This window comes from Primulina tabacum, chromosome 6 (assembly GCF_025594145.1).
Source record: "Primulina tabacum isolate GXHZ01 chromosome 6, ASM2559414v2, whole genome shotgun sequence".
In the NCBI taxonomy this organism is placed as follows: Eukaryota; Viridiplantae; Streptophyta; class Magnoliopsida; order Lamiales; family Gesneriaceae; genus Primulina; species Primulina tabacum.
In genome coordinates this window covers 12,205,902-12,277,990 of record NC_134555.1, presented here as the reverse complement: position 1 = coordinate 12,277,990, position 72,089 = coordinate 12,205,902, and positions in this window count along the sequence as shown.

Genomic DNA, 72,089 nt, shown 5'->3' with positions numbered 1-72,089 from the left:
TTGTGCAATTCTAATGGATCTGTGAACCAAGCTTGGAAAGGACACCTTGGTCACGTCCTAGACATGTTAAGGTAGGGTTCTAACCATGGCTACAGCCTCTAGGGCAGCCAGGATTCGAACACCCACTCTAAACATCACATGACAGAATATTGAACCACATTATGTAGCTTATGTAATTTAGTTGCTGTCATGCCCTTATTCGACTTGTATGGACTCAAACCAATGAACCAAAACCACCCTAACACAATCTAAATGATGTCTAGATGCAGCTTTGTAAGCCTGGACTCGAGCAACCCCCTGTCAACAACATAAAACACTGAAGCGTGAAGCACACATCATAAACCGAAAAGCTGTACAGATTTTTGGAGAGTGTTGCTGTCAAAAATTCGGTTTGTCCCTTGATTTATGAACATATACAGATTTAAAATAGCTAATATAACTTGATTGTAGAGCAAAGGAATAATATATACATGCCTGAAATTTGTTTTGAAGAAAAACAAATCAAAACGACAATACGACGCGACGGGATCGGAGTTGGCTTCCTTCTTATTCAGCTGCTGTTATTCTCGATTATTTGCTGATGTTTTCTTCGGTAATTTTGAAGGTGGGGTTGTGGGGGATGTAGGCAAGGAAGGTGAATGATTTAATAGGTGTTAAAGGTGACATAATATACATTAAGTTGGGGGTTACAAGTCAAGAAGTGGAATGAGTTTGAATTTGCTTCTTCTTCTCTTGCTGTTATCACGATTCTTAGCTGTAGTTCACTGATATATTTCAAATGTAATGGTGGGGAAAGGCTAGGTAATGAAGATGAATGATATTAGAGGTGTTAAATGAGTCATAACATGCATTTAGTTGAGAGTTACAAGTGAGAATTTGAATGGGAATTGAATTGTTTCTTGCTCTAGCTGGCCGAGCCCCTTGCTCTTATGTTTTTGCTGCCCGTTCAACAATTTTTTTTTAGACTAATAAGTTGAGAGGAAATGAGGTGGATCATGATATTTGAATTATTAATAAGTAGTGAATTAAAATGAGAGAATGAATACCCCATGAAGTCTATTTAGATGTGGCTTGAATGGGGAGTTACCAACTCTTTGGAATATTTTAAATGTTGGGTCAAAATTATTATTAATTTGCATGATATATTTTTATTTAAACCTTGCATTTTAATTGTTTAAGATTTTAAACCTCCATTATATATTTTAGTAATTTAACAATTTAGAATAGAACCTTGCGTGACAGTGCATGGTTTAACTTTTAAGTATTTAAATGCTATATTTAATTTCTTGAGTATATTTGATTTATATTAATTCATCCCCATTTGTTTACATATTTTTATTTAAGCTTTACTTAAATATTAACCTAAAGAACTTATTTAATAACTTAGCTCAAATAAATTTAATAAATCTTAAAACACTCTTTTTCTTTAAATTAAATTATTCATCGACTTAATTTAAATTTAGGAATATTTTTCTTATTATTAATATTATTTCTAACCTCCAAACTCCGGTCCGGCCTCGCGTATTTACCCTTGAAAAGATAAAACTAACATCTACCTTTAAAGTAAATAGCCACTTCATATTTTCATATAAATTCATTTAGAAATTATGCATGTCTTATACGTAATCTGACTTTCGGGTTCTACAACTCTACCCCCCTTAAAAGAAATTTCGTCCCCGAAATTAAAACTTACCGAATAACTCAGGATAACGACTCCTCATCTCCGGCTCAGATTCCCACGTAGCTTCCTCCTCTGAATGATTGAGCAACTTGACTTTCACTAGCTTGACCATTTTGTTCCGAAGCCTTTTCTCTTGTCTATCTAGGATTTGCACTGGTCTTTCCTCATAAGACAAGTTCGGAGTGAGCTGCAACGGTTCAAAGTTCAGGACATGCGATGGATTCGCCATATACTTCCTCAACATAGAGACATAAAACACGTTGTGTACTCCGGCCAGATTCGGCGGAAGAGCAACACGATAAGCTAATGTCCCAAATCTGTCGAGAATCTCAAATGGTCCAATGAATCTCGGACTGATCTTTCCTTTCTTTCCGAATTGCATGACACCTTTCATCGGTGCAATCTTCACGATAACATGATCACAAACAACAAACTCCAAATCTTTCCTCCTCTGATCCGCATAACTCTTCTGCCTACTCTGAGTAGTCCTCATCCTATCACGAATCTTGACTACTACATCAGCAGCCTGTTGCACAATCTCCGGACCCAACTCTGATCTCTCCCCCACTTCATCCCAATGAATAGGTGATCTACACTTGCGACCGTACAGTGCTTCGTATGGAGCCATACCGATAAACGACTGAAAACTGTTGTTATAGGTAAACTCCACCAACGGTAGCTTTGATTCCCAACTCCCAGAGAAATCAAGAACACATGCACGAAGAAGATCCTCCAAAATCTGGAAAACTCTCTCGGATTGACCATCTGTCTATGGATGAAAAGCTGTGCTAAACAACAACTTCGTACCCATAGCTGAGTGTAGTCTCTTCCAAAATGATGAAGTGAATCTAGGATCTCGGTCAGACACTATAGAAACGGGAATGCCATGAAGTCTAACGATCTCCCGGATATATAACTCTGCATACTGGATCATGGAGAAAGTAGTCTTAATAGGCAAGAAATGAGCTGATTTCGTAAGACGATCAACAATCACCCATATAGCATTCGACCCTCTGACTGACTTCGGCAGACCGACAACGAAGTCCATGGTGATATTCTCCCACTTCCACTCGGGAATAGGAAGAGGCTTGAGCATACCCGCTGGTCTCTGATGTTCCGCTTTCACTAGCTGACACGTCAGACACTCGGAAACAAATCGTCTGATATCCCTCTTCATCCCTGGCCACCAATATAATAACTGCAGGTCTTTGTACATCTTCGTACTCCCAGGATGAATAGAGTACGACGACATATGGGCCTCAGATAAGACATCCTCTCGAATAGAATCGCTGTTCGGAACCCACATTCTGTCCCGATATCTGACAATACCGTCTCTAACTATGTACAAGATACTGCCCTTGGCTTCATCTCTCTGTCTCCACTTAGCCAATTGCTCATTTGCTAACTGCTTCCTGCGAATACGGTCTAAGAGAGAAGACCGGATCGTCAAAGTAGATAGATGAGGAACTCTACCTCGAGGATATGTCTCTAAATCAAACCTCTGCATCTCAAACTGAAGAGGTCTCGAAACCACCAAATGAGCCATCCCTAGCAACTTTCCTGCTCAACGCGTCTGCAACTACATTAGCTTTGCCAGGATGATAGCTAATGTCACAGTCGTAGTCCTTTACTAGCTCCAACCAACGCCTCTGCCGCATATTCAACTCTTTCTGTGTAAAGAAGTATTTGAGACTTTTGTGGTCGGTGAAGATCTGACACTTCTCTCCGTACAAATAATGCCTTTAAATCTTCAATGCAAATACTACGGCTGCCAACACTAGATCATGGGTAGGATAATTCTTCTCATGAGTCTTCAATTGACGAGAAGCATATGCTTTCACCTTCCCATGCTGCATCAATACTGCGCCTAACCCGAGTTTCGAAGCATCGATATACAGAACAAAATCTCCGGGTCCTGAAGGCATGGCCAATACTTGCGCTGAAATAAGAGCTTGCTTCAATATATCGAAGCTCTTCTGACATTCCTCGCTCCACACATACTTAACATTCTTCTTCGTCAATGATGTGAGTGGAACTGCGATGGAGGAGAATCCTCGAATAAACTTCCGATAGTATCCTGCTAGTCCAAGGAAACTACGGATCTCGGATGCATTTTGAGGCACAACCCAATCTCTGACTGCTGCAACTTTCGCCGGGTCTACCTCGATCCCACTGCTAGAAATGACGTGGCCTAAGAACGCCGCTTTCTCTAACCAGAACTTGCATTTGCTGAACTTCGCGAATAGTTTTTGCTTTTGTAAGGTCTGTAGTACTGTGGTCAGATGTCTGCTGTGATCCTCTTGATTCTTTGAGTAGATGAGAATATCATCTATGAATACTATCACGAACTGATCAAGATATGGCTGGAATACGCGATTCAAGAGATCCATGAAGATCGCTGGCGCATTCGTCAAACCGAACGGCATCACAAGAAACTCGAAGTGGCCATAACGAGTCCTGAAAGCAGTCTTGATAACGTCGGCGTCTTTCACTCTCAGCTAATGATAACCAGAACGCAGATCAATCTTGGAGAATACCGAAGCTCCCTCCAATTGATCAAATAAATCCTCTATCCTCGGGAGTGGGTATTTGTTCTTCACTGTAACGTTGTTCAACTCCCGGTAATCAATGCAGAGCCTCATAGAACCATCCTTTTTCTTCGCAAACAATACCGGTGCGCCCCATGGCAAAAAGCTCGGGCGAATGAACTCCTTGTCAAGAAGTTCCTGAATCTGTTTCTTGAGTTCTGCCATCTCCGTCGGTGCTAATCTGTACGGCGCCTTTGAGATCGATGCCGTACCGGGCATAAGCTCAATAGAAAATTCCACCTCTCGTACAGGTAGGTAATCCAGAGACGTCATCAGGAAAAACGTCTAGAAAATCCCGGACAACTGGAACATCGGATGCTGACTGTTTGGGCGTCTCGGGAACGGATGCAAGAGTAGCTAAAAATGCTCGGCATCCTCTACGAATGAGCTTCCTAGCCTGGACACAAGATATCATACGCGGTAAATTAAAATACCTGTCTGGCTCAAATAAGAATTGTTCCATCCCCGGCAGTCGGACGAGAACAGATCTCTGCTGGAAGTCAATCAAAACTCTGTTCCTCAATAGCCAGTCCATCCCTAGAATGATATCAAATTCTGGCATCGGCAGAACGATAAGATCCGCATACACAAGATTACCATGAAGTTCAAGGTCTATATCTCGGATCACATTAGTGGCTGTCATCTCCTCTCTAGAAGGCAATGTTACGGAATACGCTATGTCTAGTCCAATTGATTTGATCTTGAGAGAATTTGCAAAGGTTTCTGAAATGAACGAATGAGTAGCCCCTGAATCTATCAGGGCTTTCGTAGCTGAACCGGCTATAAAGATTCTCCCTGAAAGATTGGAATATTATGCTAAACCCAATAGTTTTACAAGAACTATGCTTATAGTTTTACAAGAACTATGCTTACAGACTGGATACTCCACTGTCCTCGGTACTGCTCGTCCCTGCGGTTGCTGCTGCGGCCCTCTGTTCTTGGGTGGACCGTGGAAAGGTCTCTTATTCTGATGCTGTGACTGAGGAGGACGGTGTGGTGCCTGAAATGGTCGTTTTCCAAGGCGATCGCGCTCAATATCATTCTGGTCTTGCTCTGCCACTAGAGCTCTGGAAACAGCAACATCATAGGTAGTAGGGCCAGCCACCCTGACATCATGGCGTATGATCGGCCGTAGTCCATTCAAAAATGCCTCAATTTAGCTCCAGCATCATTAGCAATTAGGGGTACAAAGTGACATCCCCTCTCGAACTTACGGATGAACTCCGTAACAGTCAAGTCTCCCTGCCTCAGGGTCATGAACTCCGTGGTCAACCTCAAACGCACCTCCTCAGTAAAATATTTATAATATAATACCTCTGTGAAGTGCTCCCAGCTCAAAGTAGTCAAATCCAAAGCCACTGATGCTCCTTCCCACCATAGGCGAGCGTCTCCTCCGAACAGGTAGGTCGCACATCGAACCCTATCTCCATCTTCAAGCCCCATAAACTCGAAAATAACCTCAAGGGACTTAATCCAACCCTCGGCTGCCATAGGATCGGATGTCCCTTAGAATTCCTTTGGTCGCATCTTCATGAACCGCTCATAGATAGCCTCCGGTCCCGGCTGTCTGGCTCCTACTGCATTGTTCCCCGCAAACTGTGCGAAGAACTGAGACATCCCAGCTAGCATCTGGGCATTCATGTCTGATGGAGGGGGTGGTGGTAGATCTCTCTCCTCGTTCTCCCTGTCTCTGATCCTCACCGCCCTCATGACGGCGCTCATCATCACCTCTCGGGCGTTCAACACGACGTCTAGGAGGCATGCTGTTCCATAATTATAACCCATACGTAAACAACATGCATAATTCCACTATTTCTTTACATTTAAATAAATAATGCATAATCGTAATCTTGACGTAAAATATTTCATGCAATCATGACGTAAAAAAATATTTCATGCTTTAAAATAAATGCGTAATCGTAAGACTTACATACCGAAGACGTGACTTCATGAACTTCTCGAGAGCAGTAGTAGTACAACCTTTTACAAGATCATAGGCTCTGATACCAACTGTAAAGGCCCGTATTTCGTAATCATAATTTTGCGGAGTTATTAAAATTTTTCTAAATAAATAATTATCGTATCTCGTTTAATTAAAATAAACATGTAACTAATTTTTAACTTTAAATTAACAGCGGAAGCAAATAACGTTTTCAACCAACAATTTAAAATAATCCAACGTAAACATCAACTTAAAAATAGTCCAACGTATTAAAACTGAGTTTGGATAATAGAAGGTGCATAAATTAAATCATGAGGTCCTCGGGTTTACTACTGCTGTCCCAAGATCACTCACTGGTCTCCGCCCGCGGTCTCGACCTCGTCAATACCTACAACAAACAAGTCTAGTGAGTCTAAAACTCAACATGTATATATCGTGAATAACAAGAAAATATATCATAACATCGCATGCAACGTAAAAATAACGTATCGTAACGCGCATGTTAAAAATCGTATCGTGAATAATTATAACTACGTGCATATCTAAAAATCATACGTAAAAACTTTGCTCAATAGAGCTCTGTCATAACATATCATAATTTTCTGGTAGAGATAATATTTCTAAGCAAGTGGCCCATAACATAGCGTAAGCGCCTTATCAGACTAAATCACAGTATACTGGGCGGTAGAGACCAATCACAGCCCTTGGACTGGATGTCCGTACCCATACATAATCATAAACCGGTCGTAAGTCACCGGGCGGAGAGGTCATCGGTTGTTCCTACCGACTTCCAAACCCATAAGCATAAGGTGGCCACAAGACATATCGCATATATCTCAAAAATAAACATTTTATATTTTTATGCACGTAATATAATTATAACCTTATTTTTACCGGATGAGTTGGATCGTTCCCAGGCTTGCTGCGACTTAATACTAATATGTGACACATGAAATAAATCTTAACTTGACAAAATCTTAACAATAGAACAAAAAACGAGACGATTCGGACCAACAACTTGATTTTAACCATGGCTTCGTACCAACCCGAACCAACATTAAACCGACGTTTAACCATGATTAAAAATACCCCAAACATACTGAAAAATATGCATAATAACTGTAAAACACGAAAATGGGTGAAAGGAATCCAAAAACATAAAACACTCTTTCGAGAGTCATTTTGGCACCTTTCACCGTAAATTCTCGTACGACCTCTAAACTCGACCGAATCACAAACGGCCAAAAAACATGGCTTTCCTAATACATTGAGGTACTGTCCAGTCCAAGGCCATGGGCCAAAGCCAAACAAGAACTCAAACCACCACCAAAACCGTGACCCAAAGCTGCTGTCAAAAAGCAGAAAATACAGCAGCGGCAGCTTGCTTGTTTGTGGAGCAAACTATGAAAATAATGGCCAAGGGCTTGAACCACCGCCCAAGGCCTCTTACCAACATCCTAAGGCATGGCTTGGACCATGGCTAAGGGCTAAAATCCGACCACAACCCAAGCAAACACCTAGGACAATCACAGCTCAAAACCGAGAGAGCCACTTTCTGTATAGTGTGATGTATTGCATTGTTTTGTTGTCTTGTATCATTTCAATGGCCATTTGAGCGACCATGGATTGATCTAGACATGATGGAGTATTGTATAAACAATGGCTACGGGCTAGGAGCCAACCACAATTCATCCAACATCTCCAAAACCGAAAGTGCATACACACAGAATTTGAAGGAAACGAAATGAACTTGTGTTGTTGTTGTGCAATTCTAATGGATCTGTGAACCAAGTTTGGAAAGGACACCTTGGTCACGTCCTAGACATGTTAAGGTAGGGTTCTAACCATGGCTACAGCCACTAGGGCAGCCAGGATTCGAACACCCACTCTAAACATCACATGACAGAATATTGAACCACATTATGTAGCTTATGTAATTTAGTTGCTGTCATGCCCTTATTCGAATTGTATGGACTCAAACCAATGAACCAAAACCACCCTAACACAATCTAAATGATGTCTAGATGCAGCTTTTAAGCCTGGACTCGAGCAACCCCCTGTCAACAACATAAAACACTGAAGCGTGAAGCACACATCATAAACCAAAAAGCTGTACAGATTTTTGGAGAGTGTTGTTATCAAAAATTCGGTTTGTCCCTTGATTTATGAACATATACAGATTTAAAATAGCTAGTGTAACTTGATTGTAGAGCAAAGGAATAATATATACATGCCTGGAATTTGTTTTGAAGAAAAACAAATCAAAACGACAATACGACGCGACGGGATCGGAGTTGGCTTCCTTCTTATTCAGCTGCTGTTATTCTCGATTATTTGCTGATGTTTTCTTCTGTAATTTCTAAGGTGGGGTTGTGGGGGATGTAGGCAAGGAAGGTGAATGATTTAATAGGTGTTAAAGGTGACATAATATACATTAAGTTGGGGGTTACAAGTCAAGAAGTGGAATGAGTTTGAATTTGCTTCTTCTTCTCTTGCTGTTATCACGATTCTTAGCTGTAGTTCACTGATATATTTCGAATGTAATGGTGGGGAAAGGCTAGGTAATGAAGATGAATGATATTAGAGGTGTTAAATGAGTCATAACATGCATTTAGTTGAGAGTTACAAGTGAGAATTTGAATGGGAATTGAATTGTTTCTTGCTCTAGCTGGACGAGGCACTTGCTCTTATGTTTTTGCTGCCCGTTCAACAATCTTTTTTTTAGACTAATAAGTTGAGTGGAAATGAGGTGGATCAAGATATTTGAATTATTGATTAGTAGTGAATTAAAATGAGAGAATGAATACCCCATGAAGTCTATTTAGATGTGGCTTGAATGGGGAGTTACCAACTCTTTGGAATATTTTAAATGTTGGGTCAAAATTATTATTAATTTGCATGGTATATTTTTATTTAAACCTTGCATTTTAATTGTTTAAGATTTTAAACCTCCATTATATATTTTAGTAATTTAACAATTTAGAATAGAACCTTGCATGGCAGTGCATGGTTTAACTTTTAAGTATTTAAATGCTATATTTAATTTCTTGAGTATATTTGATTTATATTAATTCATCCCCATTTGTTTACATATTTTTATTTAAGCTTTACTTAAATATTAACCTAAAGAACTTATTTAATAACTTAGCTCAAATAAATTTAATAAATCTTAAAACACTCTTTTTCTTTAAATTAAATTATTCCTTGACTTATTTTAAATTTAGGAATATATTTCTTATTATTAATATTATTTCTAACCTCCAAACTCCGGTCCGACCTCGCGTATTTACCCTGAAAAGATAAAACTAACATCTACCTTTAAAGTAAATAGTCACTTCATATTTTCATAAAAATTCAGTTAGAAATTATGTATGTCTTATACGTAATCTGACTTTCGGGTTCTACACTATCGTCTAGCACCCGCCGAGATGAAAGAGCTAAAGGAACAAATTCAAGAATTGCTGGACAAGGGTTTTATTCGCCCTAGTTGTTCTCCGTGGGGGTCACTGGTATTATTTGTGAAGAAAGGATGGTAGTATGCGACTCTGTAATGATTATCGAGAGCTGAATAGAGTCACCATCATGAATAAGTATCTCTTGCCTAGAGTAGAAGACCTATTTGATCAATTGCGAGGAGCATCGATTTTCTCGAATATATATGTTCGTTCGGGATACCATCAATTGAAAGTGAAAGAGTCCGATGTTCATAAGACGGATTTTAGGACTCGATATGAGCACTATGAGTTTATGGTCATGCCATTTGGCTTGACCAATGCGCCGACAATCTTCTTGGATCTCATGAATTGCGTATTTAAGTCGTATCTAGATCAATTCATCATAGTCTTCATTGATAACATTCTGATTTACTCAAAGAGCCGAGAGGAGCATAGTCATCACTTGAGAACGACTCTATAGTTGTTGCAAGATAGAAAGTTATTCGTTAAGTTCAGCAAGTGCGAGTTTTGGCTCGAGAGAGTTGACTTCTTAGGCAACATTATTTCTAGAGATGGAGTCGAATGTGATCCAAGCAAAGTCGAGGCAGTTAAATAATGGCCAGTGCCGAAGAGCATAATCGAGATCCATAGTTTCTTGGGTCTAGCTGGCTACTACCAAAAGTTCATTCAAGGATTCTCATCTATTGTGGTACCGTTGACCGCTTTGACAAAGCAGGATGCAAAAATTTATTTGGAGATCCAGATGCCAAGAGAGTTTTGAGAAGCTGAAGCAAGCCTTGACTTCAGCGCCAGTTTTGTCGCTGCCATCGGGGCAAGGAGAGTATGTTCTCTACACAGACGCTTCAAAGCTTGGTTTGGGTGCAGTCTGGATGCAAAACGACCGAGTTATAGCTTATGCGTATAGACAACTGAAAGTTCTTGAGAAGAATTACCCGACACACGACCTAGAGCTTGCAGCAGTAGTGTTTGCATTGAAAATTTGGCGACAATTACTTATATGGGGAGAAGTGCAAGATTTTCACCGACCATAAGAGTTTGAAATACTTCTTAACCCAAAAAGAGTTGAACATGAGGCAACGAAGATGACTAGAGTTAATAAATAATTACGATTACGATATTAGCTACCATCCTGGCAAAGCTAATATAGTAGCTGACACATTGAGTAGAAATACAACAGTTATTGCTCAATTATCACTTCAAAGACCACTGCAATAAGAGATCCAGCGATTCGAGCTTACAGTATATGCTAGGGCGAGAGCCCCAATCTTGCTACTATGATAGTTCAGTCGACTATGATGGATAGAATTCGAGAAGTTCAGTCTGCTGATGAGCAATTACAAAAATGGAGACTGAAGGATGAAGCTAAGGGTCAGAAGCTATATTCCGAGGATTGACTATGGGTTCCTAGTGACGATTCACTGCTAGAGGTTATTATGAAGGAAGCTCACAATATGTCGTATTCCATTCATCCTGAAAGTACGAAGATGTACAAGGATCTACAGTTGTCGTATTGGTGGCCGGGCATGAAGCGAGACATCCTATGTTTTGTGTCCGAGTGTTAGACATGCCAGCGAGTTAAGGCTGAGCATCAGAGGCCAGCTGGAAAGCTTAAGCCACTTCCTATTCCCAAGTGGAAATGGAGAATATTACTATGGATTTTGTTGTGTGACCGGAATCTCAAGGGATACAATGTCATATGGGTGATAGTTGATCGTCTTACGAGATCAGAGCATTTTCTACCTATTAAGACGACATTAACCATGACGTAATATGCAGAGATGTATATTCGAGAGAGAGTCCAACTGCATGGTATTCCAGTGTCTATCGTTTCTGACCGAGATCCGAGATTCACATCATCTTTCTGGAAGAGTCTACATGCAGTGATGGGAACAAAGTTGTTATTCAGTACAGAATTCCATCCTCAAACAGATGGTCAGTCTGAAAGGGTGATTCAAATTTTGAAGGATCTACTATGAGCTCATGTGATTGATTTCCAAGGAAGTTGGGAATCGAAGTTACCTCTAGTGGAGTTCACCTATAACCATAGATACCAATTGTCTATAGGAATGGCTCCTTACGAGGCACTTTATGGAAGGAACTGTAGATCACCTATACATTGGGACGAAGTTGGTGAAAGAGGGGAATTTGGTTTGGACTTGATCAAGAAAACAACGAACCTAGTATTCAAAATCCGAGATAGGATGAAGACTGCACAAAGCCGAAAAAATAGCTACGCTGACAAGCGACAAAGAGAGCTATAGTTAGCCGTAGGCGACTATGTATTTGTGAAAATAGCACCTATGAAGGATGTTTTGAGATTTGGCAAGAAATGCAAGCTCAGTCCGAGGTCCATAAGACCATTTGAGATTTTGGAGAAGATTGGAACATTAGCCTATAGAGTGGCGTTGCCACAAATGCTAGCTGGAGTACACAATGTGTTCCATATCTCGAGAGTTCGACCCTTCACATGTACTAAATCATGAACCTATGCAGTTGACTCTGAATATGTCAAACGAGGAAAGACCTATAGAAATTCTGGATAGGCAAGAAAGAAGACTCCGAAACAAAGCTATTCAAATGGTCAAAGTCAAGTGGCTGAATCACTCGGAGGAAGAAGCTACTTGGGAAACCTAGAGGGACATGAGGAGTCGCTACCCGGAGATATTCGGTGAGTTCTAATTTCGAGGACGAAATTTTATTTAAGTGAAGGAGGAATTGTAAGGTCCAAAATACGACGACGTAACATAACTGCATGCAATTCTAAGGAAATTGAAAGTTGACTAATTAAATGGTTTTAATAACATGAATTAATTATGATATGCATGATTACATGTTTAAAAATAGGGTTTACTGTTAGAATGAATAAACTATGTTTTAAAAGTTTTTCGAGACGCTATCGAAGAACGGAGATCGAGGACCATATGAAGGAAAATATTTTTATTATATAATTATATTTAATTGGTTAATGTGTGGTATAACGTACCGTAATTTTAAACTATTTGAAATTTGCGGAAAGATAAAAGTTTTCTAAAATAAATCATAATCATCAAATTGCGTTAACAAATATTTGATCGTCTAAAATATTTGGAATAAAACAAATACCATCAAAGTTTGTAAAAGGGAAACGTTTAAACATCGTCAACACAACTCATGAAAATCAAGTGTTTGAACATGCATAAAGTTTTAAAACATGGGCGGTCCTCGGGTTTAGCCTCCTGCACAGTCCCAGTCGGCTCATTGGTCTCCACCCCTCGTCTCCTCAAAGTCTTCCTCACCTGCATTGATATGATCGATTAGGGGGTAATTGTTGAGCTACAATAGCTCGGTTCTTGAAATATTTAACACCAATGAATTAAATCGAGTTTGGTTTTCAAACCTAGCGGAATACACTCGAAATAATCCTTCGTAGAAACCGATTAAACATTTTGTAAAGCATTTAAAATATATGCAAGTTGAATGAGTAAAAATATTTTTGGTTGAAGCATTTTATCAAACACTTGGTATGCAATAATTTTGTATTTGAAGCACACATAAAATGCTTCAACAATGCATCTTTAAAACAATGGAAATGATGAGTAAATGCAATAAATAAATAGACACAAATTTGTTTATGGATGTTCGGAGACTTCAAATGCTCCTACGTCACCCCTTCTTCCCCTTGGGAAGGATTCACTAGAGACTTTGATTTATACAAACACTTGTATAAACCCACTCAGCTATGACTTACCCACTGCCTAAACTGAACTCCTAGCACTCAAGATTGTAGGCAGCACCTCACAATCAACATATTGTTTAATGTCTCATATGCAAAGACTACAAACACATTGTTTTACGTCTTTGTGTGAAGACTCACTCAACTAAACTTTGAAGTTCAACTCTCTTGTATATGTGTGAGTGATTGTGTGTGAGAAATTTATCCTTTACAGTGTACATCTCAAATGTATCCTCACACAAGGGATTGTGCTCTCAACTAGCTGATTTCTTCATGCTAACTGCCCATGCTTTGAATCCACTTCCAAAGCTCTTGTTTGATCTTCTAGATGTTGCCCCAACAATGATATATACGTTAGACACATGAATATGACCGTTTGAAAAAATTATGTATTGTTTCTGAGGTTGCAAAGGTCAAATTCGTCTTTCTGGGCATTTTCCCGACTGGTCAACTCTGGTCAACTCAACTGGTCATTCAGTTCAACTGGTCAGCAGCTGGTTCAGTTCAGTTGGTCAACTGCTGGTTCAGTTCAGTTAAGCTGGTTCAGTTCAGTTCAGTTGATCAACTGCTGGTTCGGTTCAGTTGGTCTGGTTCAGTTGGTGTACTTCAGTTCAACTGGTCTGGTTCAACTGGTCTTCAGCTGGTCTGGTTTAGTTCAACTGGTCTGGTTCAGTTCAACTGGTTCGGTTCAGTTCAGTTTCAACTGGTGTGCTGAAATCAGCCTAGCTGATTTCAGTTTGTGCAGAACCAGTAGCTTCATTGTCATTTATCAGCATCTTAAGCTTCGATTCAGACTTTGACTTCTGAAGATGATTTGTAGATCATCGCCTTATCTTTCTAACGCATTCTGAATCACTTCATTTCGATAAAAAAGATGAGAGTTATGACCAAAATACCGCAACTGCTCAAACCCAACTGATTGCTGTTTTCGTGTGATCAGTTCGGTAATTGAGCGATCAGTTAGACCTTGATAACATCTGATTTTGCCCAACTGACCTGAGATACGATTTGTTCCAAATTGCGTTTTCTAATCTGTCCAATTAGCGGATTGGAATTTGGATCATCCAGTTGAGAGATATCATCAAAATACCAAAGCTTGCCAGAAATTCAGTTTGTGCAGAATTCAGTTTCGGCTTGCTTCTTGTTTTAATAACTTCACACTTGAGTAAATATGTTAGAAACACAATAACAAGTTTTGTTAACATCAAAATCAAGATTGCGAACTTGTAAAGTTCTAACATGCATCGATCATGTCTAGTGAGTCTAAATACTCAACACGTAGAAACTTGAGATAACAAATAATACGTAATAAAATCACATGAAACTTAAAAGTAGAAAGTACATACATAAACGTAATAACATAAACATAGACGTGCCATCATCATAAAACTTTTCATAAACATACTTGCATCGTACATACTTGAACATGCATAACATCATCATTTTGCATAGAGATATGTTTCAAAGCAAGTGACCCATACATAATTGCGACTGATCAGACTAAACCACAGTACTGGGCTGGCAGGGAAAATCCACTACCACATACATGAGATCCCCAGTCATGCTTTACCTGGTGGATTGGTCCCTGGTCATGCTTTACCGCTTTCCAATCCTGATCTAAACTCGGTCATGCTTTACCGTGGTGGAGAGGTCTTCGGCCACGTTCACCGACTTCCAAACTCGTTCATAATTGGTCACAAGACATTTAGCATACCTCAAAAACATAAAAAAATATATTTTCCTTTGCACGTCGAACATACTTACATGGCGTTGAGGGATTCGTTAGATCTCGCTTGGGGCCACTGTTGCATATGCTAATATGAGTTCAAGCATTTAACTTTCATAACTAAGACGTATTAATCATGCTCACACCCAAAAATGACAAATTTCTTATGACGTTCTAAGTCTCTCGGGACTCGACCTAGTTTAATCATCGTACTAAACCATGATATCAAACACCAAAAACATCCATATACTTTCCATGGAAGACACAGACCCCGTGTACACATCCGGGTCTGGGTCCGTGTAGCCTCTGTAAACTTAACCTACAAAATTAACAAAGGCACGGACCCCCTGTTAGGGTCCAGCTCCGGGTCCGTGTAGATTATGGAATTTCACACTTCGAAAGAAACAAGGACACAGACCCCATTTCAGGGTCCGGCTACGGGTCCGTGTAGACTCTGAAAATGGTAAACCAATGGAAATAACTACACTTGTGTCTTAATTCTCCTAACTTGATCGTGCAGACCGTGAACCAACACCTCGAGACCCATCCTAGGATGCTATGACAATGATTCAAACTCCCAGGACGCCTCAAATAACGATCCAAATCATACAACGCAACTCAGACCGTGAACACTCTATTTTGCACCAAAGTGCTTCCTACGACTTCTAGTGCAACCAAATGCCTGTTGACACGAAACGAAGCACTAAAAATCATCCCAACATCATACTCACAATACTTAAATGCACTAGAAATCACCCAACGGTTCCCAACGAATCCTGCAACAAATAAATTCAAGAACACGTCAAGAACGCATTTTCAGAAAATTACAGTTTGAGCAGTCCCACAAAAACGATCATAACGCACTCATTTCTTATCCAAAAATTTCAAATTTACTGTCAAATCAAAGGTATCAAAAAGTCCTACGTTTTATATGTTGAAAGTTTTCCCAAAAAGTCGACGTATTTTCACAGAGATCGAAATGACAGCAGAATTCGGGTTTCCAGATCTAAAATCGTTTCAAAATCGATCCAACAAATTTTTGCCCAAACTTTGCACAAAATTCATGAACTTTTACACTTAATAAACATAAGAACATGTACTATAACGAGATCGAAGCATAAACGGAAGAATATGCAGGCCTTTTGATATTTAAAGTTACCAAAACGACGATACCGAAGCGGGGATGATGTGAGGGTTGATCCGGGACGAACGTGCCACGATTTTCTTGAAGAAAAGTGGACGAAAAACGCTAGAAAGATGCAGAGGAAAGGGGACGGCTGCTCTTGTTTCTTAGAACCCTAAATTTTCTTTTCAAAAATCTGAAATGTGATGGAATGAAATGAGTGTATGTGTTGTCGTGTATGTGTGTGTGTGCATGAGTTTTGGTGTGTGTATGTTTTAGGTAATTAGGGAGAATAAAAATTTCTTAATTACATAATTAACAAGGTAATTAAAAAACTAACTCCCTACTCGCCTCTAATACAATCCCTTAATTTAAAATAAAATGCATAAGTATTAAATCTTTAAAAGTTTAAAAATCCTAACCATCACCTAGTGAATAAATTAGGATTAAAAAATGCTAACAACTTAATAATTCATTTAAAATTCCCCAATCCTAACTTAAAATAAAATACCACATTTTAAAATCGTCAAAAATCGTCGCCGGTCTCTTTTTCTCGATCCCGCATCGAATAATATATGGCCTGAAACATGAAACTCGAGAAAACATTTTAACGTGCATCACATAAACATAAATAATTTAAAATAATGCAATTAAATAAATCATGCATCGTTAAAAATCAATTTAAATTTAAATAAAAAATTTAACTATTTACATGAGTTTTACGTGTACTGAATTTAAGCTCTACATGTGGTGTATTTAAAATGGAGTTTTCAAAAATGAGGTGTTTTGAGGTGTTTTTATACGTCGAGTCATATTTTAAATTGGCAATCAATTTTCGATAAAAATAGGGACTTTTTGAGAACTTGTCTATTATTTTCAATAACTTTCGCAAACAAAATATTAACTAAAGGGATTAATAGGTATATTATACTAGGTTAATGGGCCTAAGCTTACACCATTGGTTTCAATTAATAAATAAGCCAAAACCCTCCCCAAAACCCACAATAAACCACAGGCCCCAACACCTCAACACACAAGGACTCTTCCATCAGCACTCAACCGCACACACCACACGATTTTGAGGGTGAAACTCACGCAATTTTTAAGGAAAATCAGCATAAGATCTTTTCCTCGTCGACGTCCTCGAATCGCCAAATTGTTTTCGAGCGTAATATATGCAAAGACACGTCTTAATCTTCTTTTTCTCATGTATCACACCATATTATATGTTTGATGCATGTTTGCATGAAAAAAATATGAACCCTTGTAATAATTTCGTTTTTATGCCATGCTATGCCATAAATTCATGTTTTATGATTCAAAAACTCATGTTAAGGATACCTAAAGGGGCTACCATGGTAGGGACATAAAAAGGGATGAATTTTAGAGAGTTTAAGAGCCATATAGGAGTCGGCATAAGGGCTGGACATAAAGGCTTCATAGCTGAACGCAAACAAGGACTTTGCATGGGTTAGGGTTTCGGCTAGGACACCTTGAGAGCCATGGTGGTTAGCTGTTGTTCAGGGCATGAACAAGAGACCTAAGGGGGCTGCGTAAGGGTCTAAGGGTGGCTGCATGATGATTGGTTATAAGGCTAGGGGAAATCGCATGAGGGAAGACGTGCATGGCACCTATGGCATGGCGGGAAGGGCAATGTACGTTTGGGGGTGTTCGGTTATGTCCAATAGGTTTCCTAGGTTTCGATTATTGTCCTAATAGGGTTAGCTAAGGGCTGGATTTTAACAATTAGCTCAATTGGTACCAAGTCTCTTTGAAATATGTACTTATGCCAGGAGGTCATGGGTTCTAGACTTGGGGAGGTACTACTCCACCAACCTTGCGTGGTGAGTCCTATGAGTAATAACGCATGACAAATCCCGTGAGGGAAAAGACCCCAGTGGGAACTCCAGATGGGACAAGGCCCCCGAGGGAGCCCAAGATCGGGATAGCCCATGGTCGTTACAAATGTTATTTTCCAAGTCACTTCAGAAGTCCGTATTTTATCCAATCAATTTGGCAGGTGTTGAAAAAAAGGGCGAAGAAGAGCAGCAACAACAATCAAAGAATAGATCGCGTGAACCAACTGATCAAGAACCGGCTGATAAAAGAGCTAAGAAATAAAGATCAGTTAGAAGACAATCTCTATTAATTTGTTCTTTGATTTGGCGGAGTATCAGTTAGATGACATTCTTTCAATTGAAAGATTATTTGCTTTATCTACATGGTTCAGTTCATATCAGTTCTTGAATTCTAAGTTTTGTCAAACACTAGAAAAGGGGAAATTGTTGGAATCATAATTTGGAGTTTGAAAAATTGAGCGTTTGAAGATTACAGAACTGATCAACTCAACTGAACGTAACTGAATTGAAATGGCTTGAACTGAAATTGCCTGACTGATAATTAATGCTCTAAACAATCGAAGACAACTGAACCGATTAAAGCTGGATGAAGTTGGGATTTGGATCCCCTACAGTGCACCAACCACATCATTTAGTGATGTGGATATTTAATGGGTTGTTGATTTGGGCTTATTTTAATTTAGTTTTTTAGGTTTGATTTTGTTTTCTTCTCGGCTATTTCATCTCGTCTTCTTTTGTCTATTTAGTAAAATTGATTTTATAATATTTATTTTTATTTAATGTAGACACAATTTGATCATCTTCACCATTCTATTGAAGCCATGTATTTCAATGGTATATCTAATAATGCTCTTGAGTAGTTTTTTTTTTAAAAAAAAGAATAACCGATTAACATTGTTAGTTGAAATAAAGTCTCAAAACGTTTGAATTATTTATTTAATGGAAAAGTGGTGTTGAATTTTAGTTTTTGATATTAGACGATGGAAATGTTCTAAATTTTAATTTAAGCATTAACATGTTAATAGTTTTATATTGTTAAAAATTTTATTCATTGAAAAAAATATTAATTTACTCATCAAATTCGAAAAAATGATACGATTTTTCACATGTAAAAATTTAATATAGTAATATTCAATTGTAAAATTATTAATTTAACATAAAAAATTATAATTTTTATATTATTTCATATAAAACTGTCCGCTAATGTTTGTGGAAGAGAAAAAAAAGAAGAAAATGGAGGAAAAATAAAAGAAGAAAAGAGAGGGAGAAAAAATGGAAAAAAAAAGAGAAGAATTAAAAAAATTAAAAGAAAAGCAACATTGAAAAAAAAATGTCAAACGTTGCATGTAGACACACAGCACCATTTGTTGTTTTACTCAACATTGTAGGGGATCCGGATCCATGAAGTTGTGTAGCGAACTGAACTATCAGTTAAGATTGATCGGTTACACAGTCAGTTCAACGAATCGGCTATAAAGCCAACTAATAAATCAGCTTGACACGTCATCAGTTAAAGAGTGTAGCCAACAATCGACAATTTGTACAAGAGCAGACTGTAACTTATAGTAGGAGCACCGCATATCAGAATGCCACAATGTACGATTGTCAGAAGAATGATGACGTGTCTACTCATGACAAATCAACGGATATAAATCATTCAAATACATTCAATATTACTTTTGGAAGCAAAGACTATAAATATCCGAGGAGTTCAGCTGAGAAAAGAACTTTACGCATTTTCATTCTGAGTAAACATTCGAGTTAAAGATTTCAAAGATCAGTTATACAAAGCTCATACTTATCAGATATATTCATAGCTTTCAGGCTATATTTCGAGCACTAGCACAAGCACTTATTGTTACTATATTCGATCTTTTAGATCAATCGTGCTTAGAAAAATATATCAATTGTGTACTGATAAAATTGAAAAGATACTAAGAGTTTCAGTTTGGCAGTGTTTAAGACCAAATTGGTTATTACAACTTCTGTAATTAATCAAAGTCTTTTAGTGAAAATCATTTCCTTGAGATAGAAGGGGTAACGTAGGAGCACTTGAAGTCTCCGAACATCCATAAATCTTTGTGTTCTTTATTTCTCAAGTATTCAATTTGTCTTTCAATTTATTTATGCACTTTAAATTAACTGATTGACATTGACAACAATATTATAGAATTCAGTTTATTATTAAACTGATTCACCTCATCGAAAAGATTTGAAAACTGTTAAGTGTTTATTCAACCTGCCTTCTAAACATTTTCACTCAACCAATCGATCCTAACAATGTGTAACATCCCAAAAATTTGAAGGTCCACATGAAACACATGCATGCAAGTTATCAAATTTCTTATGTATTTTAATTAAATTGTTTTAATGCATTAAATGCATGTTTATTTCATGAATTTGTGTTTTTAATTCATGGTTTATTAAAGTTTCATAAGTAAGGGCTTTTAGTTTTATTCGCGTTCGAACGGGGAACGGAGACTGAGAATAATTAAGGAAAAATGTTTTTAATTAATTATTTAATTTATGGTGTAATTAAGTTTGATTTTTGAAAATGGTCCTTGTTTGGATATTTTTACTCGCCGTGTTATATTTTAAATCGGTACGTAAATTTTAGCGAATCAGGAGACTTTTTGAGGGTTCGGGAAATATTTTCAAAAACGTACCAAAATGAAATATTTTTCGGGAGTGTTATTGGGTTTGATGTATTTATTTTAGTGCTTAATGGGCCCAAAACTTTTTTAACCCTTTACTTTTTAATAAAGAACCCATTAGTGTATTATTTTATGAATTAAACCTAATAAACTAAACCCTAAACCTAATGCACTCAAGGTGACCGCCCCTCCCTAATTCATCAGCCTCCATTTTCGAAAATATCAAGCAGCCATATCGGTTTTTCTCTCAAGCTTTCAAGAAAAACTCTTCCCCGCCTCTCTGGTTCACATTCTACGCAAAGGTCTTCAAGTTTTCGAGCGTATAAACGCAAAAGCATGCCATGTATCCCTTTATCTCATAATTTACACCATTTATATGCTGATGCATATGTATTTGCATCAAGTATTCATTGGTCTATCATATAGTATCATTTGTGCAAAGGTTTGACATGAAATATGCATCTTTTGACTCATAACTCACGTTTTTCTTGATTATGGTGCAAGGGTCTGCTATGTCTGGTGGTTAGAGGGCTGTTCACGTCAAGGAAATAGGTTTCAAGGGGCTGGAGTTGGCTGAGGGAGAGAATTCATTAGGGCCGGTCGGTACTTGTGGTTGTTTGGGTTCGGGTATTGCTAGATCATGGGTTTGTGGTGCACCGGCTGTGCAAGGGCCTTCCCTAACCTTGGACCAGACCTTGGTGGGTCAGGGGCCATGGCCTAGGATGGCTCGAACGTGGCTGGACTTGGTGAAGAGGCCGATCGAGCACGGGGTGTAGAGGTTGGTCTTGGTTGGGGCGATATTGGTGGCTAGAGGATGTTTGCATCTTGCAGTGTGCATGGGGCTGTGAGACAGGGTTAGGTCGGTCCAGAAGGGTCCAAAGGTGGGCTAGGAAGGGTTGGTTTAGGGCTTGTGCTCGTTGGTTTGGGATAAAGTCAAGGAATCGGGGTATAGACGCAACTAGGGTTTCGTGGTTTGTGCGCTGTAAATTTCCATAAACTTTCAGGCTTGGTTTGTAGGTCCTAAGGGGTCTAAAACGAGTGGTTTGGGGGCTGGTTGTATAGGTTTAAGTCACGTTTTAAATTTGGGAAGATTTGGTTAAGTTTTGGGTTTGGTCCAAGTTTGAAAATGAATCGTATAAGTTTTGAAACGGACTCGAGTTTACCTCTAAGAAATGCTTATTAATATGTTTTGAGGTGTTTTAAGGAGTTAGTATGATTCGAGTCGAAATTTTGAGGTCCGGGGTAACATGGTCAATTAGGGTTTCTAGGGACAAAATGGTCATTTTTCACCCGGGTCGAGTTTTTAGTCCTGACAGCGTCTTAAACACGATTTGACATGTTTTAAATGTTTATGTTATCACATATATGACTTTTTTACATAAATATGAAAAATACGTTGCATGCTTGATTTTAAGGACAAATTACGTATATGCATGATTTTGATAAGCGATGAATATGATGACATGTTTTGAAGTATGTGAGTTGGTTGTGACTAACATGTATATGTATACGATGACATGTAAGGCCAATGCTCAGAAGATGGGTAATACTTTCGTTGATGTCCTCGCCATCGGATAGCACGGTTATACATAGATGGATCCATCGAATAGAGCTGATACGAAAGTCACAACTAATGAACGAATTCAAATAAGAAAATGAACATGTATATGATGATATGATGAGACATGTTTTGACACGCAATGCTATGATACGATATGTTTAAGTTCATGTTTTTAAGATCATGAAACGTATGTTGATTACAATACTTTTAACTGTTGCATGTTATGTATATGTACTTGCTATCACGGTTCAGGTGTATTGAGTCTTTATACTCACTAGGTGTGTTGGACGACTTTTTAAATGCATGATTTACTGCTTTTTTATTTCATGCATGTGTTATGAGTATTTTTCGATCTTAGCTTTCAAAAAAAAATGTTTCAGTAGTATTTTAGCACGAGACGTTTCAGTTAGTATTAGAGGAAGGGTTCTTGTAGAGGGTTGTTCCACCGCCAGCTTCAGAAGCTCAGTCGACAAGCCTCAATTCTGTAAGTTTTAATGTTTTTAATGCTATCATTTGCATGTTTACATGATATATGTTTTACAGTACATGTTGAGCTGTTTGTATGTTTTGGAGATTTAATGTTTTAAAAACTAAATTGGATTGCATGTTGGTCACGTTTGGAGATGGGACATGTCTAAGAATTCGAATATTGGGCGTTAGGAGAGGTTGATAATTATTTGACTATATTAATTTTTGGTCAGTAGTACTGATATTCTACTTATGGTTCATAAGTTAATCTGGAAGATTGTGAATTCTTTTGGGCCATATAGACTTTCTAAAAAAATACTGGTGATTCGTGGTTAATAGCTGAGTTAATTTTCGAGAATGTCATATAAGAAATAATGATTCGAAAACTACGACGATATTTAGAAGTATAAAAATGTGTGATTTAGGATTTTAGGTATTGATGGAAATGTAAGATTGGGTATGAGAATTTATTTTGGGTTTTATAAGCTGAAGATGATTGAACTTTATGTTAAGGGAAAACCCATAGAATGTAATTAAGAATGCCAAGAACTTATGGGTAATTGTGAAATTTTCGTAAGTAAGGGCCAATTGGATAATTTTCAAGGAAATTAGGAATTTATCTTGCGATGGTTAATAAATTCGGTGACTAGTTTAGCAATAAATTAGAAATGAATGGTTTTAATGATAGGAATTTTCGATGATTTAGGCTTGAAGGGATATTTAGAACCTTGAAATATCTAGGTTATAATGTTATAAAGAATGGTAACCAAGGGCATTGTAGGATGAATCAAAATTGGACTCGAAAATCTAAGCGTTAGTAGAATAATAGTGTGGCAAATTAAGAATTTATAGTGATAAAAATTTAAGTTAAAGTTGATCAATTAGTTAAATTATAGGATTAGACATTGAGTTAACATACTCTGGGAACTTAAGGTTTGATCTATTATAAGTTTTAGTCATGATCTTAACAGTTAAGATTATACCTTTGTTAGAATTAAATTTTGCTAGGAAGTTGGGTATGATTGTTGGTTAGATTACGTGATAGACGCATATAATAAGTGAGATAGACACCATGTTTTGAGGAATTTTTTTAAAGTCATTAAGAAACTTGGGATTAAGTGAATACGTGTGATGGAGTTATATTATCTAAGACTATTTGGGTTGCTTAAGCTTGAACTTCAAGTTTATGAAATAGGTGTTAATATGAAAATTTTGGGTGAAATAAAAACAAAAGGGAATTAGTTGTGTTCGACATATGTTACCAATGAACGGATATTAAGATTTTTATCGAGTAATAAATCCAAAATCTCGAATGTGGATTCTAGAATTCTAAGGATTTTAAGTGAAGTTGAATTATCAAAGTGGTCTAATGCTATCATGGGATAACTTATTAAGTTTTATATGCTAGTATTAATTAAGCATTAAGGATACATAAGAATGCGATAATTGTTTCAATGAGAAAAGTCCAGAGTCTTAGGCCTCAACTATATTGTAATTGGGAAGAGAATAGTTTAAGCATGTAATGGATGATAGAAGAGTTTTATTATTTAGGTAGAAGATCGATATTGTATATTTTGGGTTTTATGGACTAACACTACTCGAATTTAAGATTCACAACAATTTGATATTTGGTGTGTACTTGTAATCAGTTAAGTTAAGTTAGTTTGGTACTGTATGATAAAGATTCGATTTAAGGATCTTAGGCTAATATTATTATGGGATTGAGATAAGGTTTAAATTTTAAGGATATTATCAAGGATAGAAGTCGATCAGTAAATTTTGGCGCTAAGATTTCTTATGTTAAAATGTATAAATGCTAATGTAATAGGTCGATGAACATAATAGGTATTGTATAAGAAAAGTGAAGTGCGATAAATTTGGATATCCATTTATAGTATGAGAAATTGCGAGAAAAGTCAAAGTTCAAGGTTATATTAGAATAGAACTAAGTCACCATAAGTCGTTTTAAGTGGCGATTCGCAAACGAGGGTTTTGGTAGGCAATTTAATTAGGATTGAGGAGACATAAGGACAGCTTAACACTTATTTTATCAGAGTGGCGCAGCGGAAGCGCGGATTATTGAGATACTAGAATTAAGAGTCTAAACATTTTGATTATCGAGGATAAGCGAATTTCGTCTGATAACTTGCATGCATTTGGTGGACCTTCAAATTTTTGGGATATCCCAAAAATTTGAAGGTCCACAAAATGCATGCAAGTTATCAAATCTCTTATGTATTTTAATTAAATTGTTTTAATGCATTACATGCATGTTAATTTCTTGAATTTGTGTTTTTAATTCATGGTTTTTTAAAGTTTAATGCATAAGGGCTTATAGTTGTATTCGCGCTCGAACGAGGAGCGGAGATCGAGGATAATTAAGGAAAATGTTTTCAACTAATTATTTAATATATGGTGTAATTAAGTTTGATTTTTAAAAATGGGCCTTGGTTGGATATTTTTACTCGACGAGTTATATTTTAAACCGGTACGAAAATTTTATTGAATCGGGGGGACTTTTTGAAGGTTCGGGCAATATTTTCTAAAACGTACCAAAAAGAAATAATTTTCAAGAGTGTTATTGGGTTTGATGGGTTTATTTTTGTGCTTAATGGGGTCCAAACCCTTTTAACCCTTTAATTTTTAATTAAAGGCCCATTAGTGTATTATTTTATGACTTAAACCTAATAAACTAAACCCTAAACCTAATGCACTCAAGGTGGTCGCCCCTCCCTCATTCAGCAGCCTCCATTTTTGAAAATATCCAGGAGCCGTATCAGTTTTTCTCTCAAGCTTCCAAGAAAAATTCGTCCCCGCCTCTCTGGTGCACGTTCTACGCAAAGGTCTTCAAGTTTTCGAGCGTGTAAACGTAAAGACACACCAAGTATCTCTTTCTCTCATCATTTACACCATTTAAATGTATTTTCATGAAGAATTCGTTGGTCTATCATATAGTATCATTTGAGCAAAGGTTTGACATGAAATATGCATCTTTTGTCTCATAACTCACGTTTTCTTGATTATGGTGCAAGGGGCTACTATGTATGTGGTTAGAGGGCTGTTCATGTCAAGGAAATAGGTGTCAAGGGGCTGGAGTCAGGTGAGGGTGAGAATTCATTAGGGCCGATTGGTACATGTGGTTGTTTGGGTTCGGGTATGGCTAGATCATGGGTCTGTGGTGCTCCGGCTGTGCAAGGGCCATCCCTAACCTTGGACAAGACCCTGGTGGGTCTGGGCCGTGGCCTAGGATGGCTCGAACATAATTGGACTTAGTGAAGAGGCCGATCAAGTGCAGGGTGTAGAGGTTGGTCTCGGTTGGGGCGATATTGGTGGACTATCGGATGTTTGCATCTTGCAGCGCGCATGGGCGGCTGTGAGATGGCGTTAGGTCGATCTAGCAGGGTCAAAATATGGGCTAGCAAGGGTTGGTTCAGGGATGGTTCTCGTTGGTTTGGGCTAAAGTCGAGGAATCGGGGTATAGACGCAACAAGGGTTTTGTGTTTTGTGAGCTGGAAAATTCCACAAACTTTCAGGCTTGGTTTGTAGGTCCTAAGGGGTCTAAACGAGTGGTTTGGGGGCTGGTTGTATAGGTTTAAGTCACGGTTTAAATTTGGGAAGATTTGGTTAAGTTTCGAGTTGATTCGCGACCCCGGTCCAAGTTTTAAAACGAATCGTATAAGTTTTGAAACAGACTCGATTTTACGTCTAAGAAATGATTATTAATTTATTTTTAGGTGTTTTAAGGAGTTTGGTAGGATATAAGTAGAAATTTTGAGGTCCAGGGGTAACATGGTCAGTTAGGGTTTCCAGGGAAAAAATGGTCATTTTGCACCCGGGTCGAGTTTTTAGTCCTGACAGTGCCCTAAACACGATTTGACATGTTTTAAATTTTTATGTTTTCACATATGTGACTTTTTACGTAAATATGAAAAATACGTTGCATGCTTGATTTTAAGGAAAAATTACGTATATGCATAAGTGATGAATATGATGACATATTTTGAAGTATGTGAGTTGGTTGTGACTAATATGTATATGTATACGATGACATGTAAGGCCAATGCTCAGTGGATAGGTAATACTGTCGCTGATGTCCCCGCCGCCGGGTACCACAGTTATACGTAGATGGATTCATTGAATAGAGCTGATACGAAAGTCACAACTAATGAACGAAATTCAAATAAGAAAACGAACGTGTATATGATGATATGTTGAGACATGTTTTGACACGCTATGCTATGATACGATATGTTTAAGTTCATGCTTTTAAGATCATTAAACGTATGTTGATTACAGTACTTTTCACTGTTGCATGTTATGTATATGTACTTGCTATCACGGTTCAGGTGTGTTGAGTTTTTAGACTCACTACGTGTGAATGATGCAGGTGAGAAGTTTGAAGTTGAGGAGACTGGAGGCGCTGAATACTAAGTAGACGGAGTTGGTGGTGCACTGGATAACCCGAGGACCTTTCGTTTTTCCGCATAATATGGTTATGAGACATGAGTTTAAGCAATATATTTTAAATGTATTTTTCATCTCTTTATACGACGATAATTTTGTCAGGCATTGAGTTCTTTTTAAACAACAGACTAGGAGATGGATTTCATTGGTTGCAGATATTTCTATTCAGTGGTTGGGCGACTTTTTAAATGCATGATTGACTTATTTTATTTCATGAATGTGTTCTGAGTATTTTTTTATCTTAGCTTTCAAAAAATAAATGTTTCAGTAGTATTTCAGCACGAGACGTTTCCGCATGAGATTGATTATAATGGAGGTATTGATGGTTTGATGGTTGATCTTACTGGACTGAAGGTGCACACAACCCGAGGAGCATCGCTAGTTTTTTCGCAAATAAAACTATGTTTATGATTTATGATTACTTAAATATTTTTATGACTTATTATGCTTTTGAGAGGTTTTTGAGAGGATGTTAGAGTTATGTTTATTTTTGAAAACATGTTAGTTTAGGTTGGTTGACGTTTACGATTTTATGCTTTGAATTACTTTTTTTGGATTTTCAAATAATAGTTGGTTGATTTATTTTTAAATGGCGCAAAATATTTTAAAGGTATATATATGTATATATCATTTCGGCTGAAGCAAGTGTTAAGAGGAAAAAAAATAATTTCTAGTACATTTTTTGAAAAAACGAGTAGTGAACGTTTCAGGTGGCACAGCCACTCTATAAGCTAATGTTTAAATCTTCTCTAAAATCTCAAACGGTCCTATGAACCTCAGACTGGGTTTGCTTTTCTTTCCAAATCTCATAACACCTTTCATAGGTGCTACTTTCACGAATACGTGATCACTCACTGCAAACTCTAGTTCTCTTCGTCGCTTGTCAGCGTAGCTCTTTTGTCGGCTTTGTGTTGTCTTCATCATATCTCGGATTTTGACTAATAGCTCCGATGTCTGCTTGACCAAGTCTGGGCCAAATTCCCCTCTTTAACCAACCTCGTCCCGATATATGGGTGATCCACACTTCCTTCCATATAGTGCCTCATGAGGAGCCATTCCTATAGATGATTGGTGACTATTGGTGAACTCCACTAGAGGTAACTTAGTTTCCCAACTTCCTTGGAAATCGATCACATAAGCTCATAGTAGATCCTCCAAAATTTGATTCACCCTTTCAGAATGACGATCTGTTTGAGGATGAAATGTTGTACTGAATAACAACTTCGTCCTCATCGCAACATGCAGACTTTTCCGGAAAAATTATGTGAACCTCGGATCTCGTTCAGAAACAATGGACACTGGAATCCCATTCAGTCAAACTATCTCTCGAATATACAGCTGTGAATACTTCGTCATGGTGAATGTTGTCTTAATAGGTAGAAAATGCGCTGATTTTGTAGGACGATCAACTATCAACTAAATGACATTGAATCCTCTAATAGTCCTTGGCAATCCTACTACAAAGTCTGTGGGGCCCTTAACTCCTAATCGTTATTACAATACTAATTTGATTAGAGTTAATTAATTGCAGTAGAAAACATTTAAAAATTTTCTTTACAATGAGCCCAAAACATGTCAACTATAATTATGATATTGAAAATAGTATATAATATAGTCTCTTCTAAACACGTCACATTTAAAATAAGCCCACACATAATCCAGATCAACTACATACAATCAAACTCATATCCTCAGGATATGCCCCGTTATATAGAGACATATATACACTGGGAAACAAAACATAAAACCTCAGCTCAACTATGACTCCCTCTAGAAGTACCCTCTCCGGTCTCCTGATATCCTGGAGTACCTGTCATTGTCCACATACAAAGACAACAACAACCTCCTCTCGGTGAGCAAAACTCCGTATGAAACAACCACAATATATACCACAAGTATCTAAACAATGATATATGATATGCAATGTATGTATGTCGTGGAGGTATCAGGTCAAATATCCATTGTGAGAACCCGGATTTTTTGAAGCAAAGCACCTCAAAAAGCTCGGGAAGTAGCTTAAAAAGAAGCTGAGGCAATGCAATACCTTGAGAATTGAGGGTACGTCACACGAAGGAGGAAACCCTTAACTCACAAGCTAAAACCCTCAGCTCTAGGAAGCTCCAAGATTCTTGGAAAAGAAACCCTCAGCTCATAAGCTAAAACCCTCAGCTCAAGGAAGCTCATTGATTGTCGATGAGAAAATCCCTAGCTCATGAATTCAATATCCTAGCTCAAAGAAGCTCATCCTTTCTTGTCCTAAAAGAACCAAAATGGAGCTAGGAGAAGAGCTAAAGGATTGGACAAATTTAATGTGCAAGAAATGACCTTTGAGTTAACCAAGAAGAGGAGCTAAAGGTTTGGACAAACTTATTTTGCAATCGATGACCATTGAGTTAACTAAGGAAGGACCTAAATGAGCTAAAGGTTTGGACAAACTTATTATGCAAGAAATGACTATTGAGAAAACCATTGAAGGAGCTAAGGGAGGAGCTAAGAAGCTAGGACACATTTATGGTGCAGGAAATGACTCTTGGTGCTTGAGATGCTTTGACTACATTGATGGCACTTCTTGGAGCCCAAGATTTCGGCCATAGGGTGTTAAAAGGCCATATTTTTCCTATAAATACCACCTCAAGGTGTTGAAGAAACCACACCTACAAAGCCATAAGAAAATTCGGCTCCTTCACTCCATAAACCCTCCAAAACTCGGCCGAAAGCAAGAAAGAAGAAGGGAAAGCTTGTGTCGTTATTTTAGTGCTGAAAATTAGTGTCAACACTGAGGGGAAGCTCTTTCCAAATTTCGGTCAGCATCTGGTACGAATTCGTCAAGTTTCGTACGTCCAAGTTTGAGCAACCCAAAGTACACCTTCACATTTTGTAAGTGGGCTTTTGTTACATATTTGTTTGTATTTTTAAACTTTGATATACATAATATGACATGCTTATATTTATGTTTATATTTTCGAAAATTACTATATATTCTGTTTAAAAATTTCGATCGATTATGTGTTTCTTCTATGTTTCGAAATTCGTTGATTCCGCTGAATTTGATTGAAAATCTGATACCTGAAAACTTTGATAAGTTCTGTTCGATAAAAATCTGAAATCTTTGTTACACTGTTACGATTCAATTTGAAATGGGACGAGAATTGTGATTCTGTCTGGCCCCCAATGGTGGGGATAAAACCATTTCCGTTTGGCCCCCACCGGTGGGTATAAAACCGAGTTCTGGCCTCACCCCTTAGAGGACTAACATATTGGGGACAATTTGACCATGGAAACGAGATGAGTAACAGTGTTATGTCTGTTCCGATCTGTTCTGTTCTGAATTGTTCTGATCTATTTCTGACTTTCTCTGAATCATCTGATAACATCTGTCTCATATTTGTTTCGTTTCTGTTATGATGAGTTAAAAGTAATAAGATTTGAAAGTTTGTTAAAGAAATGTTTTAAAGATTAAGTTCTATATGTATCATTGGAAATCGATCGACCCCTCACTTGCTGAGTGTTTCCAAAAACACTCACCCCTTACAAATTTCAGATAAAAACGAGGAGCAACTGAATGAGGAAGAGCAAGATGCTTTTTGGGGATGGTGAATCAAGGATCGAGATCAAGATTCAAGAATTTTATTTTTTTCTTTGTTTTGTTCCGCATTTGCAACTCTGATGTATTTTATTCTATTGTCAATGTAAAGACAATGTTTAAATTATGAAAAAGACTGGTTTTTGGCATTTCGATACGAGACTTAATTGTTTTCAAGAAATTGTTAAACAATGCCGGATGTCACCGATGCTTCGGACACGGGGCGTGACATTTAAGTGGTATCAGAGCCGCCAGGTTCATAATCCCGCTGGGATTTTGACAGACAAAATCAAATTTTGGCAAAATCCTAGTACATTCTGAAACAAACTCTCATTCTTTCCAAAATTCTTTGAGAAATTTGAAATCTATTTCCTTCAATATTTCTGCAAACTCTTAGTATCGAAAACCACACGACAACATTGTTTGTGCCTTTCTATCCTTTATTCAATTCTGAAATTTTACCTCAACGGATGTCTTCGTGCTCGTGCTCGTGCTCAATCCGTCCTTCTCAAGCGTCAACATACCATTGAAAACCAAACACGAGAGATTGCAACCCTAAAGGATCAACTCTCTATAGAAAAACAAGAGAATAAGAACTCGTAAAGATTAAGAACCTACTTCAAACTGATATACAACGTCTCACCTATCGCCTTGATAGATCTAAGAGCCAGCTCGCCCTAACACTATGTAACCCATATCACGTGATACGACCCCTAATCGAAAGTTGATAGTAAAGATTGAAACTGAGAAGGATCTTGCTAACCGCTCTCTTTATCAACATGAAGACCTTTATAGCAAGCAAGAACATTACATCTCCAAGCTTCATGGTGATATGGATAGAATGCAAGAACAAAATTACTATATGCACCTTGTCATGGAAAACATGGAAGAAGAAGAAGAAGAAGAAGAAGAAGAAGAAGAAGCACCTATGGTAGTAGTGGAAAAAGAACAGTGATGATGAAGAGATGATAAGGTAGGCTGGACTGGTATTATGGTTAAATGATATGAAAGAAAGAAGTGTAAAATATCTTTGAGAATGTACAGAGATAAGTTGAATTATATTTTTGGGAACATACCTATCAGAGATAATTTGACTTATATTTTTGGCAATACAAATACTCTGATATAAGTTGACTTACATTTGGGAATTTACTTATCGAAGATAAGCTTCCGACTTAAGATGAAATGTTTGATTCGGGGATAATAAATTATTTATGAAAATATGAGATAAGAATTATATAAGTTTTGATATTCAAATATAAAAGTTGATTTTTATGTCAATAATTAATGGTATGGACATTTAAATTTGGGATATTAAGCGATAAATTTAAATATGTAGGATTTTGGAATATTTAATGAAGGTAAGAAACAATAACTTAAGAAATTAAGGTCATTACCTGAGGTAAATAAAGAGAGTTAATGAATTATTGGTGGACGTCGAGGGAAATGTAGCATGCATAATAGGTTCAGACTCTTCTTATAGTAAAAATAAAAATAGGGGAAAAATTTGTGGAGAAAGACATCCAACGAAACTTGTTTGTATTAAAACATGTTAGACTCATAGTTTTGATTAAAGACAGATTTAGTAAAAGGAGAATTGTTTGAGGAATTAGTTTCTTCCGTACAAGGTTGAAAAAAATTTTAACTAGGTTATTAGGACTTAAGTCAATAGGCTGATAAGGAGTTATGTTTTAAGATTCTATATTGGTTTTAAGTTTTGAGATATTAATCGTGATAATTTTAAGATAGAATAAAATAAGTATATTCAGTGCCGATTTTATTTAGTGTACAATGGTAAATTTCAACGTCATTCTGAGAATTGGTTGGTGGGACAAGAATCATGCAATGGTAGATGGTCGGGGTAAGAATGCCAAACTCCAATCCAAGAATAAATCATATTTTCTGCCAAGGATAAGGAACAGAAATCCTTCCTTTCTGCTTTTCAGATCTAGAAAGGCATGGAGTATGGCGAAGAAGTCTAACTAGCAATAATAAGAGAAGCAAAAGAGGGAATTAAGCTCAAGATATAAAATATTCATGTGGTAGCGAGCTTCGGAAATGTTACTTTGAATTATCTCAGACTATGAAGTAGAATTCGAAAGTAACTTGATAGCTCGTGCTACACTAAAATCTAATGAACCCTAGCAAATGGCTTCAGTTAAACTCAAGAAGCTAAAAGATCAATTCCAAGATTTGTTAGTCAAAAACAAATCAGACTAAGTGCCTCTCCTTGGGGAGCTTCTGTCTTATTGACACAAAAGAATGGTGAAAGCACAAGATAGTGTGTCGATCTATAAAGAACTCAATAGGATCAAGAACAAATGTCATCTTTCAAGAATAGATGACCTTTTCTATCAGTTAAAAGGAGCTATGATCTTTTCAAAGCTCTATCTAAGGTCAGACTACCACAATTGAAGGCCAAGGCAGAGAATATTCCTAAAACAGCCTTAAAAAGAAAAGGGTATGGACACTATGAGTTCACGATAATACCTTTTGGCCTGACCAATGCTCCAGCAACATTCATAGAACTCATGAGCAGAGTGTTCAAGAAAATTCCTCGACAAGTTTGTGGTAGCATTTATTGATGACATTCTTGCATATTCAACAAGTGAGTAAGACCGCAAGGAAGATCTTTGTCTTTCTCTACCGATGCTCAGAGGAAAATAAATAAATACTAAATTTAAGAAATGTGAATTATGATTAAAAAAATGTCACATTCTTCGGTCATATAATCTCTTAAATGGGCATATCAGTGGATCACCAATAAGGTGGAGGCAATCATAGAATAGCCTTGATCGAATACTGGAATAGAAATTTGAAGTTTTTGGGATTTATTGGCTATTAAGAAAATGCGTTGAAGGATTTTCTTCCGCTCACCAAGCTCACTCAGAAGAACTCTAAATTCAATTAGAGAGAAGAATGTGAGAAGAGTTTTTAGATCTTGAAAAAGAAATTCGTTTCTACGCTAGTATTAGTACTTCCCGAAGAAAGCAAGAATTTCACAATTTACAAGGATGTATCAAAAGAGGATTGTGATGTGTTCTCATTCAAGAAGGCAAGTAATTGCCTATGCATCGATGAAATTAAAACCATGTGAGCAAAATTATCCAACACATGATAGTGAATTAGCCACAATTATATTTGAGCCAAAGATCTAGAGAATCAATTTCTTTGGTGTCAAATGTGTGAAATTTATCGATCATCAAAGCCTCAAATACTGTTCACACAAAAGGAATTAAACATGAGGCAAAGACGGTGTATCGAACTATTGAAGATATTTTAGGGCGTGTGCCATGGACCTCAGAGGAATTAAATAAACACCCCCCTTGATTGAATTTGCCGATAACAATAATTATCATGGAAGTATTGAAATCAGAGAGAAAGCTATCATGGTACTTGAATTGTTGATAAAGTAGTTATTATCAAGGAAAAACGCAAGGCAGCTCATGATCGACAAAAGAGCTGGGCTGATTTAAAGTGAAAACCATTGGAGTTTGAAATCGGTGAGAAAACTTACGATAACGTTTCCCCTATGAAAAGAGTGGTTCGATTCAGCAAATCTAGAAGGCTAACTCCAAGATATGTCGGACCCTTCGAAATACTGAGAAAAATAGGAAACCTAGCTTATCAGTGGGCTTTACCACCAGGCATGTCAAGGATTGACAACGTCTTCTACGTCTCACAGCTAAGGAAGTATGTCTCATATCCAAGTAGCATTCTTGAAGTTGAACAGCTACTAATCAAAGGAAATGGGAACGAGGAAATGAAATATGAAGAAGTCCCTTTTCGAGTAATGGACACCAAATACCAAGTGCTGAGATGCCGAACAATTCCATATGTCAAGATACAATGGTCAAATCATATGAAACGAGAAGTAACTTGGGAATTTGAAGAACGTATGCGCACTCGGCACCCTCACCTCTTTAAAGATTTATCTAACTCAAGTTTCGAGGACGAAACTTCCAATAAGGAGGGTGGGATGTGGGAACCCGGATTTTTTGAAGCAAAGCACCTCAAAAAGCTCGGGAAGTAGCTCAAAAAGAAGCCGAGGCAATGCAAAACCTTGAGAATTGAGGGTACGTCACATGGAAGAGGAAACCTTTAACTCACAAGCTAAAACCCTCAGCTCTAGGAAGCTCCAAGATTATTGGAAAAGAAACCCTCAGCTCATAAGCTAAAACCCTCAGCTCAAGGAAGCTCATTGATTGTCGATGAGTAAATCCCTAGCTCATGAATTCAATATCCTAGCTCAAAGAAGTTCATCCTTTCTTGTCCTAAAAGAACCAAAATGGAGCTAGGAGAAGAGCAAAATGATTGGACAAATTTAATGTGCAAGAAATGACCTTTGAGTTAACCAAGAAGAGGAGCTAAAGGTTTGGACAAACGTATTGTGCAAGAGATGACCATTGAGTTAATCAAGGAAGGAGCTAAATGAGCTAAAGGTTTGGACAAACTTATTATGCAAGAAATGACTATTGAGAAAACCAATGAAGGAGCTAAGGGAGGAGCTAAGAGGCTAGGACACATTTATGGTGCAGGAAATGACTCTTGGTGCTTGAGATGCTTTGACCACATTGATGGCACTTCTTGGAGCCCAAGATTTCGGCCATAGGGTGTTAAAAGGCCATATTTTTCCTATAAATACCACCTCAAGGTGTTGAAGAAACCACACCTGCAAAGCCATAAGAAAATTCGGCTCCTTCACTCCATAAACCCTCCAAAACTCGGCCGAAAGCAAGAAAGAAGAAGGGGAAGCTTGTGTCGATATTTTAGTGCTGGAAATTAGTGTCAACACTAAGGGGAAGCTCTTTCCAAATTTCGTTCAGCATCTGGTACGAATTCGTCAAGTTTCGTACGTCCAAGTTTGAGCAACTCAAAGTACACCTTCACATTTTGTAAGTGGGCTTTTGTTACATATTTGTTTGTATTTTTAAACTTTGATATACATAATATGACATGCTTATATGTATGTTCATATTTTCGAAAATTGCTATATGTTCTGTTTAAAAATTTCGATCGATTATGTGTTTCTTCTATGTTTCGAAATTCGTTGATTTCGCTGAATTCGTTTGAAAATCTGATACCTGAAAATTTTGATAAGTTCTGTTCGATAAAAATCTGAAATCTTTGTTACACTGTTACGATTCAATTTGAAATGGGACGAGAATTGTGATTCTGTCTGGCCCCCAATGGTGGGGATAAAACCATTTCCGTTTGGCCCCCAATGATGGGGATAAAACCATTTCTGTCTGGCCCCCTTCGGTGGGTATAAAACCGAGTTCTGGCCTCACCCCTTAGAGGACTAACATATTGGGGACAATTTGACCATGAAAATGAGATGAGTAACAATGTTATGTCTGTTCTGATCTGTTCTGTTCTGAATTGTTATGATCTGTTTTTGAACTTCTTTGAATCATCTGATAACCTCTGTCTCATATTTGTTTTCGTTTCTGTTATGATGAGTTAAAAGCAATAAGATTTGAAAGTTTGTTAAAGAAATTTTTTAAAGATTAAGTTCTATATGTATCATTGGAAATCGATCGACCCCCACTTGCTAAATGTTTCCCAAACACTCACCCCTTACAAATTTAAGATAAAAACGAGGAGCAACTGAATGAGGAAGAGCAAGATGCTTTTTGGTGATGGTGAATCAAGGATCGAGATCAAGATTCAAGAATTTTATTTTTTTCTTTGTTTTGTTCCGCATTTGCAACTCTGATGTATTTTATTATATTGTCAATGTAAAGACAATGTTTTAATTATGAAAAAACTGGTTTTTGGCATTTCGATACAAGGTTTAATTGTTTTCAAGAAATTGTTAAACAATGCCGGATGTCACCGACGCTTCGGACACGGGGCGTGACATCCATCCACTGAGCATATATCAGAATCAATCGAATCGCTATTAAATCAATGCTTGAACTGGCACACCGGCCGTAAGGGATGATCGTATAATAGCGTCGACAAAGCGCCATCAAATCCCAAACCTCAATCAATCATCGGGGTCACTAATGGCTATGTTTTATGGGCCATATAATGCCAAACGTAGCATCGTGTTCAGAAACCCCAGAATCAAATCCAAATCATATCAAGGTATCCAAGGATCATAGCTCAACGAGTATGTCATGTATGACACATCAACTCAACAAATAAGGCATATAGACACATATTCTCAGTCAAATCAATCAAACATATATCATATGATACAGATACATGTCGTATGTTGCTTGATCGTAACATACCTTAATTCTTCGTTTCCAAACCACTCTAGCTTTAGATTTTAGTATAAAAATCTATCTACATCAATGAAATTTTCATTCCAATCCATAAAATCATTCAAAATCAGCAATATAAGTTTCAAATATCTTTTGAAACTTTGAAAATTCATATCAAATTGAATCATAACATAATTCAATACCGACTTCGAATACGAGTTTATTGTCGGTTATTCTATTGCATATATGGATTTCGACTTCAAATACATAATATTACAATATTTCAATAATTAAATCTGCTGAAACCAAAAGAATCTTACCTCAAAAGAAAGATCTCGACGCAAGGATTCCAAATATATAATTTGTTTTTAAGTTCTGATAGAGTGTCGATGTGATTTTGTACGATAGAATTCAAGTTTCTCTTGTAGTCTCTCGAAGCTGATGAAGGAAAGTTAAAGAAATAACGTACATTAACTCATTCTTATCACCTCATAATTGACAGTTTCGCGCTCGTGCAATAACATCTTGCACCCGAGCATGAGACTTTCTATCCCCGAATGCGAAATGTACCGCGCTCGGGCGGTAAAATGTCGGGCTCGAGCGCGAGGTGTTCTGTCCAACATTCTCGGTTCCACATGAGCAAAAGTGGTCAACATAAAAGTTGTAGTGTCATGCCCCGAGACCGAAGCGTCGGTGACATCCGGCATTGTTTAACAATTGCATGAAAACAATAAGCCTCGTAGCAAATATCCAAAAACCAGTCTTTTTCATAAATAACTTTGTCTTTTACATTGACAACAAAAAGGGAAATTACATCAATAGAGTTGCGGAAGCGGAATTCAAAAATAGACAAAGTCCTGATCTTTGATCTTTTGATACGGTCACCGGCCCCTGAACGTCTCTTATTCTTCCTCATTCAATTCCTCTTCATTCTTATTTGGAGAGATGTAAGGGATAGTGCCTTGGGAAACACTCAGCAAGTGGGGGCCGATCAATTACCACAAAATACATATAGAGAATTTAAAAACATCTTTCAAAACTTATCATATCAACATTAACCAAATCAGACTCGAAAGGTGAAACAGAAATTATCAAAATAGTTTCGAACAGAACAGATCAGAACAAACAGAACACTGTTATTCATCTCTTCATCCATGGTCAAATTGTCCCCCATATGTTAGTCCTCTAAGGGGTGAGGCCAGAACACAGTTTTATACCCACTGATGGGGGCCAGACAGAACACAGTTTTATACCCACTGATGGGGGCCAGACAAAATTTAAAATTGTCGTTCCATATCCAACTCGAATCATAACAGTGTATTACAGAATCAAATTCATCAAACAGTACTTATCAGAATTATGAAGGACTCAGCAGATTCAAAGAACATCGAGACTATAAACAACATATTGTACATCGATTGAAATTTCAAAAAGGTATCATAGTAATTTTCAAAAATGATTTGACACACATACAAGCATGTCATGATATACTTATACAAATTTTAAGTTACAAGGAAATACATAGCAAAAGCCCACTTACAATTTGAAGCTGTGTTTCGAAACTTGCTTGATTCTTGAACGAAACTTGGCCGAATACGGACAATTCTTGGGCGTAAATTGGGTACCGTATTGAGAAGGTTTTGAATGAAATTCTTGAGCAGAATAACCCCTTGGGAATCCCTTATTTTCTGTCTGAAACAGACTAGCACAACAGCTCCTTCCTTGCTTGAGAGTGGCCGAAATTTGGGATTTTTGTGGGAGCTTTTTGTGTGTCATTTCTCAACACATGATGGGGTATTTATAGGTGAAAAAATGACTCTTCCCCTACCCATACATCAGCCGAAATTGACCTTCCAAATGCCCAAAAGTGATGGTCTAAATAGCCTCCAAATAGTCAAAGTTTATCCAAATCCAAGTGTCACTTTGGTGTACTCAAAGGTCACTTCTTACACATTGATTATGTCCCATTTTTAGCTCCTCTAATGGTTGAATTTTTTTCTTCTTTAGGACAAGCATCAATGAGCTTCCTTGAGCTGAGGGTTTAAGCCTATGAGCTAGGGGTTTCCTCCCCGACAATCAACGAGCTTCTTTGAGCTGAGGGTTTTAGCTTATGAGCTAAGGGTTTCTTCCCGAGAATCAATGAGCTTCCTTGAGCTGAGGGTTTTAGCTTGTGAGCTAAGGGTTTCCTCTTCCGATCGACGTCCCCTCAATCCTTATGGTTTTGCATTGCCTCGGATTCTTTTGAGCTACTTTCTGAGCTTTTGAGCTGAAATTTACGTATATTGTTGAGTTTCTTTAATTAAAAGTATTGGATTTCATTGCTTATATGATTTGCTTCAAAAATCCGGATCCTCACCTCCCACCCTCCTTAATTGAAGTTTCGTCCTCCAAACTAGAATTGGATTAATCTTTGAAAAGTTGCTCCCATGTTGATTATCGCTCAGTATGGTTTGACCATTTTACTTGTACATACGGAATGGTCTGGTGTTGTAACACTTGTTCTTTCATGTTCACTGTACGGATAGGGACCTCTTCGTATCTCAGTTCTTCATTCAGGTTGCCATCGAGTAGAAGGGGTGCGACCTCGAGAATATGACTCGAGTCGGGAATGTATCTTCTTAGCTGAGAAACGTGGAAGACCTTGTGGATTCTTGACATGTCCGACGGCAAGGCTATTCGATAAGCTATGGTTCCAACTCTTTAATGAATCACAAAAAGGTTCGACGTTTCTTAGGTTTAATATTTTGGATTTGCTGAAGCGGATTACTCCTTTCATAGGTGAAACCTTGACATAAGCCTTTTCACCGACTTCAAACTCTAACGGTCTTCTTTTCAGGTCAACACAGCTCTTTCGTCTATCTTGTGCTGCCTTAAGTTTATCCAGATGATAACTATTTTATCAAATGTTACTTGAACAGTTCAGGTACCGTGTTATCTTTCTCTCTAATCTCAATACATCCATGATAATTATTGTTATCAGCAAATTCAATCAAAGGGGGGGTGTTTACTTCAATTTCCTCTGAAGTCTATGGCACATGCCCTAAGAATAGCTTCAAGAGCCTGTATTTTTATTCTCAGTTTGTCCATCAGTTTGGGATTGAAAATCCGTGCTGAGAGTGATCTTGGTACCCATGGCTTCCTAAAAACGTTCCCAAAATCGGAAAGAACTTTGGGTCTCTATTGGACAAAATGCTTGCCGTAACACTATGTAGTCCTTTTGGCTTAGCACATCAGCTATCTTGTTAGCCTTAGGTCATAATCTTTCAATACTTTGATCCACCGTCTTTGCCTCATGTTTAATTTCTTTTGTGTGAACGGTATTTGAGGCTTTGATGATCGATAACTATCTCACATTTGGTACCAAAGAATTTTATTCTGTGGATCTTTCTCACAAATACAATTGTGGCTAATTCAATATCATGTGTTGGATAATTTTGCTCACATGGTTTTAATTTCCTAGTTGCAAAGGAAATTACTTGCCCCTATTGAATATGAACACATCACAATCCTCATTTGATGCATAATTGAAAATTGTGAAATTCTTGCCTTCTTCGGGAAGTACTAATACTGGCGTAGAAGCGAGTTTCTTTTTCATGATCTAAAAACTCTTCTCACATTATTCACTCTAATTGAATTTAGAGTTTTCTGATTGAGCATGGTGAGTGAAAGAAAATCATTCAAAATATTTTCTTAATAGCCAAATAATCCCAGAAAGCTTCGAACTTTTATTCCAGTTTTCGGTCAAGGCCAGTCCATGATTGCCTCCACCTTATTGGCGATCCACTGATATGACCATTTCAGAGATTATATGACCCAGGAATGTGACACTTTTTAGTCAAAATTCACATTTATTTTAAGAGATTATATGACCCATGAATGCGACACTTTTTAGTCAAAATTCACATTTATTAAATATAGTATATTATTTTTCTCTGATCATCTGTCGAGCAAGACGAAGATCTTCCTTGAGGTCTTATTCAATTGTTGATTATTCGAGAATGACATCACTAAATACTACCGCAAACTTGTCAAGGAATTTCTTAAACACTCTGTTCATGAGTTCTATGAATATTGTTGGAGCATTGGTCATAACAAAATAAATTATTACGAACTCATAGTGTCCATATCATTTTCTTTTTAAGGGTGTTTTAGGAATATTCTTAGTCTTGGCCTTCAATTGTGGTATTCTGACCTTAGATAGAGGTTTGAAAAGATTTTAACTCCTTTTAAATGATTGAAAAGGTCATCTATTCTTGGAAGATGACATTTGATTTTGATCTTATTGAGTTCTTTGTAGATTGACACACTATCTTGTACCTTCACCATTCTTTTGTACCAGTAAGACTGAAGATCCCCAAGGAGAGGCACTTGGTCTGATTTGTTTTTTGTCTAACAAATCTTGGAATCGATCTTTTAGCTTCCTTGAGTTCAACTGGAGAAGTCATTCGCTAGGGTTCCTTAGATGTTAGTGAAGCACGAGCTATCAATCTACTTTCGAATTCTACTTCACGGTCTGAGATTTTTCAAAGTAACGCTTTCGAGCTCTCGTACCACATGAATATTTTATATCTTGAGCTCAATTCCTTATTTTGTTTCTCTCATTATCGCTAGTTAGACTTCTTAGCCATACTCCATAGCTTTCTAAGTATGAGAAGCATAAATGAAGGATTTTTTTTCCTTATCCTTGCCATGAAATATGATTTTATTCTTGGATTGAAGTTTGTCATTCTTACCCCGACAATCTACCATTGCATGATTCTTGTCCAACCAATCAATTCCCATAGTACACTAAATAAAAATGGCACTGATTATATACGTATTCATACTTATTTTATTATATCTTAAAATTATCATGATTACTATCTCAAAACTTAAAACCAATATAGAATTTTAGAACATAACTCCTTATCAGCCTATTGACTCAAGTCCCAAGAATTATAACCTAGTTAAATTTATTTCAACCTTGTATGGAAGAAACTAATTCCTCAAAAAATTCTTATTTTACTAAATATTTCTTTAATCAAGACTTTGAGCCTAGCATGCTTTAACACAAACAAGTTTCGTTGGATGTCTTTCTCCACAAATCTTCCCCCTAATATTTTTTTTGTTTTTTTGTACTATAAGAAGGGTCAGAACTTATTATGCATGTTACACTTTGCTCGATGTCCACCAATATCTCATCACTCTCTTTATATACCTAAGGTAATGACCTTGATTTCTTAACTTAAGTTATTGTTTCTTACCTTCATTAAATATTACAAAATCCTACATATTTAAATTTAGCACTTAGAATCCCAAATTTAATGTACATAACTTTAATTATTGACACAAAAATCAACTTCTATATCTGAATATAAAAGATTATATAATTTTTATCTTATATTTTCATAAATAATTTATTATCCCCGAGTCAAAAATATAAGTCAACTTCTATCAGATAGATGTATTCCCAAAAATATAAGTCAAATTATATCTGATAGGTACATTCCCAATAATATAATTCAACTTATTTTCGTACATTCCCAATGAAATGATCATATAAACATAATATCACTCTAGCCTCCCTTATAATTTCTCCATCATCGCTGTTCTTTTTCCACTATATCCATAGGTGCTTCTTTTTCTTCTTCGTCCATGTTTTCCATAACAAGGTGCATATATTTATTTTTTTCTTGCAATCTATCCATAGTGCCATGAAGCTTGGCGATGTAACGTTCTTGCTTGCTAGCAAAGTCTTCATTTTGATGACGAGAGTGGTTAACAAGATTCTTCTCAGTTTCAATCCTTACTATCAACTTTCGATTAGGGGAAACTAGTAGTACCACGTGAGATGGGTTACGTAGTGTTAGGGCGAGCTGGAGCTTTGTTCGATCAAGGTGATGGGTGAGACGCTGTATATAAGTTTGAAGCAGGTTCTTAATCTCCATGAGTTCTTGTTTCTCTTGTTTTCCTCTAGCGAGTTGAGCCTTTAGGGTTGCAATCTCTCATGTTTGGTTTCAATGGTAAGTTGACGCATGCGAAGGGCGGCTTGAGCACAATTACGAGGGGTATTTCCAATACATATCGAATGAAAAAGAGATCAAGTTACATTATCAGATAAGAAAGGTATTTGGATTGAACATAATAAGATTTTCCAAAAGTGGAGAAGTTAGCGATTTTAGCATAAATTTAAAGCAGTTGATGAGATTGAGTTTCGAAGATTCTAGGCGAAAGTAGACATCCAATTATGGCGATAGCTTGAATTTGAAGATTTAAAAAAAATGAGATAAATGTGATGTATCAAAATGATTTGGATAGGAAGGCATGGGCTTTAGCCAAAAATTGACTTCGCCAAATTTTTTCTATCAAACTCCAAGCCGCATTATGAACATGGCGGCTCTGATACCACTTAAATGTCACGCCCCGAGACCGAAGCGTCGGTGACATCCGAAATTGTTTAACAATTGCATGAAAACAATAAGCCTCGAACAAATAGCCAAAAACCAGTATTTTTCATAAATAAATTTGTCTTTCACATTGACAACAAAAAAGGAAATTACATCAATAGAGTTGCGGAAGCGGAATTCAAAATTATATAAAGTCTTGATCTTTGATCTTTTGATACGGTCACCGGCCCCAGAACGTCTCCTGTTCTTCCTCATTCAATTACTCTCCATTATTATCTGGAGATATGTAAGGGGTGAGTACTTTGAGAAACACTCAGCAAGTGGGGGCCGATGGATTACCACAAAATTCATATAGAGATCATTTAAAAACATTTTTCAAAACTTATCATATAACCATTAACCGAATCAGACTCGAAAGGTGAAACAGAACTTATCAGAACAGTTCCGAACAGAACAGATCAGAACAAACAGAACAATATTATTCATCTTGTCATCCATGGTCAAATTGTCCCCATATGTTAGTCCTCTAAGGGGTGAGGTCAGAACACAGTGTTATACCAACTGATAGGGGCCAGACATAATACAATTTTATATCCACTAATGGGGGCCAGAACATAGTTTTATACCCATTGATGGGGGTCACACAGAATTTACAATTGTCATTCCATATCCAACTCGAATCATAACAGTGTATTACATAATCAAATTCATCAAACAGTACTTATCAGAATTATGAAGGACTCAACATATTTAAAGAACATCGAGGCCAGAAACAACATATTGTACATCGATCGAAATTTCAAAAAAGGTATCATAGTAATTTTCAAAAATGATCTGACAAACATACAAGCATGTCATGATACACTTATACAAATTTTAAGTTACAAGGAAATACATAGCAAAAGCCCACTTACAATTTGAAGTTGTGGTTCGCAACTTGCTTGATTCTTGAACGAAACTTGGCCGAATACAGACAACTCTTGGGCGTGAATTGGGTACCGTCTTGAGAAGGTTTTGGATGAAATTCTTGAGCAGAATAACCCCTTGGGTGGCACGCCCCAAGTCCGAAGCGTCGGTGACATCCGACATTGTTTAACAATTTCTTGAAAAACAATTAAGCCTCGTATCGAAATGCCAAAAACCAGTCTCTTTCATAAATTAAACATTGTCTTTACATTGACAATAGAAATAAAAATACATCAGAGTAGAAATTGCGGAAACTAAACAAAAGAGAAATAAAGTCTTCATTTCTTGTATACTGCTCGTCGACTACCATCCCCAGAAGGCTTCTTGTTCCTCCTCATTCAGCTGTTCTTCATTTTTATCTGAAATTTGTAAGGGGTGAGTGTTTTGGAAAACGCTCAGCAAGTGGGGGTCGATCGATTTTCAATGATACATATAGAACTTAATCTTTAAAACATTTCTTTGACAAACTTTCAAATCTTATTACTTTTAACTCATCATAACAGAAACAAAACAAATATGAGACAGAGGTTATCAAACGATTCAGAGAAGTTCAGAAACAGATTAGAACAATTCAGAACAGAATAGATCGGAACAGACAGAACACTGTTACTCATCTCATTTCCATGGTCAAATTGTCCCCAATATGTTAGTCCTCTAAGGGATGAGGCCAGAACTCGATTTTATACCCACCGGTGGGGGCCAGACAGAAATGGTTTTATACCCAACATTGGGGGCCAAACAGAAATGGTTTTATACCCACCATTGGGGGCCAGACAGAATCACAATTCTCGTCCCATTTCAAATTGAATCGTAACAGTGTAACAAAGAGTTCAAAGGTAACAGACAGAGCTTATCAGATTTCTCAGAGTTCAGATTTTCAAACAGACACAGCGGAATCAAAAGAATTCGAAGATCAAACAGAATATATCATCGATCGAAATTTTAAACATAGTGCACAGTAATTTTTGAAAATAATGACATACATTAGCATATCATGATATTTTTATGCAAAGAGCAAAATACAATGAAATACTTAACAAAAGCCCACTTACTTGATTTTTTATACAAAGCTCTTTCCTGAAATTTCGGCAGCACTTCGACGCAACTCCAACAAATACTGTCTTCGATCGGAGAGCACCTCAGCACATGTTAGCAAATTCTGGACTATTCAAAATCCTTCCTTCCTTTTCTTGGGTTCGGCCGAATGCTGTTGGGAGAGGGAGAGAGGGCCGAAATTTTGGAGCTTTTGAGTGGAGTTTTTGGTGTGGTTTGTGGTGGTATGGCATGGTCTATTTATAGGTGCCAAAAATGGCTTCTCACCTCCCCAAGTGCACGCCTCCTTGCTCTCCAAGGTATGGAATAAATATAGTCAAGGGTTAATAAATTATCAAGCTCCATACTAAGCATCAAGGGTCATTTCTTACACCATAACTATGTCCTAACTCTTAGCTCCTCCCGCAGGTCCTTCATCGGTTAATGCGAAGGTCATTTCTTGCACATTTAATTTGTCCAAACTCTTGGCTCAACTTATAGCTTCCTTTTTGGTCCTGTTAGGACAAATTTGGTTGAGCTGCTTTGAGCTGACAGATCGTGTTCTTGAGCTGGGGTTTTACTCCTCCCGTGACAATACTTTGATGGATGCGATTACTTGTAGCTTGGCCTCCTGCTGAGCTCATTCCCGAGCTTTGAAGTTGCTTCCTGGAGTTAAATTTAATGAAAATCTAAGTTAATATTCAAGTTATTTAGTTGAAACAAACATTTTTTAGCTTAGTTTTAGTAAAATTTCAAGTTCGTATTACTTATTTGATTTGCTTCGGATCGTAAAATCTCGGGTTCTCACATCTTTCCCTCCTTATTAAAAGTTTCATCCTCGAAACTTGCATTAACTTGTTCTTTCGAATAGATGAGGGTATTGTGATCACATTTTCTCCTCGAGTTCCCAAGTTGCCTCCCTTTCAGAGTGATTTGACCACTGTACCTTGACATAATGGTATTGTCCGGTTTCTCAACACTTGGTCTTTTGAGTCCACTATTCGGGTTGGGACTTCTTTGTATTTAAGTTCTTCGTTGAGTTTTCCTTCAATCATCAGTGGTGTAACCTTGAGTATATGACTCGAGTCTGGGACATACTTCCTCAGCTGTGAGATGTGGAAAACGTTATGTATTCTGGCCATGTCTGGTGGTAACGCTAATCGGTAGGCTAAGGTTCCTACCTTTTCCAGTATCTCGAACGGTCCCACATATCTCGGATTTAGCTTTCCGGATTTACTGAACCGAACTATTCCTTTAATGGGGGAGACCTCGACGTAAGATTTTTCACCAATTTCCAACTGTAATGGTCTTCTCTTCAGATCGGCCCAACTCTTCCGTCTATCTTGTGCTGCTTTGAGTCTTTCCTTGATTATGGCTACTTTGTCAACGGTTAATTGAACAAGCTCTGGTCCAGTAACGGCTTTTTCTCCGACTTCGTCCCAATATAGAGGCGACCTACACTTTCTACCATACAAAGCTTCATACGGAGCCATCTTGATGCTACTATGATAGCTGTTATTATAGGCGAATTCTATCAGGGGTAACTGTTCAGTCCAATTTCCAGAAAAATCTAGTGCACATGCCCTCAGCATATCCTCGAGGGTTTAAATTGTCCTTTCAATTTGGCCATCCGTCTAAGGATGATAGGCCGTGCTGAGAGTAACTTTGGTCCCCATAGCCTTTTGGAAACTTTTCCAAAATCTTGATACAAATCTTGGATCTCTGTCAGAAAGTATACTTGTCGGGACTCCGTGTAGCCTCACTATGTTGTCCATATACAGGGTAGCGAGCTTATCCAGGTTGTAAGTCATCCGCACCGGTAAGAAATGTGCCGATTTAGTCAATCTGTCAACGATTACCCAAATTCCATCATGACCTTGTCTTGATTTTGGTAGCCCGACTACAAAGTCCATGGAGATACTATCCCACTTCCATGTTGGTATTTCCAATGGCTGTAAAAGTCCTCCAGGCCGTTGATGCTCTGCCTTGACTTGTTGACAGGTTAGGCACTTGGAAACAAAGACAGCCACGTCTTTCTTCATTCCGTTCCACCAATAATTATTTTTCAGATCTCTATACATTTTGGTACTCCCTGGATGTACCGAAAATCTCGATTTATGCGCCTCGGCCATTACTTCTTCTCGAATTCCATCGACGTTTGGCACATATAATCGTCCTTTTATCCAGAGTATTCCATTTTCATCAATTTGAAATTCTGGAGCTTTTCCTTCTTGGATTTGTTCTTTAATTTTAAGGATGGAGGTGTCTTGACTCTGCTTCAATTTGATGTTCTCTCGGAGACCTGGTTGTACCGACAATGAAGATAAGTTCACTTTCCATGGGTTTCTTCGGCTCAAAGCATCTGCCACCTTATTTGCCTTACCCGGATGATAATTGATTGACAGATCATAGTCCTTGAGAAGTTCCATTCACCTTCTTTGCCTCATGTTTAATTCATTTTGAGTGAAAATGTACTTGAGGCTCTGGTGATCGGTAAACACCTCACATTTTACTCCATAAAGGTTGTGCCTCCAAATTTTGAGCGCAAATACTACTGCAGCTAATTCTAGATCATGTGTGGGGTAATTCTGCTCATATGGTTTTAATTGCCGTGAGGCATAAGCAATTACCTGACCCTCTTGCATAAGCACACACCCTAATCCTCCCTTTGAAGCGTCACTGTAAACAGTGAAATTCTTACCATCCTCTGGAAGAACTAATACTGGTGTGGATGCGAGTTTTGTCTTCAGGGTTTCAAAGCTTCTTTCACATTCTCATTCCAAATAAATTTCGAATTTTTCTGAGTAAGTTTGGTGGGTGGAATGGCTATCGAAGAAAATCCTTCAACAAATTTTCTATAGTAGCCTGCTAAACCCAGAAAACTCCTGACTTCAGTCACTATCTTTGGTTGTGGCCAATCTTTGATTGCCTCTACCTTCTTAGGGTCTACTGACACTCCTAATTCAGAAATTATATGTCCTAAGAACGCCACACTTTTTAACCAAAATTCACATTTCTTTAATTTGGCGTATAGTTCCTTTTCTCGAAGTGTCTGAAAAGTGAGACGCAGATGTTCTCTGTGTTCTTCCTCACTTGGTGAGTACACAAGAATATCATCTATGTAAACAACCACAAACTTGTCGAGATATGGTTTGAATACCCGATTCATCAGGTCCATGAATGATGCAGGAGCATTTGTTAGGCCAAAAGGCATTACCGTGAATTCGTAATGTCCATATCTTGTCCTAAAAGCAGTTTTAGGGATGTCTTCCGCTTTGACTTTCAACTGATGGTAACCAGATCTCATATCTAGTTTTGAGAAGACCTTGGCTCCCTTTAACTGATCGAAAAGATCATCTATTCTTGGGAGTGGGTACTTACTCTTTATGGTGATCTTGTTCAACTCTCGGTAGTCAATACATAGCCTCATGCTTCCGTCCTTTTTCTTTACAAAAAGCACTGGGGCTCCCCACGGGGATGCACTAGGGCGAACCTGTTTCTTGTCTAGTAATTCCTAAAGTTGTTCCTTTAACTCCTTCAATTCAGCTGGAGCCATTCGGTATGATGTCTTTGAGATTGGTTCAGCACCAGGGACCAAATTGATTTCAAATTCTATTTCCCTATCGGGTATCTCACCCGATAACTCTTTGGGAAAAACATCTAGAAATTCTTGAACAATCGGTATATCTTCCATCTTTGGAATTTCTTCTCCCTTGACTTCATTGATCATTGTCAGATAAATCTCTTCTCCTCCTTTTATGGCCTTCCAGGCTTGTGAGGTAGATAACAGAGATTTCCTTTCTTTGGACTTCCCGTGGTATATGACTTCCTCCTTAGTCGAAGTCTGAAGTCTAATATCTTTCTTTTGACAGTCTACTATGGCATGGTTTTTAGCTAACCAATCCATTCCAAGAATGATGTCAAACTCAACCATATTGAGTTGAATCAATTCCGCTTTGAAAGTTTGATTGTTGATACAAATTTTACAGTTTCGATACACTTTGTGTGACTCAATTATTTTACTCGTCGGTGTTGCCACTCTTAAGGGTTCACTAAGAGTATCATGTTCAAGTTTAAGCTTCTTAGCAAATCTTCTAGACACAAATGAATGTGTGGCACCACAATCAAACAAAGTATATGCAGGTATGCCATGGAGTAGTATAGTACCTGCTACCACCTCGTTGGTGTTATCAGCTTCCTCTTGGGTGATTGCATACACCCTAGCATTGGTCTTGTTCTCATTTTGATTTCTGGGTCCCGCCCCTTTTTCTTTGTTCTCCGGACATTCTTTAATTCGATGACCCACCTGACCACACTTAAAACATGCACCTGACTTTGGATAACATTCCACGTTATGATACTGTTTACAGGTGTCGCACCACTTCCCTTCCCTGATGCCAGTATTACCAGAACTTCTTTGGGAAGGCCCACCTGAATAATTTGGTTTCTTAAATTTGGGACCAGTTTTGAGTAGGTTGGTTGACCATTGGTCTTTTGTTCTTGTTCTCTTCCTCGCGTCGCTTTATATCAATTTCTGTGCTCATTGCAGCGCCCATCAAATCCGCAAAGCTGTTTGTCTTGAATACCGCCAATGCCGACTGAATTCGACTGCTGAGTCCCTTCTTGAATCGATGCATTTTTAACGTTTCATCTGACATGATTGTTGGGACATAGGTTCCCCGATCGTTGAACCGTGAAGTGTATACCATCACCGACATGTCCGGAGCCTGTTTGAAGTTTTCGAATTCACCCAACTTCTGTAATCAAAATTCAGCGGGATAATATTGTTTCAAAAATTCTCTCTTAAAAATCTGCCATGTGATCTCTTCCACTTCTGCCAAAGATGGCGACACAGTTTCCCACCATTTCCTAGCTCGGTCTTCCAAAAACGGTGTTACAACCTCCACTCTCAGTTCTTCAGGTATCTCCAGTAAATGTATTTGTGTTTCGACGTTCTTGAGTCAGTTGTGGCTGACTTTTGGGTCCGAGTTCCCATCAAAAGTTGGAACTCGATTCCTTCTGAGAGATTCGTAATGGTACTTAATCCCACGCGGTTGCGGTTCAGGTGGTGGTTGGATGGCGTTAGCCAATGGGTTCACGAATCCTTGTAACGTTGCAGCTACGATAGTAGCTATTGCCATCATATCTTCTTGACTGAGATTTACTCGCGGAGGTGCCTGCCATTTCCTATAAACATGTATTTTATTAATTTGTTTGCCACAATATTTAATCAAAGGAATAATTTCATTAAATTGTAAAAATTTTCATACAGCCAAATATTTTTCAAAACAAATGATTAATCAAATATTTCTAGATACAATCGAAGCCTATTCTAGAACTCTCTCTCCCTACTCGTCTATTACTTCTCCGTCCCCTACTGCTTCATTAATTTCTTCCTCCACAGGGTTCTCTTCCAGTTATTCTATGAGTTCTTCCATATTGACCATCTCATTTTGTAGGTGCTCAATGTAATTCTGCAGTTGTGTGATTGGCTCACTTTTTCATCGATTTCTTGCTCTTCAATCCGCTCCTGAAGACGACGTTGGGTTTTGAGAAGATTATTTTCCCGAATTTCGAGCGTAAAAATCCTATCTTGCGCTTTCTTCAACTCTTGCTTGGTGATCTCATGCTAACGCTCTGACTCTAGATGATAAGCCGCGTAACGTCTAACGTATTCGCGTAGTTTCTTCTCTTCCACTCTGGCCTCACGAAGATCTTCCATCATGCACACGTTATTTCCGTCCAATTGATAGTTATCTCTCTCAAGTTTATCATTCTTTGCTTTCAGTTTTAATTTCTGACTCCTTTTCCTGAAGTTGTTTCTGAAGTTCATTTATAATGCTTTGAAAGTCCATGTTGGTTTCCTATAAAAACATTTAAATAAGATACTCATCCATTCTTAAATATGCAATAAGATAATAGAAAGTTTCAAAATAGTTTGGTACACATATTATTTTCTTAGTCACAAGTTTACTACAATCCAGATTCTTTATTATAATGCTAATCTAATCGAACATCTTTCCGCCGTCGCTGTCGCTGGCACTGTCGTCTCCGGCCACCTCCATCGGTGCTACCTCCTCTTCCTCCATGTTCTCTATCACCAAATGTAGGTAGTTATTCTGATCCTGAAGTCTGTCCATAGTGCCGTGGAGCTTCGAAATGTACCGATCCTGCCTGGCGTTGTACTCCTCCTGGCGCTGACGGTCCTGAGCAGCACGTCCTCACTCTATCTCCACTCTCTCCAATAAATCCCTGTTGAGTGAAGCAAAGAGCGCGATGCGAGCTGAATCAGTCAGTATATGTAGAAGTTGGCTCTCAGCCAAATCCAGATGGTGAGTAAGTTGCTGTACGTCGGTCTCCATTATGTGCCTAATTTCACTAAGCTCCTGTTTTTCCAGTTTCTCCCTAGCCAGTTGCGCCTTCAGAGTCGCAATATCCCTAGCTTGATTATTTATTGTAAGCTGACGCATACACAGATCAGCCTGAGCGCGAGTACGTGGAGCAGCCATTTCCTAGGATAAAAATCGAAAGCAAAGCATCAGAATCGTATAAAGGATAGAAAGGCACAAATAGTAGAAACAAAGAAGTTGTGGAAAATTTTCGATATTCAGAGTTTGTGGAATGATCGAAGGGATAGATTTTTTAAGTCTATTCGAAATTTAGGAAACAGATGAAAGTTAAACTTCAAGAATGGATGAAAGTTGGTCTCCAATTGGGATACACTAGGCTTTTGCCAAAATTTGACTTCGCCAAATTTTGTCTATCAAAATCCCAGCGGGATTATGAACCTGGCGGCTCTGATACCTACTTAAATGTCATGCCCCAAGTCCGAAGCATCGGTGACATCCGGCATTGTTTAACAATTTCTTGAAAACAATTAAGCCTCGTATCGAAATGCCAAAAACCAGTCTTTTTCATAAATTAAACATTGTCTTTACATTGACAATAGAAATAAAAATACATCAGAGTAGCAACTGCGGAAACTAAACAAAAGAGAAATAAAGTCTTGATTTCTTGTATACTGCTCGTCGGCTACCATCCCCAGAAGGCTTCTTGTTCCTCCTCATTCAGCTGTTCTTCATTTTTATCTCAAATTTGTAAGGGATGAGTGTTTTGGAAAACACTTAGCAAGTGGGGGTCGATCGATTTTCAATGATACATATAGAACTTAATCTTTAAAACATTTCTTTGACAAACTTTCAAATCTTATTACTTTTAACTCATCATAATAGAAACGAAACAAATATGAGACAGGGTGTGGGGACCCGGACGCTAATCATAATCTTAATCATCATTTGGGACAATTTAATCACTAATAATAAACAGGGTCTAAATTTTTTTTTAAAAATACAATATGAATTGCGGAACGTAATGGAATTCAATCTAATATATATATCAGTATAAAGGTACAAGTCTTGTACTACATACAATCATTCAACTAAGGTTTAATATCTAAATTTCAAGTGTCTAAACCATATCTTTAATCAAGTCCGTAGTCTCCATTCTAATCACTGATCTCCCTTCATCTCCTCGACCCTGAACCTGTCCTACCTGTTGCCATGTACACATACAAACACGACAACAGCCGGATAACTCCGGTGAGATAAATATCACAGTATAAACAATGTAAACATGCAGTCATATAAAAGCATATATAAAAGCATGAAACACATATCAATAACATGTATCAAATCTGAACAACATGTATCAATACGAACTCTGAATCACACTCTGTGACTCCTAGACTCTGACTCGACTCAATCTAATCTTGGGATCCTGATCTGAATAAGAACGCAACGTTCTCCCATCTACTTTACCCCAGCTAGATGGTGGTACGTTCTTAGTCCCAGACTTTGGCTGTCTATATCGAAGATCTGCAATAGGAGTCGGTCTTCTCCTCAGTCTATCGATATATATCCAAAAGTCCAGTGACTTGGCGGTTCTGCCATGGCGGTTCTACCAAAGACTAGGCGGGTCTGCCCAACTCTGACTCATGCTTCGCTATAATCAATAGAATAAGCATATCAATATCAAGCATTGAAAATATCAAATGCAATAATCATTCAGTATGTGATTTTGGGAAACTCAAGTTAAAGCTAACTCGAGTTGTGCAATCCCGAATCAACATTTATTTATACCTTTCTTTCTGTCTATCTGACTCTGTCGAAGTCTCGGATTCAAAGCCTGTCAATATCAATCTGGCAATGGCAATATCGAAGGTATCGTATCAATATACCACTCGGATCAATACTGGATATAATCAAAACTGAATCAAATTCTGTTTCAACAGCATAACTGCACAATCTTAATATACCCAGCCATACAAATCGACACATATCAATTCCTGCAACTCATGGTCAATAACGACACACATCTGATATCATATCTCAACCCAATCAACTCTGAAATTCATAATAATTCTATAATCAGTCTGTTTTTCAATCTGTATTTGATTTTACGATGTCTAACATGTCAAGAACATCATATATGAATCCTATATGATTCTGGCAATACCATAATTTTAAAACATATCAAAACGTAACAAAACTTACGTCCAGTTGTAACTTGCGTCGATAGGAACACAGTACTGAAGTCAGATTCAAAATCGGACGGACGGATCGAAATATAAAGGCGTAAGGATCTCTCAACAACTTTTCTGAAGCTTTCTCGATTCTTGCTTACTGATTCTCACGAAATGAGCCAATTTGCATATTTTATATGCATGCCAAGGATAGATGGCGCATCCTACAATCTACACGTCTCGCGCATATGCGCGACATCAACCGGCGTATATGCGGGAGACCCGAAGTCTCGGCGCGTGTTTTCACAACTGCTGGCGCATATGTGCGACACATCTCAGCGCATATGCGCCCAACTCTCTGGACTCGGCTTCTTGGACAACTCCTGCTCGCGCATATGCACGTCATGTCTCGCGCATATGCGCGAGACTTACTGTCTCGGCAATGATTCCAAGTACTTGCCTCGCGCATATGCGCGTCCCTTCTCGCGCATATGCGCGCCTTTCTCCGCGCATGTGCGTGATGCCTACTGGTTTTCAACCTTTGTTCATACTATCCCACGTCCTCTTCAATATCATGTCATCCTCAATTCATACTTCAATTTCATTTTCGGATATCCCGGTCTGATCTCTTTCGTCGATGATTACCTTACAATTAATCAATGAATCATTTTAGATTACAACGCCTCAAATCTCGGGCATTACAATTCTCTCCCCCTAAGATCCGATTTCATCCCCGAAATCATAGGTAATCCATCAATTATCAATCATATATAATAAGGAATGGAGAATAGAAGCTAAACAAGAATACTCACATCAGTGAAATAAAGCTGGGAACCTCTGTCTCATATAAGACTCAGTCTCCCAAGTAGCATTTTCAACGCCATGACGACTCCACTGAACTTTCACAAGTGGAATAGTCTTCGTTCTGAGCTGTTTTTCCTTCCGATCAAGAAACTGAATCGGCTTTTCAAAATAGCTCAATGTCTCGTTCAATTAGGCCTCGTCTGGTTGAATAATATGTGAAGCATCAGCAAGATATTTCCTCAATAATGATACATGAAAAACATCATGTATCCCAGATAGAGAAGGCGGTAATGCAAGTCGATAGGCACGATCTCCTATCTTTTCAAGAATCTCATATGGCCCAATATATCGTGGAGACAATTTTCCTTTCTTGCCAAATCTGAAAACTCCTCGGAAAGGTGAAATTTTCAAGAATACTCGGTCTCCGGCCTCAAATACCAACGGTCTACGTCGAACATTGGCATATTTGGTTTGTCTATCCTGGGCTGCCTTCATTATCTTCTGAATTAGCTTCACTTTTTCAGTCATATCTCCGATCATATCAGGTGCAATCTCAGGGACCTCAGAGATATCGTCCCAATACAGAGGGGATCTGCATTTTTTACCGTACAACGCTTCGAAAGGAGCCATCTCAATACTCGTCTGATGGATGTTTTTGTACGAGAACTCAAAAAGTGGCAAGGCATCTTGCCAACTAGTGCTAAAATCAAGCACTATTGCTCTCAGCATATCCTCCAATGTCTAGATAGTCCGCTCTGACTGTCCGTCGGTCTGTGGATGATATGCGGTACTCAGATTCAATTTCGTACCTAGAGCCTGCTGTAAACTCTGCCAGAAGTGCGAAGTAAACCGAGGATCACGGTCTGATACAATCGACTTCGGCACTCCGTGCAATCTAACAACTTCTCTGACATAAATCTCTGCCATCTGGTCATGTCGGTACGTCATCTTGTACGGAATAAAACATGCGGATTTGGTCAATCTGTCAATCACAACCCAAATCGCATCACAACCTCGGGAGGATCTTGGTAGCTTCGTCACAAAATCCATGGAAATGTGATCCCACTTCCATTCAGGAATAGCTAGACTCTGTAACAGTCCTCCTGGTTTCTTTCTTTCTGCTTTCACCTGCTGGCAATTCAGACATTTGGATACAAACTCAGCAATATCAGTTTTCATCTGTTTCCACCAAAACTGTCTTTTCAAATCATTATACATATTTTTGCCACCAGGATGAATACTGAATCGACTGTTGTGTGCTTCTGACAAAATCTGTCGTTTTAACTCTGAAACATTCGACACAACCAGACGATCGTTCACATACAGTACACTATCCCGTACCTGATACTCAGATCGATGTCCTGCTCTAACCATCGATATCCGAATTTTGAATATTCTGCTCAACTTTCTGCGCCGCTTTAATTCTCAAAATCAGTTCGGGTTCAACTTGAACAGCATATAGTCTCAGTGGTCTATAATCTGTCTCAAATACTAATCCGGACAAACAACAATCTTTTATCAAATTCGAAACACCAATTGTCGATAAGGATAAAGAACATATCTTTCGACTCAGTGCATCTGCTGCTGCATTAGACTTCCCCGGATAGTACTTGATTTCACAATCAAAATCTTTAATAAATCGACATAATATCCTGCCAAACCCATAAAACTACGAATCTCGGGTACTGAAGTCGGTCTCGGCCAAGAAATCACTGCCTCAACCTTACTGGGATCAACTGATATACCATCTCCGGATATAATATGCCCAGAAATACAACTTTGTCCCAACCAAAACTCGCATTTTGACAGTTTAGCATATAATTTCTCAGCCCTCAAAATTTCCAACACAGTTCTTAAATGCTCAGCATGTTCAATCATATTCTTCGAGTAAATCAAGATATCATCCATGAATATAATAACAAAATCGTCAAGATACCTCTGAAAGACACGGTTCATCAACCCCATAAATACAGCCGGTGCATTCGTCAAACCAAATGGCATGACAATAAATTCATAATGTCCATACCTGGTTCTAAATGCTGTCTTTGAGATATCAGAATCTCTGACTCTTAGCTGATGGTATCCAGATCTCAGATCGATCTTGGAATATACAGATGAACCCTTCAACTGATCAAACAAATCATCAATGCGAGGTAAGGGATATTTATTCTTTACCGTTGCCTTGTTCAGTTGCCGGTAGTCGATACAGAGTCTCATCGAACCGTCTTTCTTCCTCAAAAACAGTACTGGAGCACCCCAAGGAGACACACTTGGTCTGATATACCCCTTGGCTAGTAAATCTTCCAATTGTTCTTTCAACTCTTTCAACTCAATCGGTGCCATTCTGTACGGAGCCCTCGAAATCAAAACTGTACCTGGCATTAACTCAATGCTGAAGTCTATCTCTCGAATCGGAGGTAATCCAGGAATCTCATCTGGGAAGACATCAGCAAATTCACACACCACTGGCAGGTCTACCAATGATGGACTCAATTTCAGTAAATCAACTGAATAGACAAGGAATCCCTCTGCTCCTTTCTGTAACAATCGAGTCATAGACAATATGGATATCAAAGGAATTCTCGATCTAGAACCCTTACCGTAGAATTTCCACTCATCAGTCATATCTGGTCTGAATCTCACAATCTTGTGGAAACAATCAACAGTCGCTCTATACTTGGTTAGCATATCAATCCCGATAATACAGTCAAAATCAGACAATCCAAGTACGATGCAATCTAACTCAATCTCATGCCCATCATACTGTAGTATACAATGTTTTACAGAATTCACTAATAGTAAACCTGTCCCCAACGGAGAAGAGACAGACACTACAGACGATAATGACTCAATAGGCAAAGCATGACTCAATGCAAATTTCTCAGAAATAAATGTATGAGAAGCACCAGTATCAATCAATATATAAGCAGGGTAACCAGAAATAAAACAGTTACCTGCAACAACATCATCTGGTGCCTCCTGAGCCTGTTCCTCTGTCAAAGCGAATACTCTGGCCTGCTGTCTAGGAGGCTGGCTCACTCTCTGGCTACCTCCAGGCCTTTGCTGTGACTGAGTTGGGGCTGGCTGAAACGAATGAACAGCAGCGGGTCGTCTATCAGTCTGTGCCGCTGATCCAGATGATTCGGCTCCCTGGGATCTTTGGGAACCTCTCTGGGGACACACCCTAGCAAAGTGTCCCTGCTATTTGCTAACGTTGCAACTACCAGTCACTCCTTGGCATTGTTCAGTCGGATGTCTCCCTCCGCAAGTTCTGCAGTACACTCCAATATAGCTCTGGCTCTGTCGAGAACCACCCGAGCTAGATGAACTGCTCTCTGATTTCTTGAATTGCTTTCCTCTAGCTTTCAAGAAATCATTCTTTCCACTACTGCTGCTACCACCCTCAAATCTGGGAGGTGGTTGCTGGGGTCTCGGTGCTGGAGGAACATAGGAAGCTTCTTTCTGTCGAATCAGACCAGCTTCTGCTCCTTGGGCTCGGTTCAGGGCATCAGTGAAATTATTCGATCGCCCTGTGTTCACCAATGTAAAGATCTCGGGGTTCAAACCCTTGATGAACTGATCAGCAATAGCTTCTTCATTCTCGGCTACATGTGGATCAAATCGCAACAAGGTAGAAAACTTGGTCACATATTCCTCAATATTCAGTTGACCCTGCCTCAAGTTTGCAAATTCCGCTCCCTTATCCTTCCTGTACGACACTGGAAAGAATCTCTGATAAAACTCAGTTCTAAATACGTTCCAGGTAATAACTGTACCTTGATGCTCCAAGGCCCGCTTGGTTGTAATCTAACAGTTCTTTGCAACATCATCCAACTGGTGCCCTATTAGTTTCAATCCTTTCATCGGTGTAATCCAAGGAATCAAACAGCATTTCTATGTCATCTAACCAGCTCTCACAGTCAACAGAAGTCTCTGTTCCTTTCAGAGTTGGCGGTTTAAATGACTGAAACCTCTTTAACAGTGTTTCCATCGGTGTTGGTGTAACATCCATTGGAGGATTCGAAGTACTACCCTGTTCTGGTATTCTTCGGGGAGGCATATCTGATTACCAAAAGGATTAGTAACCAAATACAACATATCTGTTTCGGTCCTCCTCTGATCATCCTACTGCTAATCAAGAATCGGTTCTGATTCAATCTCAATAAAACACGTTACCAAATCAAATCAGATAACCAGGTAAACATGCGTTATAAAGTAGTAGAACATGCTAGCAATCAAAAGCAGGAAAGAAACTCAATCTACCCCGCTCACTAGCTCATATCTCAGTCTAAAGGATCTATCGCTCTGATACCACCTGTTGTAGGGACCCGGACGCTAATCATAATCTTAATCATCATTTTAGACAATTTAATCACTAATAATAAACAGGGTCTAAATTTTTTTTTTAAAATACAATTTGAATTGCGGAACGTAATGGAATTCAATCTAATATACATATCAGTATAAAGGTACAAGTCTTGTACTACATACAATCATTCAACTAAGGTTTAACATCTAAATTTCAAGTGTCTAAACCCTATCTTTAATCAAGTCCGTAGTTTCCACTCTAATCACGATCTCCCTTCATCTCCTCGACCCTGAACCTGTCCCACCTGTTGCCATACACACATACAAACACGACAACAGCCGGATAACTCCTGTGAGATAAATATCCCAGTATAAACAATGTAAACATGCAGTCATATAAAAGCATATATAAAAGCATGAAACACATATCAATAACATGTATCAAATCTGAACAACATGTATCAATACAAACTCTGAATCACACTCTGTGACTCCTAGACTGTGACTCGACTCAATCTAATCTAGGGATCCCGATCTGAATAAGAACGCAACGTTCTCCCATCTACTTTACCCCAGCTAGATGCTGGTACGTTCTTAGTCCCAGACTTTGGCTGTCTATATCGAAGATCTGCAATAGGAGTCGGTCTTCTCCTCAATCTATCGATATACCACCTGTTGTGGGGACCCGGACGCTAATCATAATCTTAATCATCATTTGGGACAATTTAATCACTAATAATAAACAGGGTCAAATTTTTTTTTTTAAAATACAATATGAATTGCGGAACGTAATGGAATTCAATCTAATATACATATCAGTATAAAGGTACAAGTCTTGTACTACATACAATCATTCAACTAAGGTTTAATATCTAAATTTCAAGTGTCTAAACCCTATCTTTAATCAAGTCCGTAGTCTCCATTCTAATCACGATCTCCCTTCATCTCCTCGACCCTGAACCTATCCCACCTATTGCCATGGACACATACAAACACGACAACAGCCGGATAACTCCGGTGAGATAAATATCCCAGTATAAACAATGTAAACATGCAGTCATATAAAAGCATATATAAAAGCATGAAAAACATATCAATAACATGTATCAAATCTGAACAACATGTATCAATACAAACTCTGAATCACACTCTGTGACTCCTAGACTCTGACTCGACTCAATCTAATCTTGAAATCCTGATCTGAATAAGAACGCAACGTTCTCCCATCTACTTTACCCCAGCTAGATGGTGGTACGTTCTTAGTCCCAGACTTTGGCTGTCTATATCGAAGATCTGCAATAGGAGTCGGTCTTCTCCTCAGTCTATCGATATATATCCAAAAGTCCAGTGACTTGGCGGTTCTGCCATGGCGGTTCTACCAAAGACTAGGCGGGTCTGCCCAACTCTGACTCATGCTTCGCTATAATCAATAGAATAAGCATATCAATATCAAGCATTGAAAATATCAAATGCAATAATCATTCAGTATGTGACTTTGGGAAACTCAAGTTAAAGCTAACTCGAGTTGTGCAATCCCGAATCAACATTTATTTATACCTTTCTTTCTGTCTATCTGACTCTGTCGAAGTCTCGGATTCAAAGCCTGTCAATATCAATCTGGCAATGGCAATATCGAAGGTATCTTATCAATATACCACTCGGATCAATACTGGATATAATCAAAACTGAATCAAATTCTTTTTCAACAGCATAACTGCACAATCTTAATATACCCAGCCATACAAATCGACACATATCAATTACTGCAACTCATGGTCAATAACGACACACATCTGATATCATATCTCAACCCAATCAACTCTGAAATTCATAATAATTCTATAATCAGTCTGTTTTTCAATCTGTATTTGATTTTACGATGTCTAACATGTCAAGAACATCATATATGAATCATATATGATTCTGGAAATACCATAATTTCAAAACATATCAAAACGTAACAAAACATGCGTCCAGTTGTAACCTGCGTCGATAGGAACACAGTACTGAAGTCAGATTCAAAATCGGACGGACGGATCAAAATATAAAGGCGTAAGGATTTTCAACAACTTTTCTGAAGCTTTCTCGATTCTTGCTTACTGATTCTCACGAAATGAGCCAATTTGCATATTTTATATGCATGCCAAGGATAGATGGCGCATCCTATAATCTACACGTCTTGCGCATATGCGCGACATCAACCGGCGCATATGCGCGAGACCCTAAGTCTCGGCGCGTGTTTTCACAATTGCTGGCGCATATGCGCGACACATCTCAGCGCATATGCGCCCAACTCTCTGGACTCGGCTTCTTGGACAACACTGCTCGCGCATATGCGCGTCATGTCTCGCGCATATGCGCGAGACTTACTGTCTCGGCAATGATTCCAAGTACTTGCCTCGCGCATATGCGCGTCCCTTCTCGCGCATATGCGCGAGGTGTTCTGTCCTCGCGAATGGTCTTTCGCGCATATGCGCGCCTTTCACCGCGCATGTGCGTGATGCCTACTGGTTTTCAACCTTTGTTCATACTATCCCACTTTCTCTTCAATATCATGTCATCCATAATTCATACTTCAATTTTCTTTTCGGATATCCTGGTCTGATCTCTTTCTTCGATGATTACCTTACAATTAATCAATGAATCATTTTAGATTACAACGCCTCAAATCTCGGGCATTACACAGAGGTTATCAAACGATTCAGAGAAGTTCAGAAACAGATCAGAACAATTCAGAACAGAACAGATCGGAACAGACAGAACACTGTTACTCATCTCATTTCCATGGTCAAATTGTCCCCAATATGTTAGTCCTCTAAGGGGTGAGGCAAGAACTCAATTTTATACCCACCGGTGGGGGCCAGACAGAAATGGTTTTATACCCACCATTGGGGGCCAAACAGAAATGGTTTTATACACACCATTGGGGGCCATACAAAATCACAATTCTCGTCCAATTTCAAATTGAATCGTAATAGTGTAACAAAGAGTTCAGAGGTAACAGACAGAGCTTATCAGATTTCTCAGAGTTCAGATTTTCAGACAGACACAGCGGAATCAAAAGAATTCGAAGATCAAACAGAACATGTCATCGATTGAAATTTTAAACATAGTGCACAATAATTTTCGAAAATAATGACATACATTAGCATATCATGATATTTTTATGCAAAGAGCAAAATACAATGAAATACTTAACAAAAGCCCACTTACTTGATTTTTTATACAAAGCTCTTTCCTGAAATTTCGGCAGCACTTCGACGCAACTCCAACAAATACTGTTTTCGATCGGAGAGCACCTCAGCACGGGTTAGCAAACTCTGGACTGTTCAAAATCCTTCCTTCCTTTTCTTGGGTTCGGCCGAATGCTGTTGGGAGAAGGAGAGAGGGCCGAAATTTTGGAGCTTTTGAGTGGAGTTTTTGGTGTGGTTTGTGGTGGTATGGCATGGTCTATTTATAGGTGCCAAAAATGGCTTCTCACCTCCTCAAGTGCATGCCTCCTTGCTCTCCAAGGTATAGAATAAATGTAGTCAAGGGTTAATAAATTATCAAGCTCCATACTAAGCATCAAGGGTCATTTCTTACACCATAAATATGTCCTAACTCTTAGCTCCTCCCGCAAGTCCTTCATAGGTTAATACGAAGGTCATTTCTTGCACATTTAATTTGTCCAAACTCTTGGCTCAACTTATAGCTACCTTTTTGGTCCTGTTAGGACAAACTTGGTTGAGCTGCTTTGAGCTGACATATTGTGTTCTTGAGCTGGGGTTTTACTCCTCCCGTGACAATACTTTGATGGATGCGATTACTTGTAGCTTGGCCTCCTGCTGAGCTCATTCCCGAGCTTTGAAGTTGCTTCCTCGAGATAAATTTAATGAAAATCTAAGTTAATATTCAAGTTATTTAGTTGGAACAAACATTTTTGAGCTTAGTTTTAGTAAAATTTCAAGTTCGTATTACTTACTTGATTTGCTTCGGATCGTAAAATCTCGGGTTCTCACAGGTATCCTTTAGTTTCTGCCTGAAACAGACTAGTACACCAGCTCCTTCCTTGCTTGAGAGTGGCCGAAATTTCGGATTTTTGTGGGAGATTTTTTTGTGTCATTTCTCAACACATGATGGGGTATTTATAGGAGAAAAAATGACTCTTCCCCTACCCATACATCAGCCGAAATTGGCCTTCCAAATTCCGACAAGTGATGGTCCAAATAGCCTCCAAATGGTCGAAGTTTATCCAAACCCAAGGGTCAATTTGATGTACTCAAAGGTCACTCCTTACACATTGATTATGTCCCATTTTTAGCTCCTCTCATGGCTGAATTTTTGTCTTCTTTAGGACAAGCATCAATGTACTTCCTTGAGCTGAGGGTTTAAGCCCATGAGCTAGGGGTTTCCTCCCCGACAATCAATGAGCTTCCTAGAGCTGAGGGTTTTAGCTTTTGAGCTAAGGGTTTCTTCCCGAGAATCAATGAGCTTCCTTGAGCTGAGGGTTTTGGCTTCTGAGCTAAGGGTTCCTCTTCCGAGCGACGTCCAATCAATCCTTATGGTTTTGCATTGCCTCGGCTTCTTTTTGAGCTACTTTCTGAGCTTTTGAGCTGAAAATTTACGTATATTGTTGAGTTCCTTTAATTAAAAGTTTTGGATTTAAAAATTTGGATTTCATTTCTTATATGATTTGCTTCAAAAATCTGGATCCTCACATGTAGATCTATGTCTAGGCTTTCATTTTCCACCGACCTCACTCAATTTGGATACCGGACGCGAGAGTTATGCTCATTCTCCCAAAATATGTCATTGCAGGAACTGCAATGCACACGATACACTTTGGGATGATTTTTTCCCTATTTTCAAATGGATTTGGACAAAACTCAAAACATAAGAGTTTTAGTACTATGTATTAGCTTTCTAATGAAATTAGTTTCATTTCATTTGGACTAACACTCATATATTTATGCTAAAAACCGTAACATGTATCACTTTTCTATCGCCGTTTTGCATACTTTTCACAGCCTATTTTCTCACTTTCATTGTCCATTATATACTTCATACACTTAATAGCATAACAATTTCATGAATTATCGATAATCAACATAGGATTTATGATAATACGATACACGGTCCTTACATTTCCCCATTTAAAAGATTTCGTCCTAGAAATCTCAAGTGTCCATATATACTTACCATTGGCAACCATATAGTACATCACCAGTTATAGTACATATAAAACTAAAATCAGTAAATGGATCATTATACATTGCATACAATGAAACATGTGGAATAGAATCAAATAAGTGTGGATATGATTCTCGCATCTGAATTTCTAATTTCCACATTGACTCTACCACACCATGTCGTGTCCATTGTACTCGAACCAAAGGAATCGATTTTTTACGCAATATCTTCTTCTTCAGATCCATAATATAAACAGGTTGTTCAACATAGGAAAGAGAAGGATCAAGTTCAAGCTCATCAGGTTGAAGCACATGTGATGGATCGAGTTCATATTTTCTCAACATAGAAACATGAAAAACATCGTGAATGGTAGATAAAGCTGGTGGCAATGCCAACCGATAAGCAAGATCCCCAACTCGATCAAAGATCTCGTATGGACCAACATGTCGAGGAGATAGTTTTCCTCTCATGCCAAATCGAACGGTGCCTCTGAAGGGAGATATTTTCAAAAACACTTTATCATCTTTTTTGAATTCTAAGGGTTGTCTTCATTTATTAGCATAACTCATTTGACGATCCTGAGCAGCTTTCATTCGCTGTCGAATCAACATAACATTATCAATTCATTTCTTGTATCATTTCAGGTCAAGTCAATTGTCTTTCACCAATTTCATCTCAGAATAACGGTGACCTACATCGTCTACCGTATAAGGCTTCAAACGGTGCCATGCAAATACTCGTTTAAAAGCTATTATTATAAGAAAATTCTACCAATGGTAAAGCATCTTGCCATCCAATTTTAAAATCCATCACAACAGCACGTAACATGTCTTCTAATGTTTGAATTGTACCCTCCGTCTAGCCATCAGTTTGAGGATGATAAGCAGTACTCATAGCCAAACGCGTACCCATAGCTTCTTTGAAACTACCCCAAAATTTAGAAGCAAATCTGGGATCACGATCTGATACAATCTATACTGGCATACCGTGCAGTCTCACGATATTCTCGATGTATAAATGGGCCATTCTCTTATAAGGATAAGTCCGTTCATACGGAATAAAATGTGCAGAATTCGGAAGTCGATCTATAATAACCCAAATAGTATAATAGCCCTTGGGCGAATGGGGTAAATGAGTCACAAAATCCATAGCGATATGTTCCCAATTCCATTTGGGAATTTCAAGACTATGGAGTAATCCTCCCGGTTTTATTCTCATGGCTTTCACTTGTTGGTAGACAAGGCATTTCGAAATAAATTCAGCAATGTCCTTCTTCATACGTCTCCACTAGAATTGAGGTCTCAATGTCAAATACATTTTTCGGCCTCCAGGGTGAATATTGTATTTTCTAAAATATGCTTCACAAAGAAGGGCATATTTCAAATCAGAATTATCAGGAACTACCAGCCGACCATTAAGTCGTAAAGAACAATCAGACGAAATCTGAAATCCATAAGGATGTCTTGCAAATACTAAGTTCTTTAGACTTTTGAATCTGAGCATCGCTTCGTTGGGCTTTTCATATTTTAGATATCAAATTAGGCTCAATTTGCAATGCAGAGACGGTGACAGAATTCCAATTCGAGCGAAAAGTCCAACCAAAAGTACATCTATCTTCGTGTACTTTGTTGACATTAACAGAAGCTAAAACAGAATCACGAACCTATGACTAAGGGTATCCACATTAACACTCACCGATCCAGGGCGATACTAAATCTCACAATCAAAGTCCTTTAGGAGATCCATCCACCTGCATTGTCTCATATTCAAATCCAATTGAGAAAATAGATACTTTAGACTCTTATGGTCCGAATAAATAACAAACTTTTCTCCTTAGAAGTAATGGCGTCAAATCTTCAAAGCAAACACAATGGCGGCCAATTACAGATCATGAACAGGATAACGACTTTCATGAGATTTTAATTGACGAGACGCAAAAGCAATTACCTTGCCATGTTGTATCAGAACACAACCCAAACCTTTACCCGATGCATCTGTACAAACCACAAATCCTCCGGTACCTGAGGGAATAGTAACCATAAGTTATGTGGTCAATATCGTCTTTAATTCAAGAAAACTAGCTTCACATTCATCTGACCAATTGAATCTCTGATTCTTCTGTGTCAGTTGAGTAATAAATTTAGCTATTTTCGAAAATATTTCAATAAAACGACGATAATAACCAGCTAAACCCATGAAGCTATGGATCTAAGGGACATTCGTAGGTCTCGGCCAATTCAATACAGCTTCAACCTTAGCAGGATCAACAGATATGCCATGTCTCAAAATGACGTGGCCTAAAATACAACTTTGTCCATCCAGAATTCACAATTGGATAATTTATCATATAAATGGCCATTACGAAAAGTTTGAAGTACCAATCTCAGATGTTCAGCATGCTCCTTTTTCGATTTCGAACAGACAAGAATATCATCAATAAAGACAATAATGAATCGGTCAAGAAAATCTCGAAAGACACGATTCATTAAATCCATAAATATAGCAGGATCATTCGTGAGACCTAAAGGAATAACCAAAAACTCATAGTGGCCATATCATGTACGAAAAGCAGTTTTAGGTACATCTTCTTCTCAAACTCGTACTTGATGATAACCAGAACGAAAATCAATCTTAGAGTTGACAGAAGTACCCTGAAGCTGATCAAATAAGTCATCAATACGAGCAAGTGGATACTTATTTTTCATAGTAGCCCGATTCAGATGCATATAATCGATACACTTTCGCATAGTACCTTCTTTCTTTCGAACAAATAAAACTGGAGGTCCCCAAGGTGATACGCTCGGTCGAATATATCCCTTATCGAGAAGATCATGTAATTGTTCTTTCAAATATTTCAGTTCCAATGGTTCCATGCAATAAGGAGCTTAAGAAATAGACGCAGTCCCCGGCACAAGATCAATACTAAATTCAACTTCTCGATGAGAAGGAAAATCAGGAATCTCATCGGGAAATACACCGGGAACTCTTTAGCAACATGAATATCAGATAAAGAGGGTTCCTTCTTAGACACATCAACAGCATAAATAAGAAAACCCTCATCCCCGCTGGAAAAAAAGTCAGGACATTTCCAAAGAAGATACCAAAGGAATTTTAGCTTGGGAACATTTGCCATAAAAATTCCACTTGAGTCCATCAACAGGTCAAAATCGAACTACTTCATGAAAACAATCGACAGTAGCTCGATTTGTTGTCAGGATATCCATGCCAACAACACAATCAAAGTTGTCAATTGGAAGGAAAATCAGATTCATAAATATCACATTAACCTCGTATATCAATACACAATTATGCACAATTTGCTCAAACAAAATAATATTTCCGGCTGGCGTGGCTATCGATAACGTATCAGACAATGGAGTACACAGAATATCATCAGATGCAACAAATGCATGAGATATGAATGAGTGAAATGTTCATGTATCAAATAAAACACATGCAGGATAATCGCAAAGCATGTAAATACCTGCAATCACACCACCAGGAGCTTCTTTTGCCTGATCCTCGGTCAAGGCATTACACTTTCACTTGAGGAGGGCCTTGGACAATCTGACCACTAGGTCCTCGATATCGTAAAATATTTGACTGCTGAAAAGAGGAAACAGGAACAGCTAGTCTCATCATACTGGGGCCACCTCTAAGTCCTGCTGCGGTTGAGACGAAAACATACCCCTATTCGGACATACGCGAGAGAAATGACTTTCCTGTCCACACTTATAACAAGTACCAAGCATACCTCGACACTGCTCGATAGTATTGTTGGGTGCAAAAATTGTCCCTGCTTGGTAGAGCGATCGAGATTGTGAGGTGTTGCCTGCAATCTTGAGTGCTAGGAGTTCAGTTAGGCAGTAGCGTAAGTCCTAGTTGAATGAGTTTGTAGAAAGAGTTGTATAAATCAATGTCTTCTAGTGAATCCTTCCCAAGGGGAAGAAGGGTTGACGTAGGAGTATTTGAAGTATCCAAACATCCATAAACAAATTCGTGTCTATTTGTTTATTGCAATTACTTATCATTTTCATTGTTTTAAATATGCATTGTTGAAGCATTTTATGTGTTTTTCAAATACAAAATTATTGCATATCAAGTGTTTGATAAAATGCTTCAACCAAATTATTTTTCACTCATTCAACTTGCATATATTTTAAATGATTTACAAAATATTTAATCGGTTTCTACAAAGTATTATTTCGAGTGTCTTCCGCTTGGTTTGAAAAGCAAACTCGATTTAATTCATCATTGTTCAATATTTCAAGAACCGAGCTATTGTAGCTCAATGATGATCCCTCTAATCGATCCTGCCAATTGGTATCAGAGCGGGTTGTTCTTGAGAGAACATTAAAATTGATTTTGATGTTTAAAATTCGAAAATTTTTGATATTTTAAACATATATATGCAAAACTGAATTTTCGTGCAGCTTGCAGCGACTGTGACAAAAATGACATATCTCTTTGCTCGACTGTCCAAACGACAAACCGTTTTTTGCGTTGCAAACTAGACTCATAGAGGATTACAACACTATAAAATTTGCAGCCTACTTATTTGAGAACCCAAATTTAATTATTAAATATTTGGCAAGAATTATAAATAATTATTTTAAAGTGCTAAATTAAAATAATTAAGCCAAATAATTTTAATTGTGTGTTAAGAATATGTATTAGAAAATATCGGCATTATAGACGATATTAAAATACATATTGGAGTTTAATAACACATGGGAGTTGTAAATATTTGGACCGGATCAGGTTCTAGCATTTGAGCTAATCATTGGATACATGTTTATATATGTGTGTTAATAGGAAGCCCATTTCCCCCAAGCCCAATCCATTTCCTCCTTAAATCTTCTCGTTTCTTCTCGCCTTGGTCTTCTCCATCGTTATCATCTTTTCTCCCAGCCATACTTAGATCCTTGTCTCTGATAACCACCACATCGTCTTCCTCGAAGTTAGTCTAGTAGCTCAGCAGCTTATTGGCGCAAGATATAGAGGAAACCAAGCTCATTTGTGCAGCTCCATTTCTGCCTAGCTGGTGCTCCGTGCATATGTTCAATATCCACCCTTTGTTCTTGCTTCTTTGTGTACTTTAAGGCTTGAAGATCTCTTTTCCAACCATATTTCATTTCAATGGAAGCTTTTGAAGGTAATCCCTAAGCCTAGGTTTTAAATCTTGTTCATGGTAGTAGATGTTGGTTTCTATTTCGAGTTGCAGGTTTTGGCTTCTGATTTTCGGGTTTCTCTGTGTCCTGCACTACAAATCTTGACTTGTAGTTCAAATAGAACTTATAGCCACTAAAAGAATGGAATTCCAATTAGAAACAGATTTGATATGGTTTTTGTACCAAAATGTGTCAAAATAGAATTATGTGTTGGAGCTGCGTAGATTAGCTATTGTAATTCTAGTTTATGACACTTATGCGCTCGGATTCTAGACTTGTGATTCAAATAAGAGTTATATAACTGTGTTGTATTCATATTGATATAAGAATCGTTTAATTCGATTAATAATTGAAATCGTTATACCCATTTTTCCGAAACTGCTCAGGTACAGACTTCTGTCCGCAAAGTGCACATGTAGTAGCATCTTCTTGATAATTCTGAGATTTATCTATTAGGATTATGGAAATGGTTTCTTCTAAGACAACTTAGATATTTTAGTTGTCTTTCATCTCCAATTGACGGATATCGATTTCAGTCAATGATGAGTTAGATATGAATTTTATACACACAAGTGTCTCACCTGAATCTGTCACAGAACTCATTTCCCATGGTTTCTGGTTTTGGGCGTCTTTTAGTGTTGATATGACTGAATTTTTTCTGATGTCTTCTGATGAAATATGTGATTTTGAGTTAGGATTCCAGCCATGTATGATAAGTGTGTCTTTGTTAAGTTTTGGTTGAGTTATGACCTTAAAACCGAGATTAGGTCCAAGCTGGAATTAGTAACTTGTTTTTGCTAAGAGTTGAATCTTTATTTGATGGAAATAAATTATTTGCCACAGGTTTTAATAGCCAGGAATATCCAAGGAGTTCATAAACTATTGTGGTAATATAATTTGAAGGATAAGGTACGGATTGATCGATTCCTTACAGCGTCTATAACGACGTGTAATTAAATTGATGTGTTATGATAATTATTTGTTTATGTGCTCTTTGTGCTGTTTGGGTGTATTTTAAGATTATTCCTCTTTTTAAAAAAAAATAAATGTGAGTTTATAAATATATTGGAATAATATGTGGATTTCTATGTATTTTTGAGCACGCATTCATACCGAGCCATGACTCCGTTGTTTTCGATATTTCTGTTTACTCTTGGATGAGTTATTTAAACATTAGAGCCGATGGCATTTAAGTGTCACAGCTCTGATGACTAGCAAAAAGGCCGAGCACTTCTGTAGACTGACACCCCTGATGCAGATGTGCAGGGCCGAGGGCGTATTTGACACGTCACACCCATGGCACATGTTGGCACAGTTGTTACTATCGTTTCTTTGGATCCAGTTTGATACCCGAGATTATTGGTACCCTACATGGATAGCATTGCATTAATTCCATTACATGTCATTTATTTATGCTGTAATTTATTTGATCTTCATACAGGGGTTAGACCCCTATCCCTCGGGGCTGCTGTGGTTTGTTTTTAGATTCCATAGCAGGTTATACAGGGGGTTCTGATGCAGCTGGCGGAGCGTCTGCCAGTGGAGTCCAGTGAGTCGGTTTGAGTTGGTAGTCCCCAGATATTTATACTATATATATTGAGTCATTTGCTGAGGAGATGCCTCGTGTATTTGTATGGTTGTATTATTGAGTGTTGGATCCTATTTGGTGTGATCGAGCCTGGCTGGCTCTGTGTGCGATTGATATTCTATTTGTTTTAATGTACTCTATTTTCGAGTTGTTGTGTTTTTTTAGAATTTTGGTATGTCCTATATATGGGGAGGTCATGCCGAAATTCATGTAGGCCTAAAATGGAAAATTTTTACTCGCTTTCGCTGTTTAAGCTAATAAATCCTGGTTGTTTGATAATTAAAAATTAATCAGGAGCACGGGCCCTCACATTTGGTTTCAGAGCGTAATTGGGGGTACTCGAATTAGATTCTAAGACACTCGAGTTTAGACACAAATAAAATGATTGCGTATTTGATTTACCATTTGCTCTTATTGGATTTGCTTGTTATGAATATTTAAATTAACCGAGTTAGAGCTAGTAGTGAAGTAAGTTTTAACTTTCCTTGAAACCTTTCAATGCTTATTATTATTATTATTTTTCTGCCTGTGGTGTAATCCTTGTGTCTTGTAGAATGGCACCTGGAGGAAGAGGCAGAAAGGGGAAAGAAGTTATCCAAGAGTCCGAAGCTCAGAACATAGGAATAACAGTGGATATTGGCAGAGGTGACATGGCCATCCTAGAGGAAGGGCAAGTCAAAATGTGAATGTAGAGGAAGAGGTGGAGCAAGAGCCACCAATTCGTCCAGAAAGGCATGGGGCAAGGAATGTAGAAGTGGATCGTGAAGTTCAGCAGCTGACCCAAAGAATGAGAGAAATGGATTTAGTGTGTGCTAAATTCCAAGATATGCGTCCTCGAAAATTCTTTGGAAATGAAGGTGGTGAAAAGGCAACGACATGGCTGAAGTGTATGAATTATTTATTTAATTTAGTGGAGTACACTCCAGAGCTGAGACTCAAGTTAGCTATTTACCAACTTAAGGATCGAGCACAACTGTTGTGGGAAGCCACAGAGGAAGCAATCCGAGAATCTAGTCAGATAATTTCTTGGGAGGTATTCCATACTCATTTTATTCAACAATACCCGCCTCCATCTTATTATTCTGCTAAGGAAGCCGAGTTCAATCAGTT